Source organism: Falco cherrug, chromosome 1 (genome assembly GCF_023634085.1).
Source record: "Falco cherrug isolate bFalChe1 chromosome 1, bFalChe1.pri, whole genome shotgun sequence".
NCBI lineage: Eukaryota > Metazoa > Chordata > Aves > Falconiformes > Falconidae > Falco > Falco cherrug.
In genome coordinates this window covers 46,616,261-46,686,822 of record NC_073697.1, presented here as the reverse complement: position 1 = coordinate 46,686,822, position 70,562 = coordinate 46,616,261, and the positions used below count along the sequence as shown (strand labels likewise).

At 41.8% G+C, this 70,562-nt stretch overlaps 3 protein-coding genes across 14 annotated transcripts; 2 read left to right on the top strand and 1 right to left on the bottom strand.

The window, feature by feature from the left end:
- Positions 1-14,482: 14,482 nt before the first annotated feature.
- TACC3 (transforming acidic coiled-coil containing protein 3) lies at positions 14,483-34,842 on the bottom strand. 4 transcript variants are annotated; one of them, XM_055713433.1, is made up of 16 exons: positions 34,686-34,842; positions 30,817-30,994; positions 30,534-30,679; positions 27,205-28,251; positions 25,962-26,061; positions 25,330-25,522; positions 24,278-24,330; positions 23,307-23,431; positions 22,524-22,635; positions 21,663-21,815; positions 19,254-19,330; positions 19,118-19,161; positions 17,934-18,094; positions 16,534-16,640; positions 16,205-16,325; positions 14,483-14,650 (listed from the first exon to the last, which is right to left on the bottom strand). In XM_055713433.1, exons 2-16 carry the CDS (start codon positions 30,991-30,993, stop codon positions 14,585-14,587), a joined length of 2,682 nt encoding a protein of 893 aa, XP_055569408.1. In that variant the 5' UTR covers position 30,994; positions 34,686-34,842; the 3' UTR covers positions 14,483-14,584. The 4 variants fall into 4 exon arrangements, with proteins under 4 accessions (XP_055569408.1, XP_055569412.1, XP_027671326.1 ...); XM_055713437.1 differs by having other exon boundaries at positions 30,817-31,018; positions 34,686-34,817; XM_027815525.2 differs by lacking the exons at positions 30,534-30,679; positions 30,817-30,994; positions 34,686-34,842 and adding an exon at positions 29,208-29,282.
- A 2,215-nt stretch (positions 34,843-37,057) lies between these two features.
- On the top strand, positions 37,058-53,146 carry TMEM129 (transmembrane protein 129, E3 ubiquitin ligase). 5 transcript variants are annotated; one of them, XM_055698285.1, is made up of 5 exons: positions 37,058-37,364; positions 38,060-38,534; positions 40,921-41,080; positions 48,321-48,356; positions 48,788-48,910. In XM_055698285.1, the coding sequence occupies exons 1-4, from the start codon at positions 37,160-37,162 to the stop codon at positions 48,348-48,350; spliced, it is 870 nt and encodes a 289-aa protein (XP_055554260.1). In that variant the 5' UTR covers positions 37,058-37,159; the 3' UTR covers positions 48,351-48,356; positions 48,788-48,910. The 5 variants fall into 5 exon arrangements, 4 of the variants coding, with proteins under 4 accessions (XP_055554260.1, XP_055554315.1, XP_055554223.1 ...); XM_055698248.1 differs by lacking the exon at positions 48,321-48,356 and adding an exon at positions 51,133-53,146 and having other exon boundaries at positions 37,061-37,364; positions 48,788-49,047; XM_055698170.1 differs by lacking the exon at positions 48,321-48,356 and adding an exon at positions 50,915-53,146 and having other exon boundaries at positions 37,061-37,364; positions 48,788-49,047.
- A 741-nt stretch (positions 53,147-53,887) lies between these two features.
- Positions 53,888-69,007, top strand: LOC102051903 (histone RNA hairpin-binding protein-like). Of its 5 annotated transcripts, none has more exons than XR_008730081.1 (12): positions 53,888-54,110; positions 55,768-55,884; positions 57,650-57,751; positions 58,459-58,590; positions 61,760-61,909; positions 62,783-62,914; positions 63,599-63,715; positions 64,705-64,812; positions 65,209-65,322; positions 65,622-65,735; positions 66,506-66,698; positions 67,601-69,007. XR_008730081.1 is itself a non-coding variant. In XM_055698014.1 (11 exons), the coding sequence occupies exons 1-10, from the start codon at positions 54,046-54,048 to the stop codon at positions 65,725-65,727; spliced, it is 1,146 nt and encodes a 381-aa protein (XP_055553989.1). In that variant the 5' UTR covers positions 53,889-54,045; the 3' UTR covers positions 65,728-65,735; positions 67,601-69,007. The 5 variants fall into 5 exon arrangements, 1 of the variants encoding a protein (XP_055553989.1); XR_008730052.1 differs by having other exon boundaries at positions 53,889-54,110; positions 62,780-62,914; positions 66,523-66,698; XR_008730044.1 differs by having other exon boundaries at positions 53,890-54,110; positions 62,780-62,914.
- The last annotated feature ends 1,555 nt before the right edge of the window (positions 69,008-70,562 follow it).

Here is a 70,562-nt window from a genome sequence, read left to right as displayed (position 1 = left end):
CCATAAATGACACAGAAACACACCTCAAGAGATTCTGGTCCTGTGGGCTGCCTGACTAGGTTATTGCCATTGATGTAGCAGGGAAGAGGACTAACTCCACACATCAACAGAACCCATCTGAAATCTGGGACTAGAACCCAGTGAACAGTGGAGAAGAAAGGAGGAAGACAGCTGCTCAGTGTGCAGCTTGGGGCACCCCATGGAAGGGCTTGGAAGTTGTACTCTCTCTGCAGCACAGCTTCTTCTCCACCGTGACAAAGTTGTAGATAAGTGATGAGGAGAAGCATGGAGAAGGGACCCTGCTGCAACAGGTCTGTGAGGAGGTGTCTTACATGGACATAGCCCTCTTCCAGCCCTGCTAGTGGTGGGTTTTGGAGATAACCAGGAAATATGATCTGGCAGAACTGAGACACTGTTGGAAAAGTAAAAAGATGTCACAAAATGACTGCTGCAGCAGCCTTGAGTAGCAAATGGTTGGTCAGATCCTGCAAACAGCTGCTCTCTGCCCAGGAATGACAAGAAGAGACAAGGTTTCCCAAGGGAAGAGCCCAAAGAAAGCAGCAGGAATCCAGTATGTCCATGCCTTAAGTAGCAGCTACAACCAGCACTTCAACAATTAATTCTTCTTATAATCTGGCAGTGCTTTTCATGGCTCTGAGTCCTCCAGTGGTATTGCCTGCAGTCACAGGCTGGCTACATCATTGCAGAGCCCTGAAGAACAACCTCCTCTGGGTGATTAACCACCCCAAACCTGAAGAACATGATGTGACCCTAACAGAGCTCCCTCCTTTTCTGTCCTGAACACGATGAGACCAAATGCTGTACCAGAGTAAAAATATTACTACTAATACAGATAATAAAAAGGAAATGAACACAGGGGCTGTAGCAGGATATAGCAATAGTGACAAAGTTTTATAGACTTAGTTTTTAAGTTAGGTCAAAAAGGGAGGCCAAGGGATGAAGTGTCAAGGAAATGGGTATAGGCAGAGGGAAAAGAAATGAGTTTTCCACTTCCATGACTAGAAAAGACCACAGGACAGGGTCAGGTCATTTTAGGTAGCCTAAGATACAAAATTAAGGTAAAATCAGAGTGGAGTTGCTCCAGAAACAGAAGGATAAGTACAGCCGTTCCCTATTTGCATTAACACAGGTTTATAGGAGTGACAAGCTGATGCAGGTGAGCTCTGCCACAAGCAGCATCCTTCCCACTGACCCCTGTCTCCACACTGCAGTGGAACCCCATCTCCTCACAGCTGGACCTCTGAAGCTTGGGCAAGGCTTAGTCCTAACCCAATAGCATCCCAGGGATGGTCCCTAACCTCTGCTTATCACAGAGTCACAGCACAGCTGTGGGGGGAAGGGACCCCTGGGGACCCCTCATTCAACCCCTGTTTAAGTGGGATCAGCTGGAACAGGTTGCTCAGGACCTTGCTGGCACCTCAGTTCATCTCACCAGCACGAGATGTCTGTCTCTGGGGATGGGATCACTCCTTTGCTGTCAGCAGGGAGTTTGTCACCTTCAGGGAAGCTCATGGTACAAGGACTGACTTGCAGCCCCACACAGAGCAGTCCTACTGTGCCTGGGACGCGTTCAAAAAGGCAAAACACAGCCCCAGTTAAAATCTGTGTCTTCACTGCAATTGTTACGCTCTTTCATTGGGTTTACAAAAAAAAACCTCTCCACAGTAAAGTGTGTAAGTTACATCAGCCTGTGTGTCTGTGAGACATGATGATGAACGTCAGGCCAGAGATGCTCTGGAGCAGCACGTTAGTAGGCAAACCACATTGAAATGAAGCAAACCAGTGCCAGGACTCCTGGGAGTGATGGATTTCTAGAGGAAAAAAACCCACATTCAGAGCAATGTGTAAGCAAGCACAGTGTATATAACAGGCTGATCGGATAAAGTTGAGGAAACAACACCGCAACTAATTTTACTGTCTCACTGTGATGAAAAGCATGTGAATCAAGTGGGGCATTGGAGAATGATGTCCAAAGGAATGCAAAAGCTGAGGAGTCATTTGATGATCATTGAGACTCCACCAACTGGAAGAATGAAAAGAAATACAATTGTCTGAGTTTTGTTGGTTAGGTTTTTTTTTCCCCCCTTGTATCCAAGGAATGGAGGGTAGTGTAGGGACTTTGGCTGCACAGCTGAGAACTCTGGCATCCACATACAAACTGGGAAGCACAAACACTTCCTGACTCAAGAGAGCACTCTTCACAGGACCCAAGATTTTCAGGAGGAATTACTGAGGGCAGCAGGGCTAAACCTCCAAAGAGCAAGGCCAGCAGAAATGTCCAGGGAGAGGATGCGAACAGGTACCACTTGAGCTGAGCAAGTACACAGCTTCTGGTGAAGGGAGGCTGGGAATCAGGATGGAGAGATGAATGGGGAAATCATCTATTGCAGGGCAGCACAGTGATGCAGAAAAGTACTTAAATTCTGGACAACAGCACAGGGGAAGAGAGGCTTACTTCATGCCCCCAGCTAGTCCTTCCTTGCCAGAAGCAGGCAAAAAACCCCCAAGTTTTTGGTGGCTGAGACTTTGGGGCTCTCCAGTGTAACAGCATGTGTCCAAGCAGGTCTCAAAGATGGGTGAAATTAGATGGAATTAGAGGATTTTCCTCTCCCCTCCATGTAAAGATGTTTTTACTCCAGAACACAGATAAGGTTCTATGTTCAAGGGAGAGGCAATCGTGAACCATGGTTCTGAAGCTGTGCTGCCTTCCCTTATGGAAGGGAGCAGAGCAGCACAGGCTGACCTGATATCCCAAACATCCTAGGCATGCAGGGAAAAGCCTGCACCCTAAAGAAAATGTAAATGTGAAACATCTGAAGGCTGACAGCTCTCTCAACATATACTCAGAGATAACTCCTTAAGATGGGTCACAGAGAGAATCTGAAACCAGCAAAGGATGTTGTAAGCAGAAGACTGGCCCTGAACTACTGCAACAGAGCAGAGCAACCAAGGACCAGAGCAGGAAAAAGGCATAAGCACACCCCAGTGCACCGCCAGCAGCCCCCAGGGCCTTGGGCAAGGTTGAGGGACATCCCCATGAATGGGTACAGTCCATTGGCTTCATGAACATGGTCCCATGTTAACTCTCCACCATGCCAAACACCAGACATGAGCCTGGCTGACACAAACAGCCAAGTGTCCCAAGCACTGCTCCACTGGCACCCACAGACAACCCCCTAAGGTTGCTGGCTGCTTCCTCTGCTTCTCAGACGTGCCTGTTCCAGGAGACCTCCCAAACTGCCACCTTTCACAGCACACAAGGCCAAAATATCAGGTGCCAACTTCCCTAGCATCCCACGCTAAATAGCATCACACTGCAGAGGAACAGTAGCATTACTGTGGCCACCCTAAAGCAAGACCATGCCCATGCCCTTCACCCATCTGCTCCTCATGGCACATCAGCTGCAGCATAACAGAGCAAGAACCATGGTCCCCAGCATCACCCAGGCACTTGCTGGCAAAACTAAGGCAGCACCATTGCTGGATGGCAGGGAGCATTTTAAAGCATATTCAGCCTTTTTCTTTGACAGTGGCTTGCTATGCATATAACGGTATAAAGGTTTTTATTTGTTCCTGTTGTTGCAATGTTTATTCCCCAAACCCTTTTAATAGTGGGCTTTTGACGAAGTGTTTCCCCAGCAGTGGGAACTACACATACAGCACAAACACTTGCAAGATAAACATCCTTCACATCCCGTGCTGGTCCTAACCCCTCTGAGCTCACCATTACCTCCCTTGGAGCAATTCAGCACAACTTAATCAAAGTTAAAAATGATACTGTGTGATTTTATTTTTGTACTTGCTCAGCAAGCTTTTATTGGCAGCTGCTGCCAGGATCTGGGGCTCTGCCAAATTTCCTGGTTATATTGCTCCAGTGTGGACAAACAAAGAAAGCCTATTTAAAGTTTCTTGGACACAAATAAGGTAAAAATATAATAAAATAAAAAACAACGTGTAATTATTTGTTTCCTTTATGAAGGGCCTCCTTTGGATTCCTTTGAAATCTGTTCTGGTTTCCACCTACAAAAGTCACCCAAGCGAATTATTTAATATTAATAGACATTCCTGAACCAGAACATTACAACCAGAGGCACAAAATCCAGAGGGAGAAGGCTATCTACCTTTGCCTTTCATATTACACTTCCTGAGCCAAAATAACAACTTAAGTTCCTTGCCTTTCTCAGTAATATTTGTTGCTTCTAATCACAACTCCAAAAAAAAGTATGTATTTAAATTATTTAAGCACAATAATATTAAGAATTTTATATTAAATAAAGGCTAAGGACCCCGTCAGCAACACCTGCCTTCAGGTGCATGTGTTTATCTCCCTACCTTTGGTGTTTCTGCATCAGGGCTGTCACCTTCTCATGCCATTTTGCAGGCAATCATGGCTCATGCATGACACCAAAGGCCTTGTCACCTTGTTAAGGTCACTGCCATTGCACTGGGTCCTTCAACAGTTAAAAAGTCAGAAACACAAGTGGCACGGCAAAGTCTGAAATCCATCCCTTTGCACACAGCAGCCTCTCACCCCATACCCTATATCAGAGGGAAAAAGAGTGAGGATAGGGAAGAGGGAGAAGGTGTGAGGGGGACAGAGAGAAAGAAGGGAAAGGGAGAGAAAAATCCCTCCTTGTTGGACAAGGCTATTTAGCAGTACTTCGGAGCCAAAGTGCCTCCTGTCAACAACACGCACAATGCGCTTTTGAAAAAGCAGACACACACATGCAGTTCCTTGGCAATTAGAAATAACAGTCAATATACAAACAGGTTTTGGAGCATATGCTTTTTGAACTCCAAGGCAGCTTATCCTTTTTTTTTTTTTTTTCAGGTCACCTCCAATTTATTATGCAGAGTCACTTGCTGGTGTGCACAGTCGTCATAGTAAGCACAAGAAAAGAACCCACCCTCCCCCCAGCAGAAAAGTCTGACAGCAAAACAGGGTTAAAAAAACAAACCAAAACAAAAAAAATTCTTGCTCCCTCACCAGTAGCTGCAGAAAGGAGATTAGGGAGGAAATAAAATCCTTGTTTTTCTTCTCCCTCTCACTCAGCAAGTTTGGGTCTGAAACAGCCTCTTAGATTTGGAATTATCAAGCTTCTGAAATGAGTTCTAAGTAAAATTCAGGTCAGTTGCAAGAATTTCTTTGGCTCAGGAAATGTCCAAATGCCCACCTGCAACAGAAAGCAGGAGCTGAGATGTCTGCCTTCCTTCCTGGATCACCTTCCCCACCTTCACTCCACCCTGGCTCAGCAAGTCCCTCTGCATCAAGACTTGGGTCTGTTACCTGTGGACAGCAGACACGGCCAGCCAGCCCAGGTGGCAGCCACTTGCCAGAAACTGTCCATGGACACACCGTGCACTTTGGGCAGCCACAGGGAAACAGGCTGGAGACCACAGCACCTCAGACCCTCACTGCTGCAATTCTGCTTCCTCCACTCTTGCAGACTCCAGGACCTGTGGTGTCTCTGCAAGGGACATGCCCCAGGACACACACAGCTCTATGGACCTGTCCTGTGGTTCATAAAGACATTGTTATCTTCTTCTAGCAAGGCAGGTTTCTCTATTTCTGTGCAAGGAGGTGTTGGCTCTTTGTTGCTTTTGCCAGGATGGACGTGACTTGGAATAGGACAGAGGGATAGAACTGGGGTCCTACCACCATCGCCTACCACAAATTCACAGCTCTGATCCCTCCCAGTACGCTTGTGTGGACCTAGAGGCAGGCTTGCTGCTAACACAGGGACCCCACCTGAGCCATACCAGAAGACCTGGAACTCTCACTGTCCCATACAGTTAATTTCTCCTGCAGTCTCTAGGTTACAGCCCTTTCCTTCGTATTTTACTGATCATTAGTCAAACTAAAACCCAAGCTGCAGTTCATTGTACTTGCAAGAATGTTAAATCCCTTTTATCCATTTCTTTAACATCCTCTGGATTTCACAGGCACAAATCACAGCAAAATCCAACTGAAAGATGCAGTCTGAAGTAATTACTTTGTTGGTTACCAGGAGGATAAGGTTCCTGTAAATAATATTCTTCACAATGCTGAGAAATGGAGTATCACTGTGAGCAAAGCAAGCAATTCAGTGCACAGCAGTTTCATGCTGGACAGGCAGTACAGGTAGCCAAATTCCTTGTCGATGACAACCAAGCTGCTTTGCTGCCTGTCCGCCTGTGCAAATCAGCTGAAATACACGTGGCAGCCACGCAGAGTGCCTTCCTGTCAGCAGATCAGGATCCTTCTTCAGCTATGGCAGGACTTCTCTGAGCAGGTAAGCCCCAGGGGCACCGTGAGGGGCACTCCGCATCCCTGGCAGCACAGGGCATTGGTAGCTGGGACCAGGCTGCCCGACAGGACCACTCCCATTTGGTAACAGGGCCTCAGAGATAAACATCATCACCTGCCTCTCAGCTACTCTCCTCCATGGCACATGGTTCAAGGCTGGTGGCTTTCAGCACACAAAGATTTTGTGATATTGCCCGTAGGGTCGAGAAGCTTGGCCACCTGTACTCAGAAGATGGTTGGACCCCGACTCTTTTTATTGCAAAGCAATAAAATCTACATGCCTATTTCTCACATATGGTTTTGAAAATACCTCAAGTGACTTAATCTTCTTGTGCAAGGGGGAATAGTCAATTCTCTGCAGCCAGCCTCATCCTCTTAGATTTCCCAGCAAAGATACCAGGGACCACCAGCTCCAGGTCTGCACAACAGATCCCACAACAAGCAGCAGCTTGCCCAGCTAATGCTGGGATAAAAATGAATAGATAGATATTAAAAACAACCCTTAGTTGTGCTTCCCAACAGACACATACCACATCCTCTGCTGCTGGTGTCCTAGGAAGATTCAAACAGAAAGCAAGGAGTAGATGCAAATATACCTATATATATACACACACACACAAATGTAAACAGAAAAAGACAAATATGCTGCCAACATTTCCCCAACTGCAGTTCTTCTCCTGCTCAGGTAAACACATATGCTCAGATTAGACCTAACCCTGGAAATTAAGACTAGGTACTCCCAACTCCGAAGGGCACTGGGAAACTTATTCCCTTCCAGATGGGACTCCCTCCCTGTCAGGAGCCAGCCAAACACAGTGTTTATTCTCAAGTACGCACAGATACTTCCTAATTTTTCTTTTGCGCAGTCTGAATGGACAGCATATTCTCAGTCCATACCAAGAATACCATCCATACAAGGATGTTTCATGGTACGTTCACACCTGGACCAGCTATTGATCAGTCACCTTGTTCTACATGGCCAGCCAGTGTCACCACCAGCACCCTCCTTTGCCCTTCACGCTGTCATTAGCTAAGCCAAAAGCACAAGGGCTTTCCCAGGGCTCCTCAGATGGGCTTTACAGTAAAAGACGAGAGCAGCACTCGCAGGAATGAGTTACAGACAAATCCCTAGCAGACAAACTGACTCCACCTTGCATAATTGTCACTGGAAGGGCCTTGGGCACCAGAGAGAGGTTAGTAACACTCAGTGCTTCTGTTGAATCACTCCAACAACTGAAATGGCACAAGTCTGAGCAATGGATTTGTCAGTGCCAGCTAAATAAACAGTACATAACACACCAATTGCTGCAGACTCTGCAACGGCCAGTCCTCCAGGATGCCCAAGAGATGCCTCTGCCTTGCTCCCAGGCACTGACTGCTCAGGGTCCAAAGCCCTTGTTTTACAGAAAACCTGGGGGCACTTCCATTTTTATTTAGAAGCAGCACATTTTTCTTGTTATAAATAGGTGATATTTACTGCACTGTCTATTTTAGAGGTACTGTTGAGCTACGAACAGAGGCAGTTTCTGCATCGCTTGTCATGGGTAAAGCAAAAAGCACCAGCTCAATTTAAATCAGGTTTCTATTTGGAAGGGGGAAGTTAATCTACCTCTCTTCCAATAAAGAGTTAAATCTACAGCAAATCCTCCAGCCCTGATATCCTGGATTCCAGTGGGACTAGGTCTCAGCTGGAGACTTCAGATTTGGGACCCAGATATGAGTTCCATTGTTTGGAAGCAACTGCTGATCAAAACGCTGTTTTGGAAAGGATTTTATTTATTTACAGAAATCTCCATAGAAACTACAGCAGAGATTTCTCAACCAGATGTGATGCTTCATTGTTAATTAGTACATCTATCAGAACAACAGCTTTCCTATCACAAGATCTGGGCAGCTAAAGCTTGAAGTGCTAGCTCCAGGCTGCCCATCAGATTATAGTAAAAATTAAAACATTAGTAATATACTCAGCTTTTGGAACTTGAAAACCTCCAAGTGCGTCACGTAATAGTGGCAGACATTGTTAGTCTCTAGCCAGCACCATGGAAACAGAGGTGCAGAGCACCAAAGTGGTTTTTCAAAGAGCACACTACTACTCAGCCCTCAGCTCCCAGCACTCAAATTCAGCTCCCATCACCTGGACTGTTACCCACTGCAATGGACTAAACCCCACCTTTAACTGCAAGATCCAATAAACAACATTGTTGACTGATACTATGGATTATACCCAATGACTTTCTGCATTGAGGCTCTGGGGGCCATAGTGAATAGCAACAATAAAATCAGGGTAGCAGCAGATGATCCTGTGACTGGGAAAACACAGCCATCACATCCCTGCCGCCCCAGCTTTGCTGAGCACAGCTTACAAGCTAGGCTGAGGATCTATTGTTAGACCAGCATTTACCTCTCTTCCAACCCAAATATAGTTCTCCCTTTTAATACCAACAATGATTTCAAATAGAACAGTGAATCATGGTGCCATGATTATAAATAACATTATCAGCTGCTGGGCACAGGCTCCCACACAACTCCTTGGTGCAAGCCAGGGTAACGCTTGTCACTTGTCTCCCAAGCACAGGCCAGCTGGCTTTGCTAGTGGAAAGAAAGGCAGGGGATGTTGTTTTACATGCCAGAAGGCAGACAAGCAGTGGAACTTTCTGCATGATGAAATGTTGCATAACTAGCTTCCCCAAAAAAGTTCAATTCTTAGGTCTACCATCTATTGCTGGTGGGGTTTTTTTTCTTCCTTAGCGGTATCTGTTCACTTAAACTGAGGACAAATTCCAGACATGGAAGTAGTGGAAAACATCTGGATTCCCTCACCACCTGGGCTTGCCTGGCACCCTCCTGCACTCCAGGATGCACAGCCTATTCACACTGATTAATACATGCTGCGTGGTCCCCAAAGACAGCATCACCTTTCTGTTAGCTTTGTTCTCTTTTTGGCTAGTGCATTCCCCAGAGGAAACAATGCAGAACTGGCTTGAAGAACTTGTACAAAAGGAATTGGGTTGATTGAATTTGACAAGCACAACATTTACTTGTGTTGAGAGGCAGCAACATAGGCTCTTGGCTTGGAAAAAAAATAGAAAAGATGACACGGCACTGCAGGGAAACTATTTCTTTGAGGATCAACTTAAATCAGACAATATAAAGCAATCTTATTTTTAGGACATGAAAAAAAAAGTTGAAAATCAAAAAGTAAAGAAGTTAACTGGGCTCCAGGACGCAATATTGCTCAGCAAGCTTAGAAAAATAAAGAAAAAAGTTTAAATGATTCATTAGATAGCTCCATACCATCCTACAACATTTCCTTCACAATAGTCTGAAGTCAACCCTGGTATTGTACAGAAGGGCCAGCCACCAGGTTTGGGACTACAGCAGTATGGAAGTGAGTTCTGGAAGCACACACCCCAAGCCTTGCAAAGTTTAAGTACACTTAAAGGGATGCAGGGAAGAAGATTCGCCACATGTTCATGCTCTCAGGAGCTCTTTCCTCAAGCTTAATAAGCCACACAACACACAAGCACGCTTGGTGCTCTGCTGCAACCTGTAACATGTGTTAGACCCACTAAATGGTCACAGCTGCTTCTGAGCCACTGAGATATACCTCACAGAGCCAGACAAGCTGGTCCTCAGCTCCATCAACTCCTGTAGCACTCTGACAGGTGACACTAGCCAAGGGACTGTCCTCTTGCATGCCAAGAGCTAAGAGAGACTCCATGGATATGGATAAAATTACACCATAACCCTCTTAAGGACAGCAGATCACCACCACTGGGAAACTCTCAAGAGAAAAGTCAGGGCCTTGACAGAGGTTCTGAGGCTGCAAGCTACTGGAGGGACTTTCAAACATCATTGGCAAAAACCTGGCAGCAAGCACGGAAAAGCAAAAATGTGATGTTAACTGCAGTTAATTTTACTGGCACTATCATCAAAAATAAGACAAAACTCACAAGGAACTTCCTTCCCCTTCACTCCTGCAGAGATTTAGTTTGTCTGCATTAGGCACACTGGAAAGGAAAAGAAATCTCTAAGAAAGTAGATGCTGTGACTGATCTACTTGACAAAGTCAAAACCACACAGGTCTTTCAAAACCTTAAAACAATTAGTCATGTCATGATCCAATGACTTCTGAAAAGACAGACTGCTCCTCATACAGCCAAAGACAGCATGCTGAAGTTAAATGCTCTATAATTTTGTTTTCTAATGGAAAAACAGTATTAATTTCCCTTTTCTGCTTTAAGACATTCTATTGTTTTCTGGTTCAGGTAAAAAATCTGTCCTCCCAAGTGAAGGAAAATAGATGGTCCATTATTTCTCTGCTTTTCTTCTACACAATTTAGATTTTCACAACATGAAGGGGAAAGAGATGAGTTATACCTGCTTTGGAGGCATAAATTGCAACCTTAGAAGTGAAGCTGTACATTTAGATGTCCAGCTGAAACCTCAGAGTTTGATTCAGCCCTTATCTAGTTTCATTTTCACACCAAGATGACTGTTGAAATTCCCTCATGTCAAGCTATGACATTTCTTTAATTACTCTGTTCTGTCAGAACAGCACAAAAGGACTAGAAAGTTGGTCAGAATCCAGCCCACCGACTCTAGGATCAATCTGGAGACATTCCCTGAGCCCTGCAGGGTTTAAGCCATAGCTTCTAAATCAAAGTCTTTAACTATGCAAGAGACTAAAATCTGTGCTCAGACCACGACAAGTGTTCTGCTGAAAACTGGTTTTGGCTGAACAGGAGAGGAAATGACTGGAAAGGTGACTTTTGGCTCTGTAGGCAAAGCTACACAGTTGTTTGCTTTGGAAGCCAAAGAGAAGAGAAAGTCCCATCACAGAACAGTTTGACCAACATCAATGCAGGTATCTGGCACAGATTGCCTGCATGGTAGTATGGTCAAGAAGAGTCCAAGAGCAGATGTGTATCCTCAAGACTTCCTGGAGAACCCAAGAAATGCCATGAAAAGGTGTTAAAAGCACATACCTGTGGAAAACCTTGACAGCAACACACCAATGCTGTTAAACCACACAAACAGATTCAGTACTTTTGATCTACCCTAATCAGCTCTGAAATAAAATACATTCTCCTACATATTTGAACTGGAAACAAGCTGTCTGGAAGAACAACTGTCATCCTATTTGTACAGCACCTAGTAATCCTTCTACAAATAATAAATAAAACCAAGCAGTATCAGTTTTCCTTCCTATTAACTGCTCGCAGAGAGGCCAATTCACATCAGATGAGGTCCAGTAAGTAAGTGGCAATCAGGTAACAAACTAACCAGCTTGATTGTTATCTCGGTTAAGTGCATACTAACCCCACTGAAACACACATAATTTTTACATACAACAGCTCACCCAAGTTCATTAACATGCATTTGGCCATCTATATTGTATGCTGTAAAGAATTCTTCTGAAGGAGATTGCCCATCATTAGAAGGATAGTAATGACAAGCACAATTCCTTAAAATAAGGAAGGTAACATTTAAACAGTACTTTTCAGCCAGGAATTACAAAATATTAAACACTCACACCATCTGTAAAAATTTAAATTGGAGGTACATATTGCAACTGCAGGGGAAAAATAAGCCAACCCTTTTAAGCACTTTAAAGATGCAGAGGCCTTCCTGGCCCCCCAGCCTTTGGCAAGAAAAATATAGTTACCAAGGTTGAAAACCACGCAATGCCTTGAAGTTAAGCCTTGGGAGCTCACATGTTCAAGAACTGCCCTCTGCAGCGTCCGGGCATTTATACCAATCTCCATTCAAGCACTGGGTTTAACACACTGTCAGCTTCCTTGTAAGTACCGACACAACCAGCAAACAGGAGAGCCCCAAGCAGATCTCACAGGCAGTGCTCACAGATTACACGGGAACGTGGCGTGCTGGCTTTCCACATTACACTGAAGTGCCGTTTCCATTACCTAATGCCAACAGACGATACCCGACCACCGAAGTGTAATTCTTAATAACATGCCTGGTATCAGATCCAATGGGATTTGTCAGGCACCTGTATCTGGTATGCTGGTCTCTGCTGGAATTCTGCTGTATCCACCTCCATCAACAGACTGGGGACAGTGATGTCTAAGGCTGCTATACTCAAGCAACAAAAGATCAGTTGGAAGAGTCTCCCCTTCCCTTCTCCACCTAGCAGCTCTTCTCCCTTCACCCAGCAAACGTCCGGACCAGAGATATTCCGCATTAATATGGTAGAAAGCCAGAGGGAATCTTAGACATTTTACCTTGAAAAAATAAAGGAAGGCAAGGAAGATCTCAGTGTTCCCTCGTGCAGCAGTTGCCTAAAGGTGCATGCAGTGGTGTAATACTCTGGCACCTGTAACACAAAACCTCCAGACAGCGTTGTCACTATTTACAATCAGTCCATTGGCATACATCACTTTGTAGCTCTCTATCCTTTCCAAGAGGAGTTTATGAACACAATTCTTATCAGCATTAAGCTTAACCGGAGAAGAGAAGCTAGTCAGTGTCCAGCTCTGCCGTGTGCTGGAGCACAGCCCAGTCTAATCTTTCAAAGAGCAGCAGCTACATCTTGTGGAAAGATTTAGCATTGCAGGCTTCTCCCCAATAACGCCAGTTTACAAGTTCATAATGCAAGTTCAGCTTTGCAGTAATCTAATCGGGGATTCTGCTGAAATGCTCTGCCCTTTTCTACCCCCCCTCTTTGTGCATTATGTACACAGTGACCCTGCACAGCACACTAATCCACTGCAAAACAGTTTCATCCAGTCAACACCCTTTCCCAAAGACTGGTTTGTCTGGCTCACACCACTGAGATGTGATCCACCAGGGAGGAAAAAGCAATCCTAACCTTTGCGGCTGTGTGCTGAACCTTATCTAGTTATAGGCTAACATCAGCTTGCAACCCCAACACTGAAGACTTTTAATAGAAATCAGTTTCCCTAGTTAAACAACATGGGCAACAGTTCACATGCTAGACCAGGATTTCTCATCTGTGTGATCAAGTCTATATACACAGGGACAAAGTCCAGAGTAATCCCTGCTATCTGACATTGAGGCAGGGAGTAAACTTTGGGTTTGTACACTGTTCTACAATTATTTTTCTCTGGTACTCCTGGGACTTTCCTAAGCTACAAAACAAAGATACAGCAGCACTTCTGCGGCAGCTAGGCATTCAATATTGTTGCTACTGGTAATAACACCTAACTCTCCCAGGTTAGTGGAAAAATCACAAAGAAAACCCCACATACTATGAACGTGAAGCATGTTAATTAACTGTAGACCTGCTCCACTCTGTAGGGTGTTCCTGCTACAGTTGCCAATACACTTAGCAATACTGAGCAGTAGCTACATAACTGAGGAGTAGACCCCAGACTCCTAAGCACTGCTGCTCATTTTTTTCCACCTGCCCTGGCAGACTAACTACCCTTCCATACGAGGGAAGGGCTCCAAGTAAGGCCACAAGCACACCCAGCAGCAACAGCCCTTCTGATCAGAAGAGCTACTAGTCAGGCAAGGAGGGGAAGGACCTCCCATTAATATTAGAAATAAAACACTGTAACTTGCAACAAGACAATCCTGTTAAGCTGTTATGACTTAACAGACACAGATGACTATTGTTGCCCTAATTAAAGCCGACTTCATCCTAACCTGTGACCTGCAGCCTACATCTCTCAAGACTGTTACAGGCAGGTGGCAGAAAGCTTTTAACTGGCAACGGGAAACTCAGTAGCATCAGACAGAATAATGACACAGAAGAAACCATGAAAATAAGAGTAGCAAGCTATCTGTCCTGCTGTTCAGTACTCTGCTTAGCCTGTCTGCAAAAACAAATCACTCCCGCTCCTCACAAAGTGAAGTTCTATTTTATTTTTTTTTAACATCACTGAATACCTTATAGCATTTGCGACAGGTCAGGTTTTATTACAATCTTGTGACTCCAGAATGTTTTCATGTGAGACAGCAGGCATTGCAAAATAGAGATGTGGCCCATGCTGACCCTCACCAAAGCCAGGTCATGAGTACAGAACCATGATGTTCTTACACAGGGAGAAGACTGAGGGCAAGACAATTGGAAGTTCTTCCTTTAAGCAACATGCGAAAATGTAATGCAAGACTTACCTACTGCAAGCAGCAACTGAATTTCAGTGAAATTTTGCACAAAAAGATACAGACAATAATAAGCAAGACAAGTACAAATAAAGTGTTTTATTTTTCCCCACATAAAAGTAAAAGTGAGTGAACACAAGACAGGAAGTCAGAGACACTAGACATATGTACAAGACAGTTCCTCTATCAAATTTTTTCCATCTTCAAGATCAAGTCATCACAGATTTTTGTCAGTTCATCATTTTCTTTAGCCTGTTGAAGATGAGGGGAAAAAAGAAAAAGTGTGAGTTTTGGGTATGCCTAAGACCTCCAGAGTGAGCTGAGGCATGACAAATCATGGTTGCCAACATAAGGAATAGAAAGTCTATTTACATACTAGTGACACATGCAAATTTACTCTAAAGGACAGTCTACTTTGTAGAGAGTCACATGGCAGCCTCAAGAGCCAAAGGAAATTATACTGTCTTTACTTCCACAGACTTTCCCATGATACATGGAGACAACTAGGGAGATGAGATTTTTCAGACTCAAAGTCTTTTTGTTAGATACACTGAAATTCAAGATAGTGACAGTTTAGATTTTCATCTTCACAAGACAGACAACTCAGAGGACGCTTTGATAACTGAAATACAGCAATAATTTCCAGTTTAAATAATTCCTTATATGGTCAATTAGAGTTCTTAACATTAGATGTTGCTGTATTTATAACAGGAATAAAACCAGCTCTGTATTAGATGGCTTGTTTCATCTCTCCAGTTACAGGCTTACTGGTTCCTCAGCTATGCAAACCTTAGTCATAAGCCTGAAGACTAACACGAATATGAGACTTCTCCCCAACGGGAATGTGTCAGCAATTATCTATTTTTGAGTCTTCAATGCTGGCAGATACAACCATGATGCAGTAAAGCTAATAGCATGCATGACTTTTAACCCTCAAAAAGTTTTCCTTTGAAGCATTCTAGCAAAGGAAATTGATGCACTTTCTAAGACTTTATTTAAGCAATACAAACCAACATCAAAATCAAGGATTAATGGCCTGAACAGTACTGAAAGTTCAGTCATACAAAAGCATGTATCAGTGCTAATAGCTTACAAATCATGTTTACAAACAAGCTGAACCAGACAGTCAAGATTCATTCCCAGATTCAGCTCTGGGACATGTTTAATCCTTTCAATACTTAAAAGGGGATTATAAGAAAGATGGGACAGACTTTTTAGTACAGCCCATAGCAACAGGACAAGGGGGTAATGGCTTTAAACTAAAAAGAGAGTAGATTTAAATTAGGTATTAGGAAGAAGTTTTTATGGTGGGAGTGGTGAGACCCTGGCCCAGGCTGCCCAGAGAAGCTGTGGATGCCCCATCCCTGGCAGTGTTCAAGGCCAAGTTGGACAAGGCTTGGAGCAACCTGGTCTAGTGGAAGATGTCCCTGCCCATGGCAGGGGGGACAGAATCAGATGATCTTGAAGGTCCCTTCCAACCCAAACCATTCTATGAATCTATGCTTAATTCTTAGATCACCATCTCATTCAGAAGGTCAGATAACATCCTGACACAGCAGCCTGAATTGATCACTTCTGTGCACTACCTATGGGAACAAACCTTTTGCTCCAAATAATCTAAACATACAGATGAGTCTTGACATACAATTGTGCCTTTAAGTTTCAATGCTTATTTCCCAAAGCTTTCCAGGACAGCAGCCACCAAAACAAGCAGTTAGCATGCCTGCTTCTAGCACCAGTACAAGATAGTTCTTGACCTAGTCTAAGGCAATAACTTGGAAATTCAGCCATGGCATTTTCACTAACCTTTTGTTCAAGGCTCCTCTCTAAAGACTGGATCCTCATTTGTTCTTTGCGGAGACTGGCTTGTAGTGCTGCAGTCTCTGATTTAGCTTTGCTTCGTACCTGGGCAATTTCCTCATTTGCTCTGAAATGGAAGCAAGACTGTGTTTACACGTGCTTCAGACAGCACAGCAACACTGTTAACAGAATCACACTAGATGCTTGTACTTTGGATCAATCCCCAAACTAAAAATATTTTAAGCCAAATTTTGGTATTAGTGCATCACATTCTGCAGCAACTGTGAAAACTATGTATTTACTACCAGTACTTGGTTTCTTGACATGGTACTTACCGATGCAGTTTTTCTTCAGCATGTGCCTTTAGTGCCTGGTATCTCTGCTCCTCTTTTTTAATTCTAGCCAGGTATTCTTCAGCACATTTTTTCAGAGCTTCTTCATTCTGTCCCAAAATCAAGCAGCTTAGTTAGCTTTTTATGTGCTAGTAGATGGAAGAGTCTCTCCACAAATGGAGTGACTACACCAAAGTAGCAATACTTGCTCATCAGAATAACAGGAACAACTGAAGTCCCACAGACCTACACAGGGACTAAAGTGCCCCCTTTCAACTCTTAACTTTGCAAAATAAGATTTATTCACCCCACTTCCCTCCTGGTATACTGTTTACTTGGCTGCAAACTTTTAATAAAGGGGAAACATCACTAAGCAGTTGTGTGCGTTTTGGGTTGGGTTTTTTTTTTTCTTAATTCAACTTTGTTTTAGCTTGCAGTTGTCTCAAGAATAGCTAGGAATCCAAGTACTTCAGAGAATCCATGGAAAGATTCAGGCTTTGGACCCTGACAAATTAATCCAACATTAACAGCAAGAAAATCATCTTGGTAGGCAAAGACACCTTACTTTATTAGCTATTATAGCTAGTTGGAACTGTTTGAGCCAAGTGCTGAGGCTCCTGACTGTTTTCAAGTGATGCTTTAACTCTGTGCTAAGGAAAGGGCTTCCAAATTTAGGGTGGGGAGATGGAAAGGAAAATGAAGCCTGACGTGTTAGTAAAGCAGAAGCTTAAGACTTAACACAGACATTACGCCCATTTCTCAAACCTAGACTACCACAAAACTTATAACAGGCTAGTTCTAAGCTTGAATAAATAGGAGATATTAAAAGGATAACTGAAGGCAAAAAATCTAAAGGCACTTTTTTGAACACCAACTGAATCAATTTTTGTGCATTTTATGCAGCAAGAAGCCACAGCATATGCTCATTAGCTTAATAAACCCAAACTGGTAAACTCAGGCCTGCATTCTGCAGCATCTTCAGAGACTGGAGGAACAAAGCTGAAGAACACCCAATAAACTACTATCATTTTGACTTGTAACAGCAAATCCTCTTCAGCATGCACTCAATATATAGGGGAACTGAGCTGCCCTTATACAGCAGTTGCTACACAAGAGTGCCTCTATGACCAACAGAAAAATTATATGCATGCAGCAAGAAACAGCTCATTCTTCTGTTTGAAGTAACTTTGGGTTCTAACAGAGCAGTCATTACCATACTTTAAGCCAAGCACCAAATATAACAAACAAGTAATTTTTAAATTCTTTAAATAAACAGCTTAGCACCTGGTTTTACATATAGTGCCTATACCAGCAAATTAATGGCTGCTCTAGAAATTCATCATTTCCTCTCTACTAAGCCTCATTTGTCTTGGAAGGATATTATTTGCATTATAGCATCTTACTTTGTGGTAACCCTCTAGCGCTTCTTTCTGTTTTTCAAATCGTTTGAAGAGTTCAGAAAAAGATTTCTCCATAGAGTTCAGATCTGAAATAACTTGCTGCTTCTCTTCCATCATTCTTTGCATCTCTTTCTTTGACGATTCCTTCTGCTTTTGAGCATCCTCTGAAGAATGAACAGGGTTACACTCATAGTAGTTACTGCATTAGCATAAAACTAGTTCCACAGATAACTCCCACACCCTCAAGTCTTCCTCCTAAACTAAAAAAAAGGGTCTCAATGTAGCCTCTCCTTTGAAAGGACACCATATCTTTGCTTTTAAGGAAGCAGCCATATTCTCTTTATTTGTTACATACTGCTTCACACCAACCCGAAGGTCATTAAACACAGATTATAAGGTGCTGCCCAAAGCTATGTTTCTCCTGCAACGTAGTCAAAATACTATGCTCAAGTTTACCGTAACAGGAGCCTCAAATGTCATGACAGAAGCAAGGAATTCAATAATACTCGTTTTCATTAAATATGTAAAATAGAATGCATTTTATATCTAGCAGAGATCTAGTATAACAAGCCAAACTAGCATTGCAACCTCTTTTAGTAACCTCTGTCAGGACAAGCTTTTGTTAGTACACCTGAGCTGTTTCCCTTAAACTAGGCTTAAAGAAGCACAAAAAAACCTGACATGATGTTCAGTCTCCTTATTAAGCAAGGCATAGATTTGGCTATTCAGCCTTGAACTAGGAGAATGCACTCATGCAACAAGAGTTTTATTGAATATCTTCCATTGTCTAGCTTTGAGGCCACAAACTTAACTGAAGCAAAGGCTAGATTTTTCCAGCAAGAACGCCTACTGACATAACTTGAATGAGGTCAGATAATAAACAGTTAAACAGAAGGTGCGGACAACTGGATGTGCCAGTTTTAATAAACCAACAGCTCACACTCCACTGGAAAATAAGTTAGTTGTGTTCTTGCCTAATTCAGGAAGTCATCATTACCCATCAAGTGATATCATGTCTTCATAAATACGTTATTCTAACTACCTTGTCTGAAACCTTACACTCACCCTGGAAGCACTTGAAATATTAATACTATCAGAAGTGACAGAGTACTAATTCCACTTACTAACCTTAGGCTAAGCATGCCCCACTCACCCCAAGCCATTCAAAGTATAAATATGGAACTTACCCATCATTTGTGTTATTGTACCTTCAAACTCAGCAACTATTTTTCTAAAAAAAACATTAAAAGAAATGTTGAACATAGAGTTAGAAAAAGCAGCTGGAATAAACAAGGAGATATAAAAATCAGGACAGATTCATACCCCATTTCCTTGTATTCCATATGAAGCTTATCATACTTTTTTTTCCATTCCTGAGTTTCCAGCTCTTTCTTTTGAACCTTTCAGGGGAAAAGTAAACCTTTATTTATCACACAGGAAGAGATACAAGATTTGATACTCAGAACAGTCTGAAGGGCAGCTTAGGTATACTTGTAACTTGATATGGAGAAAAATAAGTTCTAACTGCTTAACAGAATCAAAATTAAGTGTTTCTTTATAGATTTGAGTCAAACAAGTTTAGATTGATAGGTACATTTCACATACATGATTTCCAGTCAATATTACCAATGTTTCTTCAGATGGCAAAACCACAGGCCAACCTCTCGCCTGCTCTTAATCATAGATGTCATCATTGGCCAATTATGTTCTTAATCATATACGTTCCTTGGCCCATTAGGTTCTCTCAAGATACATGTTTCATTTTATTTACAAGGTAGACAAAAAAAGCCACACATCTGCTAATTTTAACACAGGAAAGCACAAATACCAGAGGTCTAGTCTAGTCAAGATCAAGCTGCTGTTTGGAGTAATTCATATTCAACACTCAATCCTCCCCCTACCATGTCTCCAAATTTAAAGACATCTCAGTTCACTTAAGAATAAACACAGTTCACTTAAGAATAGCCATTATTAGTTTCCCATTAGCTCAATTAAAGCACAGTCCACAGCAACAGTATTAGAAGTATAAGCACAAATGCTTTGTGCTAACTCCATAACCTTAATTTTGTCCTGGGCTTTCTATTCAGAGCTATAACACTGACAGCTGGCTGTAGCATGGGAGGCCTTGAAGACAGAGGCCCAAAATACATAAAGTTGCCTGGAATTTTTTTTTTTTAAAAAAGAGAAGGTCAGAGTACATGATTACTGCCGATTCCCCCCTCAAAGTTGCACAGTAGATAAATACACTGATTTTCAGTATTTAGGGTAATTTTAAATGTATTGTAATATTTCATATGACAGGAAGTGGGGCCCAAATTTAAAAAGGTACCAAAATTTTATGAAGAGAAAGAATTAACAGCAGTTAGGCTAGAAACAGATGTTACAAAAGCAAAAGTACATGAAGATGGAAACTTCCATCTGCAAACTCAACAGAAATGCTTTAGTAAACCCAAAAAAGCATGCTTCCATGAAGTGCTGTATTTTCCCAAAAAGGAAAAGTTTTTTCATCATCTCCCACTCCTGAGTTATTTCAGCAAAAAGTAATCTAAGATTTAGCCTGCCTTCCTTTCAGGTTAATATAGTACTTCCATACATTTTTGTTGTTGTTGTTTAAGTGACACACAACAGGAGTCATCCAGTCACACCTGTCTCGCTACAACTATGTTTGCATGTTTAAAATAGTTCTTTGAAAGAAGAGATTAGAGCACCAGTTTTTAAAATATTACAAGCTTTACTCCCTGTTACTATAGAAAGTCTTCCTTTTAGATCAATTCACTAAGAGCTGTCCACTGCCAGAGATGCACTTGTTTTACCCAGCATATTGTCTAGTACAGGAAAAGTGTCCTCCTAAATGAGGAAAAGCAAAAGTTACTCCCAGAAAAGTGAGTATCTTTTCACTCTGAAAGAATAACTGGGTGTCCTTCACATCAGTACCTGCAAAATTCCTGACTAGGTATATTAAATGCTCCATTTTCTTCTGAAGTTAATTTTGAAGTTACATGATTAGCTTTAAGGGGGGGTTACGCTTAGGTACTCCTCTTACATCATTTAGTATCTGTAATGTTACATTCATTATCCTGAATCTGTAATGAATCAAGTACTCAAATTTCTGAAGTGAGTGGATACATAGCTCTTCTTGTATCATTAAGACATCAGGGGTTCAAAAGCAATTTCTGTAGCTACAGAACATGCTTGAAATCCCCCAACTACCACTAATCTACTCTCTCCCACTAATCTTTCTCCTCCAGAGCGAGCTCCAGATCTCACTCATTTTCATTAGCCAGACATACTGCTTTGCCTCCCCATCCCACAAAAAAACCGATCACTGCACTAAATTGGATTACAGTTTTATGTTGTTTTAAGGAAATAGTTATAAGAAGTTGCTCCCTCCCATTGGTAGGAAGGGCTATTTCCTGCCCAGTTAAATAAAGGGTATTCAGATCACCAATATTAAGCTTAACCATTCCATCCAACAACAGATGCTTTTTAATACCTACCAGTTCTAAGGCAGAACCTGGCTAATACTGAAGTTCACCATACCTCCTTAGGTATTAGCTCTGAGGAGTTCTGTACCTACAGCTCCTATCAAGTGCACAGCAAGCTCTTTAGAACGAAGTGCTTATGTCAAGTATAATGGAAAGAATTGCCAAGCATAGAGATTTATACCAGATAATCTAAACAAAAGGGACTTTAAAGGCTATGCAATGTTCTGCTTTGGAAGGTTCGCCATACCTCTCTCTGAACCAGTTCAACAGCTGCATCCATGTCTTTTTGGCTATATTTTAGCACATCGATAATAGCATCCACTGCACTGTTTGCCGAAGCAGCAATAGGGAGTGGAGGAACATCGCTAGTCAGGGAATCTATAATTACGGGACCAGTGTCCTGTGAGAAGCAAAGAGTACAGTTTCAGCAGGTTCCCATTTTCATGCCATTGATTAGCTGTGTGCAGATTACCTAAGTCAAAATATTTTACTTAACACCAAAAATACTTCCGTAACTTTGTTACCGTAACCTTCTTACTTTAAAGATAACTACATACTTCTAAAAGATATCTACAAGGCATAACAAACTGCTATCCACCAATTATAGCTATTGGAAACAAAGTAGGTAACACCACACTGTTCCTCGCTAGTAAAAAAGCACCACTTCAGGATGAACTGCTGTGTGCAGATCTGTACATAAGAGCTGTTCAAACTATAAACATTAGACTGTAGAGCATCGAGTTTAATCAAAATAGTGCTTTTCATCCCAGCAGTGCTATTAAAATAAATACAAGCTTGTCTTATTTTTGTGGCTTCAGCTGAATGAAAAAGATTGATTAAAGCATTCTAAAAATGGCTCGAATTCTCCTAGACCATGTGAAATGCCACCAGTTTCCACAAAAATGATTTTTTAATACTTAAGAAAACAAGTACATCAAGAAATTCAACTTTTATGTGACTATCCAAGCTGGTTTTTAAGATAACAGTTTAAATAAGCATTAAGCATTCTGCAATCCTTACAATATCCGTGTAAGTCTTAAGTCCATAACCTAGGCCGCCCCTTTCCTGAAGTATCAACATGAAACCTGATAATTCTGAACACCCTTACAGAAGTTGTAAATGTTCCCAGAAGATCTAGCCCTTTTGGTTTGTCTTCACTTTGAAGATTCACTGCAGGATTTTCAGTTTCCTTCAGCAATTTACTTAAATCAGCAACAGGGCTAAAAATGAACAAACATACAAGAGCTTTACAAAGAAAGGCTGCACTTCAACACAACATTGTATCAGAAATACTGTGGCCAGCAGGGCTAGGGAAGTGATCATCCCCCTGTACTCTGCACTGGTGAGCCGCACCTCAAATCCTGCTGTTTTGGGCCCCTCAGTACAAGACAGACACTGAGACACTGGAGCGTGTCCAGAGGTGGGCAACAGAGCTGGTGGAAGGGTGTAGAGAACAAGTCTGATGAGGACCTGCTCAGGGAACTGGGGTTGTTTAGCCTGGAGAAAAGGAGGCTGAAGTGGGACACCTTATTGCTCTCTACAGCTGCCTCACAGGTTGTAGCAAGCTGGGCATCAGTCTGTCCTCCGAGTAACAAGCAACAGGACGGGAGGAAACTGCAAGCTGTGCCATGGGAGGTGTAGACTGGATATTAGGAAAAATTTCTTCACCGCAAGGGTGGTCAAGCATTGGAGCAAGCTGCTCAGGGAAGTGGCTGAGTCACCATCCTGGAGGTATTTAACAGACTTGTAGATGTGGTGCTTAGGGACATGGTTTAGTGGTGGACTTGGCAGTCCTGCATTAATGGTTGGACTTGATGACCTTAAAGGTCTTTTCCAATATAAACAATTCTATGAGTGTACATACTATAGCCTAGACCAGTTCAACACATACCCACGCTGAAGTGGAGCCGTCATGATATTTGTATTTGTTTCAACAGTACCAGGAATTGGACTGTCTCTCAACAAAGGGTCAAACTTCAAATACAGCGACTGTTTCCTCAAGGCAGATTCTTTGAACTAAGGGAAGAGAAATAAACTGGCAGATATGCTGCTTCATAGCATGACACACACACAAGTAATCCTCTGGGGAGAGGGTAAGCCTATTCTTCAGTGACCAGAGCATTGTTCTCTGGAAAGAAATTACGTAAGAGAACTCTGTGCCCACAAGCTTAAGTCCTTATGTAATATCAAGTGAGCTCAATCTGTTCACAGACAGAACCAAAAGGGCAAACACATATGAACTATTCAAAACAAGCAGAAAACACTGAAAGGGAAAGATAGTATTGTAAGCTGAATAAGCAGTGTATGTCATTGTCTCTGCTCATACAATAAGGACAAACACAGCATGATCAAAAACAATGTGTGTACTCTCTGTATATGCAGAGCCACTCCCACTCTGGACCAAAGTAGGAGAAAGAACTAAGCTGAACTGATTAAAACATGATGTGCCCAATTTAGAGACAAATTTCCTGAAACTGCTCATAAAACAAAAGAACTTTGAAAAAAAATATTTTCAAAACAATGATCCTGCACTTTCAAAGCATTATGCTATGCCCTTGCAGTTTTGGCAATCAGAGAGACAAAATGTCAGCCATCTCAGTTTCACTGCTACTAAAGAAAAAGAGCACCTTTGCAAAATGAAAGCAAAAGACATCTGACTTTAGCCAAATTGCTTATAACTACATCTCCTTCTACCACCACACCATGCCCAGCCTCATTGACACATTCCTTGGGAACAGAACCTGTATTTCTGTGGGCAAGTTCAAAGTGAAGTTTTTTATGAAAACATTTAAGACTTGACAGTTTCATTTTCCTTTCTTCTCCCCTCTTCCAGGGAGGCAAACATTTAAGCACCATACTCACTGATGAAGTGCCAAACTGTTCCAGATAGTCTATTTCTATGCCCATTCCTAGAACTGGAAAAGAAGGAAATGATACAATGAAGATGCAATATTGTCATATTGTCTATAGTGAAGCCACCCACAGGTGCAAACAAATAGGTACGTATATAAAGCAAATAAATCCCTGCTCCCATCTTGTGAGCCCAAGTTTTTCATTCGCTAGTACTGTATTTCTATCTGGGCCTTAAAAAAAACTTAGAAGGCAGGCAAAGATTTCTGAGCTAAGCAAAAAATACAGCTTCCATTTGTCCCCAAATACCAGTAAGGATATGTAGAATTTATCACACTGTTAAAGAACTTTTGCTGTTCTATGGTTAAAGAACACACAGCATACACACATTCAGATATTCTACTCATTGGCAATCTCCCCATTAAAATTCGCATACAGCTCAGATGTGAGCAGTGAAGTTATAGCCATTTCTCAATACACCGATTCCACTGAAATATTAAGGTAAGTAACAGACTGCACTGCAGTCAAATCATTAGCTCATCCTACAAGGAATAACCCTTCCAGGTAGTTGTCACATCTATGCAGTAAGCTTTCAAGACTGGCATGCAAGTCCAGAACAACCATCCACATTGCAATATGAAGCCAGTGTTCAAGTAGTGCTAAGGCCTGCAATAATCTATAATACTCAAATACAGAAAGCAGTTGCTTATCTCTAGTGCTCTCAACTTTGAAGGTCTTTATTACCAGAAAAAGTGGTCCCTTGAAATAATTTCAGCACACAAAGCTGTGAATAAAACTCTAAAATTGTTTCTGTACCAGCCTAAATTTCATCCTTCCAGGCAGCTGAATGTTAATAGTCGGCTTCTAGAACTTAGCTTAATCCAGAGAAAATTTTAAGTATGCTTAGGTACATTTCCCACCCCTGCTAGTCATTATAGGTTTTACATTCCTTTCAGAAGAGCAAGATGAGACAAAAACTAGAATAAATGACAGAACTGAAGCAGAGAAATACATATACAGATATTGTAACACTATCTTTTCAGCCTGTTTTAAAGTGTCCTTACCTTCTGACGATGGTCTGAAGAGCTCTTCAGGTTTAGTGTTAGCTGTCTGCTCAACTGCTGCTATTTCAGTTCTGTGGGAACTAGGTTTAATTTCTTCTGCAGACATTGACTTTTTTCCACTGTCAGCAGAAACCAAATTATCTTGAGAGAGGACATTAGCTAGAGACATTGTAGATGGGCTCATTTGTTTCTCCTGATGAGAAAAACAGAATCCATTTAAATTAATATTTTAACAGTAAAAAGATCACAATAATGATCAAATTTGTTTGTCATAAACCAACTGGGCAGTCAGTGTAATAAACCAAGAGTTCACAAGCATAGAAACTAAACTAACAACACTGAGTACAGCTCATATTATAAAGGAGTCGCTTTTTTTAGAGTCCACACCCTTATGCTTGCCCTTATATGTGACTGCTGATCAAAAAAGATAAACACCAAGGCACCAATTTGGCTGTCTGATGTTACCTTCAAAAGACAAGTCTGCACAGTTGATACCCATTCTAGAGCTGCTGAAGATACATAAACCCACTAATTCTTAGACAAAATATCAAACATGGGTTTGATAAGGTTAAGTCAAAGAACTGTTTCCTGGAACAACTCGGGAAGAACTGGCTACCTTTCCTATACCTTACCATGGCTATCTCTCCTGGAAGTTCAGCTTCTGCTTGAACTCCTGGCTTGTCTTCTTGAGTTCTGGGTTTGTCTTCTACCACATTCTGTTTACTGATTTCCCTAAAGAAAAAAGAAAAAAGTTAAAATCCAAGCCATAGACAGTTCTGAACTCTGTATTACCAGATACGTTGAAGCATTGAACAAAGCTTCTTTCAGAGTTTCTACTGCCACAGTACAGCAAGTCTTACAGAAGGTAGGGATGTAAATACACTGGCTTGCCTGATGACAACTTAAATGACAAAGTCCTTCCTCAATCAGAAGCAGTGCTATCTGGGAAGAAGAAAGTCACAGCAGTATCACTTATTCCCATTCACTTAACACTCTATTTCCATTTCTTAAGCTTTTTTTTTTTTAAAAAAAAGCCTATCTTTAAGAACAGAATTACAAGCAGCCTGCTACTCTTTCCAAAGTAATGCAGTGGTTACTGGTGTAAAACACAGAACTTCAGTAGTGAAGCCTAATATTTTAGCTACTGCTGACAGCACAAACTTAACTTCTTGCCTTGGTAAACACTAGCTGATCATGTAATACAGGGAGCAAGAGAGCAAACATTCCTGTCAAATTAACATTTTGTGCCAATCTAGTTCTGGTAAGCACATACCTGGCTATCCGCAAGTAATGCTGACATTTCATTAGTTAGACTTCCTAGGAAAAGCAACACAACATGTTCTATTCTCCAGAAAGTTTTATGTGGTGCCAAAAAAATGCACAGGTCTTTTTGTTGAAGACTGCATTCAGATACCAAGAACATGTGTGGAAGAAACAGTACCTCAAAGTTCAGCCAGGACACTAAGGAGAGAACAGAATTGCCTAGTCCCTTCACAGGATGTATGATGTGTGATGCTGCTGCCTACTTACCTGTTTTTTGAAAGACATCAACACTCAGTCAGTTCTTAACATTTCAGTCTAGTCTTGGAGGACTGACAAAAGACACTTGACCAAGGTACTAATGCTCTTCCCACATAAGCCTGTTCCCTCTCATTCCTCCATATTTAAGTACATCTTTTTCCCAGAGCTAGCCATGCTGGGATGGTTTCCCTGATGAGATCTTTTAACTTTTAAACACAATATGTTGCAACGGCAACATGCAAGAGACTGCTAGCCTCAGACTAAGTCAGAGGTAGGAGTAGCTAGAGATAACATCTAGCTATCTTTTCCTCACGTTAGTTCAAGGTGCTTCTACATTCAGCTAGATTTACTTACAGATTTTTGGATTCTTTTTCACAGGTACTTGGTCTGTTGTCCTGCTCCACTGAAGGAGGCTCCCTTCTTGATGAGATACTATCCTTCTCCTCGTCTGGCAGGTGAGCTTTCTGAGGGCTAGAACACTTGGGTGAGCTGGAAATTTTAGAGCCTCCTCCAAACGGATTAAAGTTTGGATCATCAAGTTTGTCCCAGTCAAACTTATAAGATGCTTTGGGAACAGGGATTTCACCTTCCACATGACCCTTATTTTGCACTTCAGTTTTCTCCGTTTTTGTCTTGGTAACAGGAATTTTTTTGGAAGGTGGCTTAATTCCAAGTCTTTTACCTAGTTTCTTCAGAGGTGGCTTTCTAACAGTGGTATTATCAAAGTCAAATTCCAATTTTACTGGTCCCGCCTTGGTGACACCAGGCTTTTCTGCAGGTTCCCCTTCGGAGACAGCCAGCTCATCCACAGAGGCTTTTTCTGCTACTGAAACATTCTGAAGCTTTGATTCCCCAGTTTTAGCAGTATCACTGGGACCCAAGTTACCAGATAACTGCACAGCAGGTGTAGATGTTTCTTCTAAGCCTGCCGAATCATCAATTTGACTCACGCCTGTGGAAGCAGACTTCACATCCCTCACAGAGTCACCGATTCCTTGCTTAAGGGACAACTCTGATTTATTAGACTCTGACTCTCTCAGTACAGATTCTTTTCCAGAGGAAAGAGTCTTCTCTTCACTTGGGCAGTCTCTGCTTGCTGTGGTTGAAGCAAAAGGAGCTGTATCATCCAGCAGAACAGAATCACTACTTATTTCAGAAGTTCTCTCAGGGCTGCTAGATACTCTTACAGGAGACTTTTGCAGGTTTCCAGGAGAATGCTGCAATTGCACTGCACTTTGAAAAGGATTGATGTCATTTAAGTTATCAAAATCAATATTGTAGGAACCTCGACTCTTCACTGGCATCTCATCATCTGGGTAAGGAGCTGTGCTGACCTTCTCTGGCATTTGTGTATTTATCACTGTATTGTTCGGTCCAGTTTCAGGCTTTTGTTGACATGTGCTGCATTTAAAAAAAAGGATCACACATGCTATATTTTTTAGACATCATTTGAAGTCATCTTCAGAAATATATTTGCATAAGTAGCTTTGCACACTCAGAGTAATCTGATTTTTTTGACATAAGGCTGCTGGCAGCAAAAAGAATATTGTAACAGCAAGAATTCAGCTGCCACCTAAACAGAAGTTATGAGCTCTGGTACACATGAACTATAGGGAGATCAATCCTTCAAACTAGTCTGTATTCTTAAGCTACCCCTTCTACACAGCTATGTGACCTCATGCCAGCCGTTGCTGGAGACTGCTGCTTTATTCACTACAGCAGATTTCCGTTTCTCTGGACAGTGAAATATACATTTCTTAGGAATATTTACTAACAGTAAGCAGCTCAAACACAGGCACAACTAGTAGCACATCTTCATGTAGATTCCTCTATGAGTCTAGGACCAACCTGAGTCATGATTCAGGTCCTCCCATTCTAGTCTCTACTCTTCTCCTCAAAGTATGCACCAGCATTTCATCTATGAAGGCCTACATACCAAAACAGAACTTGGACTGCAGGCACTTTAAACTCTGTACCATAGCAGATCTGAGATCCAAGTGGTACGTAAGAAAATACTTCTCCGGTAATAGAAAAATAAGATTCTCTAGAAGAAGAAACAGGTTAAAGAGTTTGTGTACTCACTGCTGCCGAGTATTCTACAAGTTACCACTCTCCACTTCGATTCCCCAAACCCTACTCAAATTCAGAGGCTTGGCCTCAGACTGCTGAGAGTTAAAACATGACTTCCTGAAACAGGATTTCCTCCCATTGTTTTGCCCCTTTGTAAACTTATTACTTCTATTGCTATCCGAATCTGCTGTAGAACAGAACATGAATAGAAGTCACACACTAAAAACACCACTTTGATAAACCCAAAAGCAAAGGCAGGAGATAAGAGTTCAGGAAGTCCTTCTCACCCGTCTGAGTGCCTCTTCCCTGCAATAGCTCAGCCCCAGGCTGGTTCAACTGCTCAAGCCCCTCCCATTCTCCTTCAGTGTTTAACCTAATAAATGCCAGTCAAGAGTGAGACACCTGCTTGAAACTTGAATTACTTGACACTAGTCAAACGTGACTAGCAACACCTAGTGCTTAAATTTATTTGCTACAAACAAATCCTTGCATTTTAAAAAGTAGAAAGGACACGTACAGTAAGTAAAGGCATGTCTTCACACATAGTTATGCCCTCACTAAAACCAATTCGGTGCTAGCCCTTGTAACTCACTTGAACCTTTTATGTACTAAATCTTCATTTATTTGTGTGAGCAATAAGTTTGGGGCCTAAATGCAACTAAGTCACTTAATTGTGGTAGCTAGCTCACAAGCACTTTTCTAAACTGGAGGATACATGCAAGTTAACAGTTGAAGTAAATCATACATTTAAAGAGCATTTAAGTGTTCCCATCTTTCTTCCTTCTTCCCTTCCCAAAAACAATAATGGTCAAATGAAAGTATTGGGTAGATAAAAACAAGCAAAAGGATGTATTTCCTTGCAGAAGACAAAGCTAAGATCTGAGATTTCTTGTCACTGGGAATTACAGTTGTCAGATGCTTATACAAGTTTTTAAGGGGGTTAAAAAAAGTCAGTATTAAAGCCTATTAAATAACATTGTATTAGTAACCTGTTATAATAGTTCTAGTAAAGGACAGTTGCAAAACCCCAAACTGAAACCCTGCAGACTTCATGCTCTTCTCTAGACAGCTACCATGAGCCACTTAGACACAGGCTGTTAAACTATAAAGGTGCACAAACTTGTTTGTACTTGGGATTGATGTTATATTCACTTTGTGTCGCTAGATCTTCTTTAATCTTAATACTCATTGACTTGAGGTGTCAATCCAAGCTAACCCTTCAGAAGATTTACCTTATAGAGAAAAAAAAAAATCTTAAGAGATAAAACTGTACTTAACATACAAGAGAAGAAATTTTAAGGTTTAGCTTCAGAGTAGTTGTAGTCTCACATGAAAACCTTACCGTAGGAAAGTTCGTGTTCTCTGCCCAAGGTGTCCCTTAAGCTATTTATACATAAGTCAGCTTTAAGAAACCAGTTACTGAGAAGTTAGAGTTCAGTATTCAATATTACAATCAATATAATTGCCATTACTTTTGAGAAAATTTTATCTTTAAAAAAAGCGCATCAGTGTCAACATAGTCAACATTAATTTTGTGCAGTTTATAACGGGGAAAAAGTCACTTGAGTGTGTTCCACATAGCTAGTACTACCAGTGGTGAATACATTACTTACTCAACATTGACAGGTACAGATAAAAGATCATCCACCAAGGCTTCACTACAATCACCAAGCATGAAAGTAGTGTCAAGTTTGTCCACCATCGCAGGACTTAAGATTTTTCGAGTCTGAGGATCTCTTAGAGGAGTTTGAAATGTTACCTTTAAGAAAGGGGTGGAGGGGAGAAAAAACGTAGAACATGAACACCACAGTATTTTCAAGCTCCAAATAACACATGCATTCAGTAGCAGAGATCATAGAAGAACATAATCAACACAAAAGCACAAGTTTACCTTACCTTCATAGCTTTTGCCACACTTTTTCGTGGCAAGTTTTCTTTCTGGGACAGGCATAGAATAGAAGGTCTCCCTGTAGGTTCTGGTGCAAAGAAAAAGCCCGAGTCTTCCGCTGTTAGGTCATCCTTGACATTTGCTCCATTTTCTCCATTTTCTGCATTTAAAATCTGCAGACTCATTCTAGAACATCAACACATATAACATCTGCATGAATGAGAGGGTGTGGTCAGCCAGATGCACTTTCAGATAGTTTAAGAAGTTGGAAGCCTGCCACTTGCTCTCGAAGATTAACAGCTTCAAAAGAAGTTTTAGAAATACTAAATATTTTCATATGAAAAGGTATATTTCAAAAGACCCTGAAAGCATCTAAGCACAGCACTGCATAGGCCTTCTGCTTTTGTTAGACATCTGAGAAGTTAATTGTTGATATTACACTTTCCACAGTTAACATTATATCCTTACTAATCAAGCTGCCCATCCTTTAAGGGGAACTCTACCATCTGCAAGTTTTTTCATTTCCGACCCCTTAAAGCCTGTAGTGACATAGTCATGCATCTTGTAATAGTGCATCTAGCTACGCAAAATGACAGCTTTTGCAAGGGGCAGATGACAGTAATTCTCCATTTTGTTCATATTGTCTCATTACTACATTGTACATCAGCAAACAGGAAAACCAAACTTTGTTAGTTAGGGTGTGTTTAGGATCAGAGCTCTGAATAAAATCATTTGGCATTTTCCTACACTGTCTGAGCATGTGCTGCTTTTGTAAGAGACACAGTACTTGAGAACCTTTTGCTGCACAGGCATTACTGGTATGCAAATCAGAAAGAAAATAAAATTAAAAGGGTATTTCTTTAATTTTGTTCTTGCATTGGACATGCACAAGCTTTAGTAGACCATAGAGGTTGATTAATCTTACTAGTATTTCAAGTGTGAAGGACTTTAAAGCCTGCATCACAACTAAGATTTCGGATGAACATAAGTTGGAGAAGGAACACATTTCAAATATGCCAGGCAAACCAGCACATTATAGGTACTTTAACTCTGTCAGCCTTTCATTCCCATTGGAGCCTTTGCAGTTCTTTAAAGCTTTAACATTAATATTCAGTGATGCTATTGCTGTTTCTTTAAAACAGCAAAAAAAACCCCACCAAAAAGTACCAGAGCACAGAAGGCCTGTTAAGGCATAATCACTGTCCATGAAGTATGACCCCTGAGAAGTGCAGTTAGTTAACTGACAAACTGTTAACAAAGCAATTTCCTTCATAAGAACTGATGTGTTATCTTGTACCACCTCTGCAAGATAATCAGCATCATCAAGTGGAGATGTTGGCTTTCTGCAATGAATAACCATGCCAAGTGATCTCAAATGCTCAACTTGACCAGAAGTCTAATCCTTACTTTGTTTTTCTGTCCTCCATCATGTAGTCAAGATTAATCCAGGAAATAAGCCGAGGAAGACCTCAAATGATTGTCTTCATTGTCATAAAGAGGTAATAAGAACACTCCCACTGAAAGTTTTAAATTATGTTTTCAGTCTCATATACCTCTGATATATTCAAATTTCTGTATTTAAGCCTCCATATGTGTTTTCCAACTGTTACAATAATCCTTATGGGAAAATTTGCTTCATACTGTCCAGTGAACTAGCTGCTCTGTCTGCAAGCCTGACAACAGCACTTCTAATCAGTAATGGAATGCAAACAATGGCTACAAAAGCAATGGCAAGCAAACAAGCCTGTATTAGCTATTTCTTCATTCCTCCATTATTCTTGATCATATTGATACTTTAGCCCAAGTTATTTCATACATAGACATTTTTACATTAACAACTTTTAGAACTTGAAGTGAACTTCATTGCTTTCCTTCATTCCAAACTAAAATTGAGACAACAGGTCAAGTAAATCTTTAAAAACTGTTGCTGTTTACTGTAATTACTTTAGAAACAAAGCCAAGGACAGGACAAAGTTGTCAACACCTTCTAAAACAAGCCTCATAAGCAGGGGAGGTTTGTTTTGATACTTTTGCAGGTTTGTCATTGAGCTACTCATACACCCTTGCTAAACCAGATTCAGATCATTAAAATATCCAGTAAATTGACACCATATACCTACACCACTTTTGCCCAGCATTTTAGATACTGAATCCAAAAATAAAACCCACAAAACCCCCAAAACCTCCTTTCTAAGATTAAATTATTGCAAGTAATTCAGCATTTAAGATATTTGCAATCAAGATTTGATCTAAATTGTATTTAAAAATTTGTTAGCTAGCAGCTGTGATAAAGTGAAAGGGAAGCTTTATTCAAGACATCTTTTTGTTTGAAGTGGTCAGTGTCTAAGGCATGCAAGTGTTGTGAAAGGCAGCAAGTTTTCCACTACGGCCTATCAAAGTTCAAAAAAATGAACCTGCTCCTAGTTTTAGAAGCGTATTTATCTGCACACAAGCAGCAGTCTGTCATTCTGTATTTGAGAATGAACATAAAATTCAATTACATCAGATAATTAAGCCTCAGGTACCTGTTGTATGTAAATTGAGGGCTTCATAGCAACTACCTGTTGTTTCATGAACACTGGGGCACAACATTCAAAACACCAATTTGGTCTCTAATGCCTGAAACGTGCCACTGAACATTCAGGGCAAAGATGGAATTTTTCTACTTAATTACCCTTCTGAACTTCGCCAGGAGCCAAGATGCAAGACACTTGCTCACTGACAAAGTAACTTAGTATAGGCTGTGAATATTTCCATACAGAGTGACACAAAGCTGACTACTTTTTTTTTAGTGCAAACATCTCAACTCAGAACAAATCTGTCTGGTTAACCGACTCTTTCATATTCACGACCTTCCCCCGACTACAGAAGTCACCCGACTCTCAATACACCAGTGCGGGAAGGGGAATTTGCAGCAGCTTTAGCCAAAACCAAGCTTGGGAGGCAGCAGATGCCGAGCCCCAGCCGAGCCGGCCTCGGTACCCCCCGCAACAGGCACTCGGGCCTGCAAGTGGCTGCGAGGGAACAAAAGGTGGCCTTGGCCTTCAGTGGCCGAGTCGGAGGCGCCGCTCGGGGCGGGAGTCGGCGGTGAAGGGCCTCCGCGGGCCGGGCAGGGCAGCGGGGGAGCGGCGAGGCCGGGCAGCGCCGCCCCTGTCCATCAGTGCGCCTAGCCGTGCTTTAAGGCGCAAGAGAAACCCAAACAAAAAAGCCCAAACCGCCCCTGTCGCAGCCCCCCAGCTCACCGGGTGCTCCCAGTGCTCCCGAATCTCTCCAGGCCACAAGAGCCCCCCCAACACCCCCCAGCCGCTAGGCTACCAGAGCCTCCCTCGGCCCCGGAGTCCCCCCCGCCTCACAGAAGTGCCCGCGTATATCCCCTCAGAGCGCCCACCCGGCCCCGCATCGCCCTCAAAACACACAGAGATGCTCCCGAGGTCCTCCTGAGCCCCACCTCACCCCCGAATTCCTGAGGAGCCCCTGAGCTCCACTCCATCACCCCCCGCCCCCTCCGTTACCCCCCAGCTCCTAGCTCCACTTCATCCCCAAACTCACAAAAGTTTCCCACAAATCTCCTAGCCCTAAGCTCACAAGTGTCCCTGAGACCCCGCACCACCCCAAGCTCAAAGGGGGAGGGGGGGGGGGGGGGGCGGGGAAGGCCTGGGCCTGTGTGTGCGTCCCCCAAGCCCCGCACCACCCCAAGCTCACAAAGGGAGGTCCGCGAGCCTGCCCCCACTTCACCCCCCAGATCCACACCACCCCAAGCTGCTCACAGAGGGGGTCCCCGAGGCTGTGTGCCCCCTCCCAAACTCAGTGGGGCAGCCCACAGCTCCGTAGACAATGGGAGCAGCCCCCTCCCCACACCCCCTCAGAGGACCCCTACCTGCCGGCGGGGCCCAGGTGCGAGCCCGCAGGACGCTCGGCTGAGGCGGTACGCGGGTCCTGGCGGCCTCAACCTTCCCCACCGCTGAAGCCACCGCCGGGCAGCACCCGCTCGGTAGCCGTCACAGGATTTCAAATTTCAACGGCAGCCACGGCCCGCGAATGAGGAAGCGTCATTCGGAAGGCGCCCGCCAATCAGAAACGCGTCCTGCAGGGAGGCGGGACAGCCGCGCTTCGTGGCTGATCAGCCCTCGCGGGAGTGCGCTCCCGCGCGAGGCATGTTGGGAAGTGTAGTGCGCAGGGCATCGCCGTGGCGCTGGCGGGAACGGCGGCTGAATGCCTCTGCCTGCTAGCGGTCCGCAGCGCAGTCCTGCTTCAGACCCATGCTCGGGCAAGCGTGTACTGGCTTTGGGTCAAAAACTACGCGTTTTGTGCTCTTCGGGAAGAACCATGTGTCGTATCTGGCGTTACTGCTAGTTCAAGATCGGGCCCCACAGGCATTAACTGTCTCTAGGAGCAGATACTTGTGTCTGCAAATTCTGAGGTAAATAATGCCACCCTTTGGCACGAAATTTTAGAAATGCGAACTCTCAATACTCGAACCCTTTTGCAGTGGAAGGAACAAAATAAGAGGGCTGGGACAAAGTGCTAAAGGCCCATATGGATTTTCACAAACCCCAGCATGCCTCTTGGGCATCAGCCTCTCCGTCACCTTGCTCAGGCAGCCAGGCAGGCACTTGCCCATTCTCAGTGCTGCATGCTATGCACACTCTGATTTCTGCGCAAAGCAAGACTGGGCCAGAATTTGAGATGTAGACTCCAGTATTATTCTTGTAGGTGTCTGCTATGGAGGTATTGTGTCAGGGGGCCTACACAAGCTTCATAAAAGAGGTCAATATGAGTAAACTTGGAATGTCCCCTAACACTCAGTCCTGTGCTGAGTTCATGAAATAGTGTTGATACTATTAAGACTTCTTAAAGTAAATGAAAGTTGCTGACACAGAAGTTAATGTAGGGTCAGCCCAGAAGCTGGAAAGCTTTTGGAGGAAGAAGGTCCACAGTTAGATTTTGAATGATAAATAAACGACACAAACTTCCATCATCTTCAGGACTTTTGCACAACTGTCTCATGTAGCTGTTAGAGCATGTTACCTCTCTTAGCCCCTCACAATAAACCCACTGGTCCCCTGTAGCCCCAAGCACATCCACGTCTCAGTCATTCTGCTTCAACAATTGTCTGAATAAAACCACAGAAAGAAAACTTGCTCTTTCACAACCTGATTTTTATTATTGAACTTCGTAGTCCATTCTGCAAAAACAGTCCTTACTGTTGAGTCGTTAGACAGCAACAATGAAACGATTGTTAAAACAGTAAACTTGCTAACAATGACGTCTTTCAGAATGAAATAAGATGCCCAAAATCCAGGCATAACTTTACTGATGCAACTGTTTTATTCCACTGTCACTGGATTCCTCATGTCCATCAACAACAGTTACACATCAGCCATCTGCCAGTGTAAAATTTTGCATTCTGTGGGCTGCATTTCCTATTGATTTAGTTCCCCATCAGTAGTGTGTAACATTGCATGTTGTTTCCTCTGCTGTGCTTTTCCAGTTGTGCAATTTCCCCTTTCTCTAAGAGACAAATAATGGCTATTTATGGTTATTACAGGGTGCACGCAGTGGGTTTGTTGCTTTCTAAGAGAAATAGTGATTTTTGTGACTGTTAGTTATTATTTGTACTTCAATACCAACCAGAGATGTCAGGCTTCTCCCTTGTACTGTGTTCAGGAGTGTACAAAGGTGTCTTAAAATCTGTCTCTCTTTAAGGCCCTTTAAGAGCTTACATCCCTGTCTCAATCATTCTGGGAAGAAAACATTACATAAAATATACCAGGAAAAAAAATGGTTTTGCAGACCCTTAAGTGGAACAGGCCATTTGCCAACTTCAGGATGCTGCCCTCATTCTGCAGTTCTTTTACATTTAGAATCACAGAACTGTAGAACCATTTAGGTTGGAAAAGACCTTGAAGATCATGGGAATTGGTCTCTTTTGCCAGGCCTGTGAAGCATGACCTGAGAGGTTTGTAAGGCGTGAGGCCACGGGGAGGGTTGGCCGCTGGGAGATGCGAGCCCTGACCAGCCCTGGGCAGACGGGGTGAGACAGCCAGCCAGTCCCCAGCGGGAGCGGGGCCCCGGGGGCTCGCCCCGGGACGGCCGGGGCGGAGCGGCTCCGCGCCTGAGGCCCGCCAGCGGGAGGGACCAGACCCGGCCGGGGCTCCCGCGGCCGCGCCGCCGCCCCGCCCCGCCCCGCCCCGCCCCGCCCCGCCCCGCCCCGCCCCGGCGGAACTGCCAGCCTGGCAGCGGCCGCGCCGTCCATCCGGGGCTGAGGCGGGAACTACCGCTCCCAGGGAGCCGCGGGGCGGCGGCGGGTCGGGCCGCGGTGGGAGCGGGCCGTGCCCGGCGGGGCGCAGCATGGAGAGCCCGGCGGTGACCTTCACGTTGGCCTACTTGGTGTTCGCCGTCTGCTTCGTCTTCCCGCCCGACGAGGTGCGCTCGGCGGGGCTGACGGTGCAGAGCCTGCTGGCCGCCTGGCTGGGCAGCGAGGACGCGGCCTTCGTGCAGTACCACCTGCGGCGCAGCACCGGCACGCTGCTGGCGCACTCCCTCCTGCCCCTGGGTGAGCCCCGGCCGGCGGCGGGCGAGGGGGCCGGGGGGGGTCCCCACGGGCAAAGACACAGCGGGGAGACTGCATCGAGAGGCGAGCCCGTTGCTGGGTGAGCCTGCGCTCGGAAACCTGTTGTGCCCGGTGTTCTTCACCCGAGTCCGCGTGTTGGGTGCACGCAGGTGTGGGTGAATCAGGCTACACAGATTGGAAATGCAGGGTTTTACTGTCGCTCAAGCTTCTTTGCAGCATATACCCTAGACTTTGTAACTAGTTGGCTGCATCAGCATACATGCAGTTACAAAGGAATAGCATTTTATTTAACCAGCAAATTCAGATCAGCTTCCTTTAGCCATATACTTCTGCTAAAACTAAGTGGCACCTTACAGGTAAATTTATTCAACCAGCAAATTCAAATTGGCTTCCTTTTAAGTATATAATTCTGTTAAAAGTGGCATCTTACAGGTAATTTTATTTAACCTGCAAATTCAAATCAGCTTCATATAGCTATGTAATTCTGGTAAAAATCAGTGGCAGGTAAGAATTTACCTCCGATTGCTTAGGACAAGAGGCTTGAATTTGAGTTGTCATCTGGAAGTACAACAGCTCTCTTGGAGGTGAGCTCATTGGTTAGATAGCTGTATGATTCAGGGGTATGTGTTTATGTGTGTACTTAATTGCTTTCTGAAAGTAAGTCTTTTTCCTTGCAGGTTATTACCTTGGTATGTGCTTTGCTGCACCTGAAAAACATCTTTGCTTTTTCTACCTGGCTTCAAAAGGATGGAAAACTTTCTTCTTCTTTGCTGTTCTCTTTCCAGCAGTCACCAGTGCCCTGGCGTATTACTGGTCACGGAAAGGTTGGAATAATCATCCGTTAGCCCGAACACTTGCTGTTCATGCTCTCCCACAGTCTGGTTGGAGGGAGGTAGCTTCTTCCATCAATACAGAATTTAGGAGAATCGACAAATTTGCTACTGGAGCCCCAGGAGCGAGGGTGATTGTTACGGACACATGGGTGATTAAAGTGACCACCTACTGTTTACATGTTGCCCAGCAGCAGGACATTCATTTGACTGTGACAGACTCCAGACAGCATGAACTCACCCCAGACTCAAATATGCCTGTGCAGTTCCTCACCATCCGTGTTGCCAGTATTAATCCCTACGTGAAGGCATTTGATATCCGGTAAAACAACTATACAATTATATTATATATATGCCGTCTGATGGTGCTAATGAAGTGCTTTTGTGGCAGATGTAAAGACTTCTTGGGTCTCGTCTCTTCTCCAGGTTTTGCTCCCTGTCTGGTGTTCAGAGATGTTTTATGTGCAGTTCTGCCACTCGGTGCAGTGAAGAAAGGTTATTTATAAGGATTCACACACCTGCAGTATTGAATGCACAATAGTTAAACAGAGGGACTTCCCTGTTTGATCTGTTCTTAAGAGGATTGTACTGGATGCAGAAAGAAGTAACTAGAAAAACAGGTGAAAGATGGAGAACAGGAATGAAAGGGAGAGTCTTTGCGCTTCACAATTTTGGAGGAGGAGAAATAGTTATTTGTCTAACACTGGCTGTTGTTCACCCATGACACTTCTTTTCCTTCTGCTCAAGACTCGTAGTTTTGTCACTGCTCAGAAGAGTTCTCGCTGAGCTACTGCAAGCCAAATGCCCTCAGAGCAAGGAAGTAATTTTGATCCATTTCTGATGTATGTGTTCCTGTAGCAGTAAATCATAGCAAACGTGCTGTGAACTGTTAGGGCTTGTTTTCCAAGGGCCCATGAAATTCTTTTCAGCAGTCTCTCTGTGTAGTTAGGCAAAAGTACAAACTGCAGAAACCCGTAACTGAGTAGAATGGTGCTAAAGTCTGTTGTTACTGTGTCATTAAAAGGACTACACAAAGCCACGTTGGTGCTCCTAAAACTATATATTTGAAAAGGCATTTGAATACCTGTTTGCTGTAAATCTGTACATCGGCAGCATTTATTTACTAGTTAACTGAAAGTAGGCATATGACCAGACTTGTGGGTTAGCAGAGGGGTCCTGGCAAGCATAAAGAAGGCATAGAGGTGGTTTTGTTAGATCCAGGTGAACAGAGCTCAGAACGAGAGGTTAGTTAAGGCAAGCATGACAATCCTAAGAAAAGAAGAGACTTTTATAGACCTGTGAGAGTGGTGACCAAATAAGTATCAAACAACTAATGATTTTCTTCTGCAAGTGCTTCAGTGCCAGAGTGATAAAACTACATCTCCAGCTGAGAAAAATCATGGTGGCTTTGACAAGTCCTTTTAGGGAAAAAAAAAATCCAAACCCCCAAAATTATATTTTGTTGCTAAACAGAACAGCACTGAGAAACAGTGTTTCAAAGTTCTTATAATAAGATGTGTCAGAAATAGCAAACCTCTGCTAGAATGCAGTCATAGAGGATTTAAGTGCCATAGGAAAAAACTCCCCTATTAAGGATATAGGATCATTGCATATATCCAGAATCAGAATTAGATACAGTGGGGTGTTTCTGGAAGAAAAACATTTTTGTGCAGGCAGGCCACATGGTCCCATGTGTTCAATGTGAATTTTTCCTCAGGATAGAAAGGTCTCTGTTATTTGCACAGATAGCTTCTTTTAACAAACAACATTATCCTATAGTAGTTAAAACAATGGAGACCACCGGGAGCTAAAGCTAAGCCAGCGTTGCATTGTACTGGAATCCAGTCAGTGAGTGGTAGGAAGAACGAGGAATTTCAGGGTGATGTTCCCAGGGCTTCTCCATGAAAGCTGTTTAGTGAATGGAAACATCGAGCTGGGGAGTTCTGAATCTACCATTTAAAACTGTTATAGTAAAAAGGGGTAACAACAGTAATGTGTCATTAAAGGGTCTGCACAAGGTTTCATATGCCACTTGAGGTCTGTGGGCCTTACTTAGACTTCAGCAGAAGCAACCTAGTGTGAAACGCAACTTAATACAGGCTTGAATCAGAGTGCAAGTCACATTCAGCAGCTGTTTGTAGCCTTTGTGAAATTTCAGGTTTCATCTAAGCCTGTATTATAAAATCACAGTAACTAATACAGATTGACATTCTTCTGACGCTTACATGTACTGTATCGCCTTGTGATATGTGCCACATGACATAACTCTGATTTCTGTCCTCAGGAGTTTATAAACTACATATAGTCTAAGTAAGTAGGCATTAAAAGGTGGACAGAAGTTGTGCGTGCAATACTTTACAGTTAATGCATTATTTATGTACCTGTGTTGCTTTTGTTCATGGTGATTACTTCAAAAGCCATCCTTTATTTTTGTATGATGTTTTAGTTAATCTCTGGCATATCTTGTCAGTAGTCTGACAGGGATATGAAGGAGGACAGCGTGTTCTGTTGTCTAATATAACTGCAACTAAACAGCAAAAGAAAACAAAATGCTTGCTGTGTATTTATTCTGGTTAGTATGTGACTTATATTCTGACTAAATAGCTTTTCTGTGGATTCACTTCTCTGATGCTAGCCTCTGCAACGTACTATCAAGGTATTTGAATGGATAATCATGATGACATTTTGTTCCATCTTTTCTTCTTCAGGTTGAACTCCACAGAGTATGGGGAGCTCCGAGAAAAGCTCCGTGCTCCTATTATCAATGCAGCTAATGTTGTGATCCATCAAAGCCTTAGTGACTTATTTCTAGAAACCTTTACATCTCTGGTGGAAATTAACCAGACGTATTCTGTTCCAAGCACTCAGGTGAGACCTTCTATCCATATGAGACTGTAATAATTATATTTGCAATATAGTTGAGCCTGTGATTACTCTGTAATTGATAACTGTTTGCTGAAGGCTGTCACAGGTGAATTATTAAGAGAAATCATTCTTCTGGGGTTAACCCAAAGGTTTTATTAAAGTCTTAAGCCAAAATAGAATGATGATTAAATTATACTTATTAAATTATTGTTATTAAATGGTAATTAAACAGTAATCAAAAAGTAATTAAATGGTAATTAAACAGCAGTCAAACACTCTACAACTTTACACTTCTAATAATCAAGCTAGCTTCTAACTTGTATACAATATGCTTTAGATCTAATGTAAAATGTCACTTACTTCACTGTAGATAACTGGTGCTAGGTCACATATCTCTCAACCTCATGAAATAACCTTGAAAGGCATCCTACGTAAGGGGTGATCACCACTGCGCAGCCTGCTGCTTTATGGGAGAGCTCGGTGGGCTCGGGGGAGCTACTGATATTTATAGTGTAAAATGATTGACTCATAGTCAACCCCCCCTTTGTTGTATGTGCAGGTGTGCAGCCATGGCAGTTCTAGTTACATCTAGTTCCAGCTCAGGCTGGCATCATCAGCTCCTGAGAAGACATGGCTTAGATTCCCTACCTTCCTGAGAAGACTTGGCCTAGCACAGTTTCTCAAGGTCTACACAGCAGGGCTGACTCCAGTCAGGTCTCCTTGTCCGTGAAGGCTGAACCAAAATGCTGTTCAGTTGGTCATGGTGGGTGCATCCATCACACTCCACCCCGTGATGACGGTCAATTCACTTTGCTTCACAGAGTGGTGGTACAGCCATCTCTTGCCTCTGTGCTGTAAATACGAGGCAGTAATAGCATCATGTTGTCTACTGGAGGGTTAAGTGACAAATGAAAAAAAAAAAAGTAAGTTGATTATAAGATAGGTCCATACAATCAGTAGCAAGATACTGTGTATGTTTTATAATGAGATACACCGATTGGTCCAAAACCCAGACTCAAATATATAAAAAGACAGTAACAGCAAAACAAACTATCAGGAAGGCAAACATTATTACTACAGGATGTAACCTGGCATTCAATACATCTGTTGCCATTGGAGACCATCATAGTAGGGTTTCCTACCAGTGATGTTCCCCATCTTTCTTCACTCTTCCTAGTATGCAGAGAAGTATGTCTTCTCTATTGCGATGTACAGTTACTGCATTTTTGCTTTGTTGTTGTACTTTTTGTAATAAGGCCTGTAAGTCTTTATGTTTCAAGTAGCTTGTGAAACAGTGTCAAGTTTATTCCGATGAGAAAAGGTAAAATGTCTTGATACAGTGTATAGTTTTCCTTTAACAGTACGTATGAGGTCACTGGGGCTGTGCAATTGAAGTCACATCCAGTAATGTTTACAAAGTTATGAAGATACACATTTGATTGATTGATCACATTATGGGTAAGATTTCTATCAACAATTAAGTCTTTCCAAAGTGTTCTTACATGGATTAGTATATATGGACAGTTTTACCCTTTTCAGGGATCACACCAGGTTAAATATGACTTCTTCCTGTTCTGTACATTTATTAGTGTAGGGGTCCAGTCACAGAAATTTGTGGATACGTAGCTTGGTCAGTTGTGGGAATAATAGAATAGGAAGTAGGTTGATAGGTAGTAGCGGCAGTTGTTGGCATAGTGTGAGGTCAGGGAGTAGATGGCAGCATGCTTTTAGGGATAGTCCATTTTCACTCTCTCTCCCTTTATCTGTCCACAGGTGCACTGCTTCTATAGTTGTGTCATTAAAGAGGAAACTAATAATACAATTTGGGCATGAGGGACAGCCTACTTTGCTTTTTGATTGAGTTTGATTTATCTTCTTGATGATCATGTAGGTGTTTTCCTTTGCATAATTTGTCACATTACATTCAATAGAGATTCTTGTCACCTAGTGTAACAGAAATAAGGTGATTCTTACTTGCTTTTACAATTGTCATTGTTAGGTTTTTTATTGGTTCCCCCAATATCCCTGTACTTCCATCAATTTTAAACATGGATGATGCAGAATGTACTACAGTTACCATATTGTTTCGCACAAATAAAAGAAGTGAGGGCCTCCACCCTGTGCACCGGGCTTGTCGAGGTGTAAACCGGATCTGGTCCATCTTGATGATAATTACTCCTGTGAGAAGGATGAATATTCCTCTGATGATCAATCCTATCTCCAAGAGAGGCATTCCAGTCTCATTTCCAGTACTGTTACTGGAAAGGGAGAATAACACAAGTCTTGGCAGGATCACTCTGGACTGCTTACATCTTTTAGTAGCCAGGATAGATCTACCTAGCAGTCTTCGCAGACAGCTTGGTCCTATGAAGTGAATCTTGAGATGGAATGCAGAAAAATATTTAAATTCTAGAGGTCTTCTGCAATCTTAACAGCCTCAAAACACAAGGGGAGAAGTGCCATGCCTTTTACATTCAGCCTACAAAGGATTCTTACACAGTTAATGACTGTCTGGCACAGACAGTAAATGGCATGCTTCTCAATATGATTGATCCAAGTAGTTTGGAAAAATACCTGGGACTACGTATAGAGGCCGTGGGTTAGAATATCTAAGCCAAAAGTACTAGAAAAACAACAAATGGTTAAAGCAGATTGGGCAGGCTTTGTTGAAGTTTTTTCAGAAAGTGGACATCTTGAACAGATACACTATCTCGTGATTGATTTACTTAGCAGACCAAGCCAGTGTGAAAGCCACATGCCTACAAGACCCTTGATCTGGCAATTCACGCGGCCATCAAGGATTGGTTACATCTGCCTGCACGTACCTGTGATGCCATCCTGTATTCCAGCACTTGGTGTGGAGGGCTGGGTATTACCAGGCTCTCTGGATGGATTCCTAGTGTGCAGGCCCATAGACTGTCAGGAATCACACAGTCATTGGATGATGCTATAAGATCTATTGTCTGGCAAGAAGGTATAGAGCAGGGGTCCTCAAACTTTTTAAACAGGGGGCCGGCGTGCGGATGAAGTGGGAGGCAGTCATCTGCGGCTGCTTGGTTTCCCCCCCCAACCCCTGGTGGGGGGTGCGGGGGGTTCTGTAAATACTGGGGGCCGAATTGAGGACCCCGGGGGGTCCGTATCCGCCCCGCAGGCCGTAGTTTGAGGACCCCTGGTATAGAGAAAGAGTCTGAAAAACTATAGATTATGGCAGGTGGTGATAAAGAGAAAATGCCATCTACTTGGGACCCCTGAGCAGTCATGTCAATCTCAGAAGCTGTGGGCAGTGGGGAACCAGTCTTGGAATGGGAGATGTCTGCTCTGAAGGTCATCTTTCTGAGACCCTGTGACTGGTGAAAGCAGGAATTTTTGAATTGGACCAAGTTGCCATCCCAAGGCCATGGGATTACCAACTTTGACAAGGATAAAATTAGTAATAACTGGATTTAATATTATAGGGATATTCCTCACAGAAAGCTCATCACCGAATTACAATTAAGAGCTAAAGTCTACCCCACAAGAGAGCTTTTGGCAAGAGGTAAGGCAGGACACACTAATTAAAAACGGCATTGTCAAGCAGAGAGTGAGACATTTTCCGTATTGGATATTGCGCTGTGGTTCAAGGTGCTAGAGTAAAGAGACACAACCACCTTGGCAGAGGAAGCTAAAAAGAAAGAACGGGTAATATTTCAGGAGCCAATTTAAAAAGACCATCAAAATTAATTATGTAAACTTGACATGATACTTGTCAAGAGAGGTCAGGCTTCTGTGATGGACTTAACTGTTAGATATGAGAGTAAACCATCATCACTGCTGATGCAGTGGCTGAGAAAGTTAGGGAGATATCAACATCTTAAGGAGCAAATCCAGGAGGTGACAAATGCCAGTAATATAAAACTCATTTGATTTCCTGGATGGATTGAGAGCAGCCCTGAGGAGAAGGAATTGGGAGTACTGGTGGATGAAAAGCCAGACACCAGTCAGCAATGTGTGCTCGTCTCCCAGAAAGCCAACTGTGTCCCAGACTGCATCAAAAGCAGCATGGCCAGCAGGTCAAGGGAGGTGATTCTGCTCCTCTGCTCTGGTGAGAGCCCACCTGCAGTACTGCATCCAGCTCTGGGGGCCCCGCATAAGAAGGACATGGACCTGTTGGAGCAGGTCCACAGAGGGGCCATGAAGATGATCAGAGGGACGGAGCACCTCTCCTATGAAGGCAGGCTGAGAGAGCTGGGGTTGTTCGGCCTAGAGAAGAAGAGAAAGCTCCAGGAAGACCTTATTGGAGCCTTTCAGTACTTACTGGGGGGTTGTAAGAAAGATGGGGACAGACTTTAGCAGGGCCTGTTGCAATAGGACAAAAGGCAATGGTCTTAAACTGAAACAGGGTAGATATAAGGAAGAAATGTCTTATGATGAGGGTGGCGAAACACTGGACCAGGTTGCCCAGAGAGATGATAGACGCCCATCCCTGGAACCATTCAAGATCACATTGGTCAGGGCTCTGAGCAACCTGATGTAGTTGAAGGTATCCCTGCCCATGGCAGGGGGAGTTGGGCTAGATCTTTTAAGGTCCCTTCCAACCCAAAATATTCTTTGATTCGTATAGGTGCACAAAGGAAGTGGTATGAGGGCAATTACAGACTGCCAGCACAATTAGGACTCTCAAGTTCCTAGCAAGAAAAGGTTGTCCATTTTCTTTCAAATTGGGCTTTATTTACATCTGTGGACTTTTTACATATATTTGTGAGCCAAGCAAGCATTATTGTAAAATAGTAATTGGCTGTAAATAAACTGATTTTTTTCTTTTGTTGCTTTCTTTCAACCTTATCTTCTAAGATTTGCATTTCCCTTTCCTTGCATTCCTTATACTGACAGGCTGCTTCCAAACATGTTTCCAATGTTTTGCATATTATTTCCTCTTCTTTACCGTCTCTCATTTTCCCATTAGTGAGGTTTAACTGTTCCTCTATCTTATTCCAATTATCCCAGTTTTCACATGCCCAATATTCCAAAAATTTCAGCGAAGGGCTAATCCCATGCCTCCATAAGTAGTCAGTGATTGAGCCCGCCCTAATGCTGACTATGCCAATCCTTGTTGCAGGTGAATTATTAAGAGAAGTTGTGGGGTTAACCAGTTTTATTAAACAATGATTATATTATGAGCAAACAATAGTTATTAAACAATGATTATTTAAAAAGAATAAAACAGTAATTAAATAGTAATTAAATGGTAATCAAACAGCAGTCAGACACCCCGTGACCTACTACAATTCTAATAATTAAGCTAGTTTGTATACAGTATGCTTTAGATCTTATATAAAATGTCTTACTTCATTGTAGATAAGAGATGCTGGGTAAGGAGTCTCTTGACCTTAAGGAGTAACCTTGAGAGGCGTCCTGCCTAAGGGGAGATCACCACTGTGCAGCCCGCTGCCTTACAGGAGAGCTTAATGGACTCAGGGTTGGGGGGGGTGGGGGAGCTATGGATATTTGTAGCATAAAGTGATTGACTGGTAGTCACACTCCCCTCCAGTGAGGGTGTGCAGCTGTGGCAATTTTATTTTCGTATAGTTCCAGCTCAGGCTGGCACCATCAGCTCCTGAGAAGACATGGCCTAGCACAATTTCTCAAGGTCTGCACAGCAGGACTGACTGTAGTCAGGTCTCCTTGTCCGTGAAGACTAAACCAAAATGCTGTTCAGTCGGTCAGTGTGGGTGCCTCTGTCACAGGGCTTACCTTCCATTTCAGTAAACATGCAGTAAATACAGTTCTGGCAGCTTCTTCTGTGCCTTCTGTGAGGAGATGAACTGTATCATGAGCATTGCATTTTTAAGACATGAGAAACAGCATAGTGGAAGAAAGTCCCCTATAATAATTTCCATTAAAATTTTATTTGGAAATGGTGAGGTTATATTTCCAGAAAGTTTATGGGGAGCTAGAATCGCAGTTGTAATGCCTGTTCTTTAGGCAGTTTGCTGCATTACAGCTTGCTTTTCTAGACAGCCAGATTTTGCTGGATCTTCTGCTGAAATAAATGAATTATTCTTAACTGGATCTTGCTTTAGTTGTCAGTAACGCCATAGAGTCCTACCTTCAGTAATATTCACGGAGACCTGGTCATTACTATACTTGTTCAACATTTGGAAGTGTGAGTAGAGCACTGTTCAGTGTACCAGAGGTAACTAATAAAACTGGTTCTGGTGACTTTGCAGTGTGTCAGATGTTTCAGCTAATGTAGTGAGTAGTTGATATCTTTGGTAATGTCATGCAGCTTATATGGTGTCTTCACTATATGGTTACATGAGCTAGCTAAAATAAAACTGGATCAGATATGTCTGCACATAATGTGGTTGTTTGTTCTGATTGCAGTGCCAGCGTACAGCAAAAAGAAATGTTCAAAATAGAAGATACTATTCACTTGAGTTGCTTTCTTGCAGGGCTTTTAATTAGTGACACATTTAAATGTCAGCTGAACTACTGAACTTTGGTATGACATTGAGTGATAAATAACATCAGAAGTTATGATACAGACATTAAAAATACAGCATGGGGTTCCTCCCTGTTCTGGAGCTCTATTAATAAGTGAAAAAAGTTATTTAACTGTTCTATGCTAAGAGTTTTTCCTGCCGAAAAACTAAGATAAGCCCTAATTTCCTAAGTTAAAGCTGATAACAGCCTCTGAAAGAAGCAGTCCTGCTTCCTGCACACTCCTTGTCCCCATGTTGACACAAGACTTTGCCTGCAATGAACCTGGTTGGGGGAAGTAATTGAGGTTAAAAGAGGCAAAGAAAGATGACTAGTTTTCATCTGGATCCGCCCCACAGTCAAGCTGCCAGTGTGGTTGAACAGACACTTGAGCTGATGAGGGAAGAGACAGTGGAGGTGGGAACTAGAGATCACAAAGCAGAGCTGCTTTTTGTTACACCAGTAGTGGTATGAATAGTATTCAGGTCTCCGTGCCTGTTCAGTGTGCTGTCTTTTGAATTTTGTTAAGTTCTTGGGGAGCATGGGCTGGAGTACACATGGGAAACGCTAATTATTGTTTATTAATTGTAAATCACTTCATAGCAAGATGATCTTCCTATATGCAACTGCAAGTTTGTGTGGCGTAATTAACTTCAGGGAAATATGAATTATTCTAATATTAGCCAAGAAAAATTAAGTGGATTTCTGGTTCTTCAAGATGAGCGCCCATTGTGTTCAGTAAAGCCCTAATTTCCTCTGTTATTTATGCCTCTTACTTACCAAGACGGAAGACAAGAACAGCCATTTGCTGTAATAAATGGTAAGAACTGTTTACTTTGTTTATTGTCCTTTATATTGGTATGCTTTTTGAAAAATACTATGTCTGAATGATAAGGAGGGCTACTTGCATACCTTGCTCTGGCTGCTGTGCTCTGGAAACAGGTGGCGCTCTTCAGAGGGAGAGATGTTTATTTCCAGTCATTTTTGTTTAATCAGTCTCATGCAGCAGTTTTCAGTTTTCTGTTTAAAGAGGTATTTTGTTCTCATTCATTAGAGGGTGTTCTAATAAAACACTGCTGTGAAGATGGAAACCATTTGGTGTCTTCTGATGGGGCAGTTCTGCTTTGAGGCTCTGCCCAACTCAGATTCCTGCTATGCCTGTGCACAGATAATTTTCCAAAAGCCTTTGAAAAGCAGTAACAGAAACCATTCTGTGCAGTTCATTATTTTGACATTTTTCTCCTCCTTTAGGAGCTGGAGCCATGCATAGGGTGTATGCAGACTATCGCTAACATCAAGCTCGTCAAGAACTGCCAGGAGCCAAATGAAGGGGAATGCCAGCAATGCTACTGTCGTCCCATGTGGTGCCTCACCTGCATGGGCAAATGGTTTGCGAGTCGACAGGATCAGCAGCACCCAGAGACCTGGCTGTCAAGCCAAGTGCCTTGTCCAACTTGCCGAGCCAAATTTTGCATTTTAGATGTTTGCATAATACGATGAATAACACTTGGGTATGTTTTAACTTTTTTTAATTTGAATGTATTTCATAGTGGGTTTGGTTGAAAGGCCTGTTAGATTTGTTTCTGAGACTTCATATTCTACTGGGGTGCAGACTCCAAAGCTTTCTTTTACAGTGTTGAAAACAGGTGTAAACCTTTTCAGTTCCTCTCCACTTTTACCTCTTCCTTGGGATTTTATTCACCAGATGTCATTTTTTGTAATTACTGGGATTTTTTAACCCATATTTTGCTTTCTTATATCTTGGATGGAATAAGGGTATCCCTCTATATTTTTCAGTACTATTCTCTTTTCAAGTTTTAACGTAGGTTAAATTCTTTCAATTTTTAAGTTTAACTTGGGTTTTGACTCTTCAGCAAAAGGGCTAACTGAGAAAATTACTTTGGTTAGACTTCATTGATACTTTTGGTTTTCTTTAATACATTTGTACAGTTCTTACTAATCTTCGCAAGTGTTCACCAAACTATACCAGTTGTATTCCTTCTCCTGGTCCCCTACACTTATGAAGGGGATAGGTTTCTGTAGGTTAAGGAATTTAATCCTTGAAGATTTAAAACTCCTATAGGGAGCTTTTATTCCATTAATCTGCCTCTAGCTTATTTTTTGATGGATGCATTTATTTCAAACAACAGCAGGATTCAGAAAAATATGCCATCTACCTACATGGTTATGCTATGCATCGTTAAATCTATCAGTTTCCAGGAGCTACATTGCTTATTTCGATGCTTTTTAGGTGATGGGCTTTTTTTATACTTTTGGAGGGATTGCAGCAAACATCTGAACTATCTAAATATTCTGAAGGAATGCCCAGCTATTCCAAAGCCTGTAAGCTTTTCCTGAGGGGTAACCTTTCCGCTGAAAGAGATGCCAGGATCACAAAGGTCTAAGTCGCCATGCTACATACCCGAAGAATAACCATCATTAACAGAAGTTTTTCAGGTTTGCAATTCAAAAACTGATCATAAGCAGTAGTCACTGTTTTAATATTCATAGGGTCTGATGCATACTTCTTGATCTGATCTGCATCAGAATAATTTGTAAATTACAATAAAAGCATTTCCATACATTTAAGAAAGCCCTACTCCTAAACCCAAATGCAGTGCTTAGTGTTTTAGCTATCCATCACACCCTTCAATGAACAGTTATTTGGCATACTGCTTGATGGAAATCCTTGAGCTGTTGGAGAATGTGTGAGTTGTTACACTGACCTGTACACAGCAGGGGCTGAGATGCAGGTATTTGCTTGCTTGGGTTGTCCACCTTAGAGGGGTAGTAACCTCAGGCAGACAGGTGGGTCAGATAGTGAGAGAAAGGAATGTTTTAAAGCTTTGGTCTTATAGGAGAATAAAAGCCCTAATACCTCCTACCTGCATGATCAGATGGATCTTATCAGTAAATCACTACTGTAGGTGACATGTCAGTGATTACATGAAAATGTCTTGATTACCATGACAGGCAACTGCTTTGAGCAGGAATAGGTGGCAGGATGTTAAAAACGGTAGAAGTACTGGAAGCACAACCGTGAAAGATTAGAGGCTCAGCCTAGCTACAGGATGCTGAACTGCACTTAGAGCCAGCCAGCCAGAAAATGGTTACAAATGTGGCTGCAAGCCATGTTTTGGAGAGGGATAAGGAACTGAGAACAGATTTGACAGCGTCATTGGAGAACTAACATATATGTTCTATTGTTGGTGTTGAGTATTTTGTTTGTGGGGTTTTTTTAGTCATACACTTAAAAAAGTCCAAACTGTTTGGGTTTAAGGATGCTAATTGCTTGAGCATATCTCAGTTGTTACATATACATTTACTATGCAATTACCTATACTACCTATTAATAAGGGTGATTTTTCTGTTTTTCAGTACCTGTTGGTTTGGATTGTACAGACTGAAAATTTGACATTAAGACTGGTAGTATGGTTTTGTCACTTTTTCTCAAAAAAGATCTTGAGAGGTATGTCCCTCTTCAACTGAATAGGATTTAATTGAGTTCCTGAGTTTCAGACAGATTTGTTAACAAGTCTGAAAATTAATAAAAAATGAAGGAACTGATCAGTGATTGAATTTAAAATATTTTCCAGTACATCTGTGGGAAAGTTATTAGGAAGTCTGAAATGGCCTCTTCAGGATTTTTTGACCTTTGGAAGATTCTTCCAGGGCCCGGGTAGTGTCATCTGACATACACCTCCTCACTACACAACAGCCTTTACAGATAAGTATTTTGTAACATTTACTTCTAGCAAGTTTGCATCATGTGTCACAGATAAGGTATGTGGTCCGGTCCTTGAAATAGTTGCAGAAGAGAAGATAGGATTTTGGAGTTGTTTTGCCATTGACAGTCATTCAATTCCTACAGCTTTTTTCCTGTTTGGAATACAAATATTTATTGTAAAGATGTGTAAAGTTAAAATCACAAAGGCCTTGAGAAACTGAGATAATAGATACTTGTGGTTGCAGGTGGTTTTATACAAGAAAAGTAGTTCAGTTGCCAGTAGTATCTCATGTAGTAAGAGCTTTGGTCTCTTAATTGCTTGTGCAGTAGAGTTGTTCTTTACAGAAGTTTACTTTTAATTGATTGGAAGTTTTCATTTCAGTGGACCTTTGCTTTTATTCATCTTACTTCTTTTGCCAATATAACAGTATGACAAAGTAACAGTCATAAGTGTGTAATGCTCTTGCATCTTTTAATGGTAGTGCTCTATCCACAGAAGTGCCTCTTAGAAAACTTAGTAATAATTACCAAAATAAAATTACAATTTATGTTAATAACAGTGCCTGGCTTAAATCCCTTAAAACAAGCATTTTTTTCCCCAAGTTTAAATTTTCAAAGTAACCTGGCATGCCTCCACAGTTTGTAAGCTTCTTAAAGGCTGTGTTAGAGAACCAACTTGTAAAAATGCATGTGATGTATTCTTCTTAGAGACAGTAGAAGGTGAAACTGTGACCTCTCCCACAGCACAGTCATGTGATATATTACTTGTCTTGAATAAATCACTGAACGTGAAAAGAACAGAGTACAAGAACAGGCATTTTTCTACATGGTAGTTTCAGGTCATCACCTGAAGAACCACATGCACATATAGGGCTATTTCTAGAGAAGATCTCTCTCCATCTTCAGTAAAAAGAAATACATTACCTCCCATCCAATCTTGATATGTTTCTCAAACATAACGATAGGGTTTAGAATCAGCCTTTTTACAGCATTTTTCTAAGAAAAAAATGAACTAAGTAATGTGATGCGCTAAAATACTTAAAGAATTTTCTTGAATTACTAGTGATTTAGTGTTGCTTTTCCATGTCACTGAATTCCACATCACATTGTGGGTAGGCAATGTTAGTAGTCTGAAGTATGTTATATAAATGTAATGTCATTACAATACGACAATCTATATGTGGGTGCACAGTGTCAGTATAAATACCCCATATGTGTGTATACATGTATAGCCCAACTTTCCCTGTGTGCTGCAGCTGAACAGATGTTTCTGAAAACATGGGCTGTGGCTGTATTATTTATTTGCACAGTTGTGCTCTTTCTGTAATTGTAGCATTCCGGAAAATAGTAGCAAAACTTGTTACATATCTGTTGATTTTTTAGGTTAACATACTTTGCTGACCCAAAAAAGGCATTTTGTCCAAGCAGGATTTGGTTTGGATCCATGATATGAATGCAGTTGTTTGCCATGAGGTTTGCTATAGCTTGAAACCAAAATACCAGGTTATTATGTGATCTCTTCAGTATGAGTATTTTTATTGTGTTGAAACTTGATAGACTGCAGCTATGTACTGTTCTAGTCAGGTTAAACCTCAATAAGACATAACTAACTAAAGTTCTGAGTACCATTTCTAAAGAAATTTTGACTTTGAGATACAAATATTCAAGCTCTTACATGCATTGCAAGCATTTTCTTCCAAAGATACACCGCAGGGTTGGTTATTTGTGGTTGGTTGTTGGGGTTTTTTTACCTGGATAGCTTACCTATTTTTAAATGGACAGTATTACTTGGATAGGCTTTAAGGAAAAGGCTTAATGAATACATGTAGTTAATCTTAAAATTCTCTGAAGAGCTGAATAAAAATACAATTGATTTTATATAAGACTTCTGGTTTTCATTTTGAAGTTATGTTTACCAGTAAAAATTTTATGTGGGTAGAATGCAGTCTGACTTACCAGAATTTAGCTTAGAATGTATGAATACAATGAGGACTTAAATTCTTCTGAAGGTGCACCTGATAATTCCTTCTTTGATGAATTTTCCTACTGTAACCTGAACGCAGAGTGTTGCACAAATGAAAGGAGGTGTGTAAAAAATTGATGTATGTATCCCAGGAAAAAAAGATACTTTCCCTAACTAGCAGGGGGAGGGATTGACACTGGATGTCATGAAATCAGCAGGGGTGATGACTAGAAATTTGTCTTTCCAGGGGAGCGGTGGCCTATAGTGGTGAGATATCCTGTATAAAACAACTTTTTTATTGTGGCCTTGCTTCGATGCACTGACAAGCGCCAGGCTACAGAAGGCAGTGCATTTCAGTAGCAGGATGAGATGTGGGGGACATTTCTCCAGCGTAAGTTGTGGAGCCTGTCGACTCCCCTTGCTGAGCTCATTCACGTCACATCTAGCAGGAGCCTGGCTCGGCCAAAACCGAATCCTTGGCTAACGAGTGAGGTAATCGGTGGGCGGGGCGGGCCTGGGGGACCAGCCGCCGGGGAGGCTGTGAGGGAAACGGTGCCCTCGGCCTGAGGGAAGCTGCGCCCCGCCGCCTCACAGGAGCGTGGGCTGAAGGACGCGCCTTGCCCGTGTAAAACCCGCTCCCCGCCGGCCCGCTCCCGCTGCCGGCCCGCAGCACTGCCCCAACAGTGCGCCAGCACCCACCGGAGCTGGTGCGCATGCGCCGGGGCCGCCCCGCCCGGCAGGAACGGCGCGCGTGCGCGCTGCCTCAGGCGGCGGGCGCAGCCATGTTCGGCGGGCAGCGGCGGCTGGCTCGCCTCAGCCATGTTCGGAGGGCAGCGGGGCCCGCGGCGCCGGGGCGGCGGCGGGGAGCCGGGGGAGCTGCGCAGGTGGGAGCTACTGCGGGGGGCCGGGGCGTGAGGGGCATTGCTCCCTCAGGGCGGCGGTAGAGCTCCCGGCGCTCTGCTGTGTGGGCGGGTGGGCGTGTGGCGTCTGTGGGTGGGGGTAGGCGGTGCCGGCCGCGGGGTGGGCTTCGTTCGCCTTCCCCGGCCTGCAGCCCGGCCCCCCTCGGTAGCCGGGGGAAGCAGGTGCTAGCAGCTCGCCGTCCTCCACCGAGCGTCTTCAGCCCCTCGCTGAGGGCATGTCTCTTGCGGGGGGCTCTTTTGGTCTCTTCTGGCAGTGGGAGGGAGCTGGGTCGGGGCAGACGGGCTGCAGCCCGGGCAGCAGCCTGTGGGCCCGGGTGGGGAGGGCGCCGGTCCGGCGGGGTCGCCTTAGGGCGGACCCTGAGGTGGGCAGCGACTGCACGGCTCGGCAGGTGAAGAAATACTGGAGTGTTTCTAAAAGGCATACTTTTCGGTTACCGTATTTCCCCAGATTTTCAAATAGTGTTGTCCCTAAGGTATGCTAGGTGGTGTGCCTTCCCGGTCTTTTTCAAGTCTTTTGAGTAGTTGTTGTTGAGGGTGATTGGAGAAAAGTTTTATCCACTCGCTACCTTTGCAAAAATGGAATGTGATGTGTTGAAAGTGTCTGTTTGCCTAGATGCACGATTTGGAGTGAGCTATTTGTGCTGTGTGTTAGTAACTTTGAGGCCTCTGGGAGCAGGAAACTCCCAAAGCCAGTCAGGGTGGAGGAGGAAGGGGAAGAAAATGGGTTGTTAATGCAGGATTAAAATAGCAGAAGCCTTCCTTCCCTCTCGCTTGTTGAGTTAAAAAGTGATCTCACACATGCAGAATGTGTGTTTGCTGTTTACTCTCACATACAGAACAACAGTATGTTTACAGTGTGGAGTCTGCAATATGGGATCATTCTCTCAGGCTTGGTGGTGATGCATCTGCAGGTGTGGTCCTTAGCCCAGAAGCCAGGCCTGATGTTAGCACATTCTGTGATGGTGTTTTGATTAGTAACCTATCATTTAAGGTGCCAAAGCCGCCAGAACTTGAGGAGGAAAATGTAGATAACTCCTTGTCCCCTGCTTACTTGTGAGGACTCCACAGCAGTGTCTGGTAAAGAATTTCCTGTGTAAAAGTGTTCCCATGTAAACATTTGACCTACTTCTCCTTAGACATGCTGGTTTCTTATGTTGAAGTGATGTTTCTGTATTTGCCTCTTCCACAAGTTTAGTAGCAGGTAGAATGGCATATAAATGTCAAATAATGTGTTGCTGACAGAAGATAGTCTATGAATGTTGGCACATATCAGCAGTTCCATAAGCACTGGTGACAGTCCTCTTGGGGTTTTTTTCCCCCTTTTTGTTAGCCAAAAGTATACCCTTTCTGTTTGCAATCTAAGTATTAATAGTTTATTTTAAAATTCTGATGTCTTATTTGGATTACTCAAAGATCTTTTCTCAGCAATTGCATTGTCTAACAACTTTGTTAAGTTAGTGTTGCCTGAATGAGTAAATTGACACAAATAACATATCTGTATGCCAAATCTGCATTTTGTAAATATAGATGATGATACTCTTTTTGTCCATGTTTGTTTTGTATAGGCAATGTTCAGCGACTTCCAGTGACTTGATTTCTGATGAAAATTCTTGTGTTCTAGTTCTGTGCAACATCCATACTGCTGGCATCAAGTACAGGAATGTAGAAACTGGAATGATTCAGATTCTTTGGTGTTTGATGAATATCAACGTAGACATTTAGACCAATGGCTGGAGAGGTAAGGAGTATGTGCGGTTTGTTTTAAATCTTCACTTTGCTGTGCTCTTTTCTTTAGGATTCCAACAAAACCTTAGATGTGATTAGATGAAATGTTTAATACAGTAGTACAGAGTTAGCAGACAGTATCTGCATTGTGCAAGAGTAGACCATTCAGTTTGGCTAATTGAAATACATGCCATAATTTAGCAAGTATTCCATTTGAGAGAAATGGTACATGCTGAGGTAGTAGTTTAAGCCCTTTATTGTGGAGGTCTTCAGTGTTAGTGTAACATTCCATTAAAGCAATATGCTTTTATATAAAGGTGCATAAGCAAAGCATAAAAAGTTTAAGCGTGGGCCAAGCATGATGTTTGCCTCTTCACTTGACAGTATATTTGGTATATTTAGCTGTACTACAGTTTTTAGTAAATATTTTCTTTTCCTGTAGTCCAGTACTGAGAACATTCTGAGATGAGATCAAATTTTATAGGTAGGTAGTTTTAAGAGTATTTTGCTTTGCTTTTGGGTATTTTAGACTAACCACCTAAGGTGGAGGCAGGTTGAGATTGGTATCTTTATGTCTGACAGAAGTATGAAAAGTGGTGAGTGCTTGGATATGTGCAGATAACTGGGTAGAATGTAAGTTAGAAGAGATTAAATATTTTACTGAATAAATATATAATTTGTACATCTCTGGGTATTACATTGTACGAAGGCTATTGTAATTTCTGTGGCATGTTTGATATTGCTTCAGTTAATAAATGAATCTTTTTGAGGAGCTTAGGAAAGCCTTTGTATTCAGGACTGTTTTCTGTCTTTGATACTATCATAAAAAATATTAACGGTATATTATGATTGTGAGTCGCATTGGATGTGCTAGCAGCATTTTGTGTTTCTCTTCTGCTGAGTAGATTCCTCCGTGGAATCTTTGTTGTGTGTTAAAATAATATTGGTGGCATAGATGGTAATTTTGTCTATTCATGTGAAACTGTTTAGGGTAAGTATGACTATAAGCTAAATGTACTTCTGTATTATGTTAACTGTTAAGGCATTAATGTTGAAAGAAGTGGACAGACTAAAAGAAGGGAGTTTTCATCACTGCAGAATATTACAACATTATACAGTTTTCATTTATTATATTTTTTTAAGTTAATGAGGAACCTGATAAGTGTTTCTCTGCTCGGAGAGCACCGGTGATCCAACTGATTATTTAACTAAGAGCTTCCTGACTCACTCTTTGGCTTTACATACCAGGCTTTACATTCTTGAAATGATTATGTTGTGATATGACAGTGTCTGACAAAATGTTGTTTCTGCTCACATGATGGGCATTTTTCTATTTTTTGAGCATCTCCCTGGTCCTTTACAAAGTCCTTTGCCAGTGACAGAGAGCAGCAACTAGATATGAGTTTGACTTCAAGTAATTTCATGAGTTGTGCCCTTTAATGGCATTGCAGTATTGAGAAGGTCCTCGAGTAGTAGAAAGGTGGGTTCGCATTGGCTGAGCTGGGAGTATTTTAAGAGGTTGCCAGGTCTGTGTTCTGACATGAAATTCACTTCATGTCCATTTTCTTTCCTGGCAAAGTAAAACTGATAATCTTACATCACTGCTGAAGGTGACTTGGGCTGAAATGTTTTAATTTGTTTGACTTTGAACTGAAATAAGAGTAGGGGCATGCCCGTGATGTTATAGTTATGAAGCTGTTTTTGTCCACTACTGAAGATTCTGTTCATTAAAAATGTTCATCAATAAATGTTCATACTGAGTTATCGTTATTTTCCAGCTCTACAGCACCAGAACATTCTAGGCCTCTTTCTAGTTACCCTGACTGGGAAAGTAGAATTGAAGAAGACAAAGCAATGAGAACATCTAAAAAAATTATGAAGTAAGTACTGAACAACTATTAACTATTGTTGCATAGCAATAGCCATCTGATGATCTCTGACTACTTTACATGTATTAATGAAGGTTTGAAATACAGTCAGGCTGTTGCATTTCAAGCCTGAAGGAATCCTTAAGGACATAGTAGCACTGAGAAGTCTTATCTCAAAAGCTACTTGTATGATCATTTCAGATTATCTTCTTCAGTTTAAATTGTACATTCATTACAATTTTCCATAGGAGAAAATACAGGAATTGTGAAAGGAAAAATGAAAACCAACCACTGAGGCTTGGAGAGAGAAATGACTATTAGATTATTTAAGCTAGCTTCCTTTATTATTATCCGTCTTACTGAGTTTAAGCTTTTTTCATATTTGTATTAGGAGGTTACATACATATGCAATAATCATGTACCATTTGGTTTGCTTGTAGGGCTAGCTATAAGCTTCTAGTAAGGCAGCTCTAGCACCAGTACCCTCAGGTGTATGTTTACTTGTTACAAACCTGAGCAATTGCATGAACTTGCAAAACCTGCTCTTGCGATGATTCATTTGGTTAGCACAACTTTCACTTGTGTAAACTAGTGAAGTAAGAGTTGTGCTTGCTGTCTGTCAGGGTAAGAACCCAAGCAGTTCTAGAGTACGTGTTCATATAACTTGCTGTGAAGCTATTAAGGTTCTTTTCAACCTAATTCTAATTCTTATTTCTAAGTTCTGTTTCAACTGATTCTGCTAATCCAGCTGAAAGGGAAACCGATGAAGTGGTTCTGAGGAGAAGACAGAAACAGATCAACTTTGGAAAGAATACTCTTGCATATGACAGATATATTAAAGAAGTTCCAAAGTAAGTTGCACTGTGTCGCACATTTCCAAATAAACTCTTACTTGTTCCTGGTGTGTGTGTGTAGATCGGCACACAGGTTTAGTTCTCTTAAAACTATATGAGCAGTAAATGAAGAAAACTTAAATTTATTTTTATCAAAGAGAAGCTAGGTATTTTCTGTATATGAGCAAATTTAGCGAAAATTTAAAGCTAAATGTTCCCTTTGTGTATTGCTGTTACTATTAGCAAATATACTTTAAATAAATTCTGTATTAATCAGCTCCTTGTGATGCTTCTGGTGACTGTGCTGCTAGGTCAATGTGACGTTAATTGATACCAGAAAATGTCAGCTTTGAATGAGGACTGAATCAAGCCTTGCATTTAAGTGTTGGTAAGGGAGAACAGTCTTTAATAATTCATCAGTAACTAACAAATCAAAACCTGAATTTTTTTTTGTCATTCTTTGTCATTCCAGTTTGGGCTTCAGACAAGATTTCTTAGCCAGCCCCCTCTACTTACTGCAGAGCTGTCAAGATTCAGAAGCTAGTTTGTAGCAATGTGTGGATGTGTACTTGTGCTATTGGTTTTTTTTGTGTTTCATTTGTTTGTTTGTTTTGAGGGTTATTTTTTTAGAGGTGTTTTTCTAAATATGGCTTGCTGCTTACAGTTGCCAGCTTTCTATGGATTCTACCTGTTAAGAGTCTGGGTGAAAATTGCCAGCCAAGTGCAGTGGACACTGCAAGCTTGTTGTTGAGCAAAACTTGAAAGATTAGACTAGATGACTAAAAATCAACTACAGATACCATAAATGATCACAGATATCACACAATGACATGGTGTTGTGGTTTAACCCCACCTGGCAACTAAGCACCATGCAGCCGTTCACTCAATTCTTCCACCATCCTGCCCCAGCAGGATGGGGAGGAGAATCAACCCCAGCTGGCAACTAAGCACCACGCAGCCGTTCACTCAATTCTTCCACCATCCTGCCCCAGCAGGATGGGGAGGAGAATCGGGGGGAAAATGTAAAGCTCATGGGTTGAGATAAGAGTTTAATAGTTGAAATGAAATAAAATAATAACTATTTTAATGAAAGGGGAGAGAGGAATAAAACTCAAAAGAAAAAACAAGCGATGCACAATACGGTTGCTCACTACGTGCCAACCAACACCCAGCCAGTCCCCATGCAGTGATCGGCAGGCTAACTCCACCCCAGTTTATATACTGGACATGACGCTCAATGGTGTGGAATAGCCCTTTGGCTAGTTTGGGTCAGCTGTCCTGGATCTGCTCCCTCCTGGCTTCTTGTGCATCTGCTCACTGGCAGAGCATGGGAAACTTGTCAAGTCCTTGGTTTAGAGTGAGCATTACTGAGCAACAGCTAAAACATCAGTGTGTTATCCACATTATTTTTATACTAAATCCAAAACACAGCATTGTACCAGCTATTAAGAAGAAAATTAACTCAATCCCAGCTGAAACCAGGACACACTGTCACATCTTCAGTTACACTTTTTTTTTCTTCAAAGAGTCTGGGATTGCTTTGTGAATTGTCATTTTGCTTGTCATTTTGTTGTCGGTGGTAGGACTGCAGCCAGTCTTACGGTGATGCCTGGCACTTGCATAGCTGTGCTGTGTTCAGTTAAATCATAGGTGGAAATCAGGAAAAGGTGAGAACAGTGTTCAGAAAAAACATGGGATAAACCTTAAAAAAAAAAAAAAAAAAAGTGTTTTGGGTTGCACTTTAATGGGGTAGTTTTTAATACTGTTCCTTAGCAGGGATCTGTTTATCTTAACTTAGAAAAAGTGTTATGGTATGTTGATCTGTAAAGCTGGTAGACGGAACCACTTAAGACCAAGGTATTTACTATGATTTAAAACATTATTGTAATATACGTCCTGCCAGGCATAAAGCTGACTCTGATATAGTAGGACTATAAACGGGATTGTTTTGTGCTGTAGATACAGTTTGAGTGAGCTCTCCAGTAGTAATCTGGTGGGCAGGATCTGGGTTTGAGATACCAGCTGAGAAAAAGTACTTCCAGCCATGAGATGATCCCAGACCCCATTGTTACAGTGTCTGCTCAGTGTAAACTCAGTGGAAAGGCATATCATTTACATTTTACGCAGAGAGTGGGGTACTTTGTTTTCTAAACTCCTAAGCGACAAATGCTATTTAGAATTCTAGCAATTCCTGTTGTAGTAACGCATGGACAGTGGTGAAATAAAAGTTGACGTAAGATACTTGTGCATTGACCCCTGCCAGCAGCTAAGTACCCACACAGCTACTTGCTCCCTCCCTCTCCCCAGTGTGATGGGGAAAGAATAGGAAGAACAGAAGCAAGAAAACTGATGGATTGAGATAAGGGCAGTTTAATAGGTGAAGAAGAGAAGGGGGGGGGGGGAAGCAAACGATGCAAATGCACTCAATCACTCTCACTGCCTGCTGCAAGCAGACTGGTGCCTTGACAGTCTCTGACCAGTGGCCGCTTTGGAAGACACCTCCCCTTCTTCCTGTGCTCTTGTTTTTTATGCTAAGCATGATATTCTATGGTGTGGAATATATCTCTTTAGGTAACTTGAGTCAACTGTTCCAGCAGTTTGCCCTCTCAACTTCTTGTTCGCCCTGAACTTAGTGGCTGCGAGAGGGCGCAGGGCAGAGTGGGGGAAAAAGAGGAGGCCTTGAAGCTGTGCAAGTACTGTTCAGCAATAGCCAAAAATTTGTGTGTTATCAGCAGTGTTTTAGCCATAAATCCCAAACACAGTACTGCTATGAATGAAGTTAACTCCATCCCAGCCAGACTCCGTACAAGGCTAAACACAAAGAAACTGCACCTGTCTCAGTAAAACTGAGACAGAAGTAGCTGGAGGCTAGGATGCTGTCAAAGGAGTATCAGTTATGCTGCTTCTGTTTCATATTTGACCATGGGCAGTAGGGATCAGGTTTTGACAGCTGTCAGATTGCTGGACTTGAAGAACCTCTGTCTGACTCAGCATGTTATTGTTAGTTGTTGCTAGAGTGGTCTGGTTTTGACAATGTTTTAGAACATAGGCATTTCAGTTAAGTGTTTAAAAATATGAAAATTTAATTTATTAGGCCACTGACGCCTGTGTGATCTGATAGACTGAGGGTTTTTTTTAAGAACAGAAATCATGTTCTGAAATAATAAATGTTACTTTGTATTTACAGGAATCAGCGAATACCAGGAGTGCATCCTAGAACTCCCAACAAATTTAAGAAGTACAGCCGCAGGTCCTGGGACCAGCAGATCAGGTTATGGAAGATAGCACTGCATGCCTGGGATCCTCCTACTGAAGAAACCTGGGATCTGCAGCCAGTGTGCGTATGGGTGAATTAAGTCGGCATGTGTCTCTAGCTATACAGGAGGACTCTCTATTTCCTTTAGAGCATTCCTATCTGTATTTCCTTTAGAGAATTCCTAACTGGGAAGAAAAGAGGGGATCAGGCTTAGAAATGGAAGTCTCCTTGAATGCCTTGTTTTCCTTTTGAATTGTTAGTCTTCAAGATATTCCCATTATTTAGTCTAAATTCATCTTCAATACGGCGCTTTGGGGAGCAAGGTATTTGGTCTGTCTACATTAGTATGCTTCTTTCCTCTGGGTGTTTATGCTGGTGAGCACAAGGTGCAATTATTTTTCTAGAAAAGGATAGGCATAAGCAGAAATTCCATTATTGCTGTGCCTTGACATTGATAACCTTTCCATATTTCCTTTTTCTGATGTCAGTGGAACAGCCTTTCTCATGCAATAAAAATACGTTAGAGGGTTTGAGAAGTGTAAGAGTCTTAAGAGATTTCTGTGCTCTGCAGGACAGTGGCAGCTATGTTCAAGATGGAATTTTTTTTATCTTTTCAGAACTTTGTATTTCTGTAACAAGGCTAGCTCTGCTAATTGACACCACCTAAAACTTTGTAAGATTTGAACTAGTAAATTGAGAGGAAAAGAGTTAATGGAATTCTATTAGCTCTGTTACTGCATTGTGTAAATAGTTTTAGCTGTGTTGTAATTGACCTAAGGTCGAAGCTGCAGTTGTTTGCACCATTTCGATGTCATACAAGATGAACTGTTAATTATTACTGCAGCTTAACTGTCTTCTGCTTGGAATGGTAAGCCAGATGGGTAGTATGTAAAATCCCTTTTTTTCCTTCCCCCCCCGGCTTTTTTCACTTTTTTAATTTCTTGGTTTTAGAAGTACAGAACCCTCAGGCAGTTCCCAGGAATGGTTCTGCAAAGACGAGGATGTTTCCGGCTCCTTTGTATTTGACGAAAAGCAGAAAAACGAGTGTGAAGATGAATGCAGACAGACTAACCACGCACTGGAGAGGTATGAGGTCACTTCTATGGTTAACTTACTGAAACAATTCAATACACGTTGATGCTGTCAGGAATGATGTTTTGTAGGAAACATTTAACAAGGGAGGGCAGTTAATGCTCAGCTTTGGAGTTTGGCACTTTTGCTGTTGAATGTAATCCACACTGGTATGGAGTGCTAAATGTGGAAAAATATCAGCATTACAGAACTGCATGATTAACAGTGGCAAAAGGGAGTGTTTTTTCAGCTTCTGTGGTTATACAGTGGGGTACTGACATTTCTTCAACTACTGTTGCCAAATGCTGAAAGTAGGATGGATACCTTTTTCAGAAACAAGAGTGACCATCATTAATTAACAGTATTATGCCTGTGTGCAGAACAGCAGGGAGACTTAACAGTGCAGCACCTCATGCACTTCCCTGTTTACTGAGATACCTTGATCTGGGGCATGTGCATGGAGCTGAAAATGGTCCTGCTTCCAAGTTTCTTCTGCGATTGTGGCTGGGTTCACTTGCCGGAATACAGTGGAGTGGTTACCAAAATTTGAGCCGTTTTCTCTGTTCTTCTGTTGTGACTGAAGAGTGATACCTCAAAAAAAGTCTTCCTGTGTAGCATGTACTGTTATTTTGCAGGACTCTGATAAGCATTTAAACACAAATGAGAAATGTTGAGTGTGTAATTTGTCTTTTTTTGTAGTCCCTGTTCTCCAGATTCTTCTCCAGTCTGGAAACGCAGAAAAAGAAACAATTCTGACTCCTCTGGGGTTTCACAGAGCAAAAAACATTATGTGCATATGTGCCACACACTGGAAAGGTATGAAATTATTTTCCATATGGAGATTCATTGATACTATGCACTGACTTTTGGAATATGGCTAGTATTTATCCCTCCATTTCTTAATAGCTTTACTTTTATCTAAATGTGTGTGCAATTTAATGGGGAAGGGAAATCATGCCAGATAATTGTGTTGTATGATAGCAAATATTTGCAGTGATCCTTTGCAAAAGTGAAGAAACTTCAGTGTCAGAATGCACAAAATAGCACAGTCTAGTGTGTAGATTTAGGCAAAACTAATGTGCTGTTGCTTTCTCGTGGAACTTGGTTTCTGCTTCAGAGGTTGTAATTCTGAACTTGTTAGGCATCTGCCGTAGTTATTTCTTGTACCTCTTATGTGCACTGTATTCTGCTTTTTGGCTTGCAGAGTGTGTACAAGTTGATGAATGTTATGGTAAGGGAATCAGCCCAGTGTTCATTGCAAATCTGTCAGCAAATACTGAACTTGCTGCCTGTTTAATTCTCACCATATTGCCTCCTTTGCTACAGGTATTAAAGAGAATACGTATCCATGAAGGAATGTGAAAGAAACTTTGTGTGTTTTAGTTAAGCTTTTCCCTGCCTTTATGAAAGATGGTATGGGTAGATGGAAGAAAAGGGTAGAGTTTTTCAGGCTACGTCTTCATTTGAAGTTGTTCAGGAATTAAACTACTCCTCTAGCAATTGGTCTTTATCATATTTCCTTTTTTTTCCTTTCCTAGCTGCTTCACAAGAAGTCTTCTTATAAATGAGAACTGATAGGCTATGTAGAGGAGAGCATAGTTTAATTATACAAAGTTTTGTCAGAACCCCAGGAAAAGTGGAACAATTATTTACGTTTTTGGGGATTTAGTAGACTTTTCACACTAAGTTTAGTTTATACAGGTGTGGGTTTTTTTCTCTCTACTTAGCCCCCTTACCCTCAGAAGAATTTAGAGGAACTGTGTTGCAAAGGTCCATGGTTTCAGACCTTTTCACTTTCTTTCTAGTCTTACTGAATCAGGATGTCAGGAGGCTTTTTCAAAGTGCTCAGAGTGGGAAGCCTTTGGTGAAAATAACGAAGTAATGACAGTACAGCATGGTATAGAAATAACAAGGTAAATACCATAGTCATCATGATTTCCTGTCTATTGCTTGTGCTGTGAAGTTGTCCTTTGCTTTTTATCTTTCTTTTCTTTCACTGTTTAATACCACTGGTTTTTTCTTCTTCCATTTCTTCCAACATGCGGTGTGTTTGGTTGTTATTTGTATTTACTTGGCTTTTTCCAGTCTGATTCTCCATCTGCTGCTTCTGCCATTAAGTAATGCTGGAAAATGGTGAACCCCTTTCACCCTCTTTGTATTATGGAAAGCAATAGCATTTTACAGAATTGGTCCCCATGGTTGTTACTAGCCTCTCACTTGCACAGCCTAGGAGCTGAAAGCTTCCTCTCTGCCTCCTTAGAGGTTAAGATGTTTTGTGCTGATAATGATAGTTGTTTGTTTTTATGCAGTGACCCGATTCCAGCTAGCTGTTCTTCAGGATGGAACAATCAGAAACAGAAAAAAACTAACTTCATTCTGCCTGACAGCAAAATTTGCAGAGATACAGACTGCAGGCTGGAGAGGTATAAAATGCAACTCATCGATCAGGGGCTTTTCTTTCCGTATTAAGTTAGAAACACAGTTGCTTTATTGCTGTATTTCAATCCAAGCTTTTCTTATAAACATAGATATTTTTTTTTAACTATTCTTCTTAGGGATGTGTTGGCCAGTATTTATATGTTGTGTGGTAATATTATGTCCTTAATGTTCTTGTGTTATGGTCTGTATTAGAGTAAATAGCAGGTTGTAGCTGTATTTAGTATAAAAGGTTACCATATTAAAACAAATTGCTCTTTGGTTTTTGTTTTTTTTTCATTTGTAGGCTTAAACTTTGTAGCAGTTTATTGGAAGGACATCAGCCAGAATACCCTGAAAGGGGATGGGGAAGTGCAAGTGCTGAAGGTAGAATAATGAGGAAAAAAATTTAAATACCAAGGTGAGCTCATGCTGACTACTTATTTTACCTGTTTTTTTCAGTAGCCAATATACAGGTGTCATTCTACAGAATCCAACTGTTCAGTTCAAGCAGCCCAGTTTTTCTTTTTATTCCTGTATTGTATTAGTATTTTATCACTTCTGATTGCATTTAATGCAGCAACTTAAAGATCTAATACTTCGGACCCGGTAAATTGAAACATTTTACCTGTTCAGCCAGAAAATTTTTATCATTGTGTTATCACCCGAATGATAACGAGTCAGGTTTTTAAATTATTTCAGTAGCGGCTTTGTTGCCTTTTAATATTTTTGTGATGAAATCACAACTTTGCATTTGCAGCAGTAGATTTCAATGAAAATTTTCTCTTGGACTGTAGATTCCTTTAGTGCATTAATAGGATGGGTAGTAATCTTGAGTCAAAATAGCTTTTATTAGCAAATAGCCTTTTGTATGACTTGATTGTCTTTGATCTACATTCAGTGCAGGCTCTGAAATGTTATGGACTAGGATGTAAATATCTGTTTAATAGTGATGTGGGAATATTTTGCATAGTAAAACATATGGCATTAAATATACAGCACAGTATTAATTTTAGACTATGTAGATTTTGAATTCTAGCAATATGAGGAAAAGGCAGGTAGAGTAAAAAATTGTGCTAATGATATTTTTATGTTGACTTTATTAATTTTTAATTTAAACTCTTTGAGCATGAATAAGACAATACGGATTCACTTTAGAAAAGTGCTAATTCAGTATTTGAAAATATTTAGTCTCTCTTTGTATATAGAAGTATCGAAGAAGGACTTTCTCCTGTGACAGAAAATGATTTGAAGAATAGGGTTATAGTCGTGAGATCAGCAGATCAAGTCTTGGAAAACTGATGCAGTCGCATAAAATCTGTACTGAAAAAGCAAGAGATTTACAGTCAGCATATGTGCAATCAACGTAAGGTGAAATGTGCAGGTAAAAGAAGCATGCCTTTGTACATCATAGTTAAGAGAGCCTTTCTGATCTTCTGTATAATTGATATTTAGCTGCTTTGCAGTTGTCTTTGTAAATAAGGCTCTATTACGGAATATATATATTCAGTGGGTTCGTAATCACTCATTCTAATTGAAAAAATCTTTGTGACACGTAAAATGTAGAAAGTGAATTAAATAGCTTCTCTGTGGAGCAACACATGGGTTTCCTGGGGATGCAAAGATCAGTATTTAAGAGACACTGCCTTTAACCATGGGTTTTAGGTGTGATGAGCTCTAACTCAATTGGCAGAACGTCAGCTGTGGCAGGGAAAAGTTGCTTGCAAACCAGATACTGGTTTACATGGTAGAATTCCATACCGCCTGCCTTTTTGCTAAAAGAAAACTTCTGTCTTAAATGGGAAAAACAGAAGTGGCTGTTTTGAAGCCCAGTTAAATGTCTGTAAGTTTGAATGTATGTGGTTGCTTTTGAAAGGAAAAAACCTTAGTAGGACACTTATGATACAGCAGAAATGTGTTAATTAGAATTGAGATAAAAATGTATTTTATGAATTAATAATGACATTTATGTGAAAATTATGCAAGGGACTGGGAAAGATAGGCTCAGCTGCTTCATTTGCTCTGACAAATACTTCAGGAGTATAGAATATGTAGTATTCTCTATGTTTTTCCAATAACTTATGTTCGCAAAGTGTTCATACTATCTGTAACTTTCTTTAGTATTGACAATATAGGTTTGTCTTTTATACTGTGTTTTAAGCTCACCATATGCAGCGCTGTGTTTCATTTACTGTTACTATAACACTGCAGCTTAAAATAGTAAATGTTTTGCTCTTAATGACTAGATAGATTGTATTTATAAAATGCTGTTATCTACCTTTTTAGGTTTCTCCAGTTCTTTAAGGATAGTTTTCTGCAAGCTCTGCCTCAAGTGTAAAACTTCAGGTTTCACTAAGCCTGTGCTACAATGATGATGGATGTTCCTTAAAGCTTTTGCGAGAACGTTTCTGCTGTACCTGTGTTGGCAGATGACATGTGCATCGTTATAAAGGCTGTTTCAGTTGATGGATCCTGCTGTTGCCATTTGGAGATCGTGCTACTTAGCATGCTAATGTTACGCTGGTGAATTGGTCCAATATTGAGTCAATCTGCAGAATGCCACCCTTTAAACGAAGGAGTTAAACTCTGTTTCTTTTACTGGACCAGAATTGTAACATCCAACCTGAAGAACTGCTTCAAAAGAATGTACATAATTGTAACCTTTCTCCAGTTAAACTGTTCTTAGCTTTTGGATTGGTTGCTCATCCATTTGGCCTTATTTACTGTTCTCTGAGATAAGATATATTAAGTTTGAATTTGTCTGTGCCTAGTGAGAGAAAAGAGAGAGCAAGGGCAGATGGTTTATCAAAATCTGATCCCTCTCTTTAAGGGGGTAAGTGACTGTATGAACAGCAACACAGTGTAAATACCTGGATTTTGCTTTTATGTTATTGCATCCTGACCTGAAGAGACAATCTACTGCTAAGGGTATTAAGAGGATGAGTTCAGTGCCTGCTGTTCCTACAGGAATTGGAGGTGAGCAGCAGCATTTGCAGGTTTGGAGCTGCTTCTGGGCATGGGCTGTCTGGGCTAAGGGTGGTGATGGTGTTGAGATAGGCTCTCCTTTGTTTTACTCTTCTAGCACTGTGATCAGAAGGTCAAAGTGAGGGCTTGTGGCTACAGTAGAATTTAGACCAGATTCATGTGCCAGTTACAAGAATTTTTTACAGCCCTTGTGGCATTTTGTGTGTCATGTACTGGGATACAAATGCCTGGTAGAGCTGGGAATTGTCTCTCTGTAGGAGTTTGGTTGGTGGTTTTTTTTTTTGCAAGACCACTGCAGAACTATGTCAGGCCTAGGGATGACACACAGTGGCCTTGTTGTGGGGCTGGCAGTGTACCCAAGGGCCAAAAACCTATTGTGCTGCTGATGTGGGAGTAAGCTGCTTCCCCAGAAACTACTCCCAGTCCCTTCTAAAACATGATTTCCTAGCATGCTCGGGCATAGCGTTCAGTAGTGTCCCAGCACAAGGGTGGCTCAGTCACACACCACAGAGCACTCAAGTGTGTGTATAGTAGGAACACAGTTGTACAGCAGTTTTCTAAGAAGTAATAGTAAGAATAACTTAGAACCTTGTTGTTCCAGCCTGCATGCTTTCATGTGATTTATGGTGATTGTAAATACGGGAATGTGTTAAATTTTTGGCATTTTGTCTTTATGCAGCAGAATTAAAGACTTTAACTTTAAAGATCCCTATTAGTCTGCTTTTGATGTTATGTTGTCAGAGTTTCATTACAAAAGGAGCATGTGGGTTCAGTTGTCTTTTTTTTGTTTGTTTGTTTTATGGTGTTTTGAGTTATTTGTAACCCTTGCTAAAAGGGGGAAGGAGGACTCTTCAGAGATGAAAACAAACTCTTAAAGGGAGTTTACAATTTGAGTTGTGTCCAACCCTTCATTTTTTATTTTGACATCTAGTCATGAACTTTAGTGCATTGTAACCTAGTGGAAGGGAGCAGCTGAAGCCCCAGCACTCATTCTGCCATGAGAAAGGTGTCCTGGAGAAGATGGAGCAGTTGGGTAAGAGTAATAGGCTGTCATGGAATACTTAAGGTCAGCTGTCAGAGCCCTTAAATTTTTGCCTATGATGGATAGGACCTGCAGTGGATATATGGACACAAATCCATAGGATTTGTAATTCAGCAGTCCTTAAAAGATCTTTTATTTCTCAGTTGAAGATACTTAGACTAGAAATAGAATATAACCATTTTGCCTGTGGCAGTTAAATTTTGGGCAGATTTATTCCCTAATCCAGGTTCTGTATGCTTGGCCAAGCTATGGTAGCACAAGGAAAGGAATGATACTGAGATAGGTTTGAGGTCTGCTAAAGTCGTTCTTGCAGTGCTGCCACTGGATGTAGGACCATCCTAATGTCTTCTAATTAGTAACAGTAACCTCATCAGTCTGAGCAGAGCAGTTAAAACTGGAATGCGGACAGTCCACTAATTTGTTTATCCAAGGCTGTTTGGCATAAGAGTTTACAACTGAGGTAGGCAAAGCTGAAGTCTGGTAGTCCATCTCCAGTTTGTATTTGCTAGCCTTCCATAAATTTTACCTATTTTAATTAAATCCACTTTGCATATATCTGTGCTCAAGTTTGCAATTAAGTCAAAATAAACACTGAACTTGAACGGCCAAGTTTAAATTTCTTCAAAGAAGTGACACGTATCTCCTGTTGGCATGCTTCCACTGGGAGAATCTCCTTACAGATGATACGTTATCTGTGCTTGTAGAAACAGTCCTTCACCAGCAGTTCTGCTATGCCATTGGTTATGTGTACTTGTGGTGTGAAAGTGTTTTCTTTGAAGGAATTTCTTTGCTGACAAGGACAGAAAGATGCAAGGCAGCTGTAATCCCTAAGCTGTGTTACAGCAGGCAGTTCTGCTGGATAAACTGAATTTAACTTGTACACAGTGTTGTGCTAGAAGTAGTGTGGCCTCTAGGCTGGAGCTATCTGTCTGGCTCACTTGGATGTGTTCAGGTAAACGTGCAGTTCAAGACTTCTTATCTCAGAGCAAGAGTTTGTATGTGTTTTGAACCTATGCTGTACTTCAGGCATGTCCTTGGTTCAGGAACACAGTTCTGTTTTTCATAGCAGTGTGTGGGAAAGAAAAGGTGCTAGCATGGCAGACTTTCCTGCAGGAGCATGGGTGTTTATGCAGATGCCACACAGGAGGTGCATGCGTTTGTACGGTTATGGTAAGGCCAGGTAAAGGGAAAAGAACTTCCAAGGTAAATCCTTTACATTGT

Coding starts and splice junctions, on each gene's coding strand:
- TMEM129 (XM_055698248.1), top strand. CDS start 37,160: ATGGAGAGCCCGGCGGTGACCTTCACGTTGGCCTACTTGGTGTTCGCC. Junction 37,365..38,059: donor GCACTCCCTCCTGCCCCTGG/GTGAGCCCCGGC, acceptor TTTTCCTTGCAG/GTTATTACCTTGGTATGTGC. Junction 41,081..48,787: donor ATTCTGTTCCAAGCACTCAG/GTGAGACCTTCT, acceptor CTCCTCCTTTAG/GAGCTGGAGCCATGCATAGG.
- TACC3 (XM_055713433.1), bottom strand. CDS start 30,993: ATGAGTCTGCAGATTTTAAATGCAGAAAATGGAGAAAATGGAGCAAAT. Junction 21,816..22,523: donor TGGGAACATTTACAACTTCT/GTAAGGGTGTTC, acceptor TGCTTCTCACAG/GACACTGGTCCCGTAATTAT. Junction 19,162..19,253: donor ATGGAATACAAGGAAATGGG/GTATGAATCTGT, acceptor TGTTTTTTTTAG/AAAAATAGTTGCTGAGTTTG.
- LOC102051903 (XM_055698014.1), top strand. CDS start 54,046: ATGTTCGGAGGGCAGCGGGGCCCGCGGCGCCGGGGCGGCGGCGGGGAG. Junction 57,752..58,458: donor ACATCTAAAAAAATTATGAA/GTAAGTACTGAA, acceptor CTTATTTCTAAG/TTCTGTTTCAACTGATTCTG. Junction 61,910..62,779: donor ACCTGGGATCTGCAGCCAGT/GTGCGTATGGGT, acceptor TCTTGGTTTTAG/AAGTACAGAACCCTCAGGCA.